The following is a 71,684-nucleotide window of genomic DNA, read 5'->3' as shown; positions in this document are numbered from 1 at the left end:
GAAAAAAAGAAAAAAGAAAAAAACAAAAACAAAAAAAACCTTATATAGGTAGGGGTGGCCAAAGCTAGGAGTCACAGGTAAGTATCCACAAGGTCTGATTCAAGCACACCTAATTTACATATGTTGCTCAGTCCCATTGTGTAATGTGCGACATTCCTTTATCCTTGTTCATCTGTGAAAGGAGAAAAAAAATCCATCTCTATATTCATTCCCAGAGTTACTCTTAACTATTTGGATAGCAAAATAGTGGTGTGGGGGTTGGGGGGGGGGGAGACAGAGAGAGAGAGAGAAAGAGATTGCTAGTTCAAGACCTGCTTGGGATAGATAAGGAGTCATTCTTAGAAAAACAAAAGAAAAAGGGAAGAAAGAAAACAGATAAATATCAAATGTACAAAACGTTTTGAGCTGAATTCATGAGGCTCACGAAGGAGCCTCACTATCTGAAGGTTCGAATCTCGTGTGTAACTGTCAGTGTGAAAGCAAGTCACCTGTGAACCAGGATAGATTCAGATCATAAACACATTCTGCATACATGGATTGCTTTATATTTTTGTTTTCTTGAGTAATCGTTTACAAAGCATTTGAGTCTTTAAAAACAAACTTTAAAAAAAATGTAAAAAGGAGATTTTTGACCTGTAACATTCAACTCCCGGGAAAATACACTGTATGTACATCTAGGTAGTTTTTGTGTTCCTCTTAGTGCAGAATATCAGTCTATGAATACCGATAGATAACAGGGACTGTTTAACGAGGTGAAGGCCACACACTTCACATGTACAGCTGTCACCAGGAAGACCAGGGACTGGGCAAGACCGAGCCCAGCACAAGATTCAGAGCCAGGGGCTTTAGGGTGATTAAAACCTCAGTCAGGGCTGGAGAACTTGAGCTTCCCAGGGGACCAGTGACTAAGAACGGGAGGCACCTTGAGAGATCTGTCTCAGTGTGGCCCCCCTGGTCATCATCTGTGACTCCCACAGCTATGTCTGGACCCTCCTCCTAATATGCCCACACGCACATCGAGTAGCCTGTACAACTCAACTACGTTGCGCAGATGGATGGGAGTGGCCCCTGAAACCTTCCCTGGCGTCCTGAAACATGGCAGTCAAGCCTTTCCACACTGGGTACTTTCTGTTATTGTGTGCATGCAGATCCACTGGGGGAAAACAGGACCCTGTGTTTCCAGCATCCTATGGGGCACACCCTTGGTGGTAATGACTGTACTCTCCTAGGGGTTGTCAGCGGTGGTGGTGGTGTGGTTTCACTGGCAGCCCTCAGGGGCAGTGAGGACTGTAGGTTAGTGGGGAAGGGGTCCATTCCAGAGTCCCAGTAGGATGTGGAGACCACAGAAGCAACTGAATCACCCTGGGGAGAACAGGACTTGCTACTTCCATTTTCCCTCCTGCTTGCTTCCACTGACCAGACAACCCATGGCTTCTGGGATATGCATAATCCTCTATGTAGGGTAATTCCAGTTACACACACACACACACACACACACACACACACACACACACTCACACCTTGAAAAATAGTAGGTTTCCCTATGGCCTTTTCAAATATTCTTGGTGTTAGTCCCTGTCTCCCAACCCCATCCTCTATCTTGCGTCCTATCCCTCTCTCCTCGAAGCCTTCCGCTTTCATGCCTCCCGTGTTTTATGAATCCACTGTCTTAAGATCTTTATTCCCCCTTCTAGTTTCCTGGATTCTGTAGGTATCCCGAATTCAACACTCAAATCTAAAGACATGATTTTAAGATTTACATATAAATGAGAACATAAAACATTTGCCTTTCTGGTTTGTAGGGATAATCTCTTGTGCACTGGGTAAGAGCATCATCTGTCAATAAAGAGCTGAGCAGCCTATAGTAAGGCAGGAGAGAATAGGAGGTGGGACTTCCGGAAAGAGAGGAATTCTGGGAAGGAGTCGGGCCAGGTAATTCACCACTCAGACGCCGAGGAAATCTGACGTATGAAACTGAGGAAACTAGCCAGATGGCAGACATAGAATAGAATAAACGGGTTAATATAAGTTAAGAGCTAGTTGGGGAAAAAGTCTATCCAAAGGGCAAAAGCATTATGAATAAATATGAGCCTCCATTTCACTATTCCGGGAACTGGGATGGGCATAGAAAAGCTCGAAGCATTACACTGGTTCTGGGTTATCTTGGTATGTTTTTCCAGTTCTATCCATTTACCTGCAAACTCCATTTTTGTTTACAGCTGCATAATATTCCATTGTGTATATGTAGCACACTTTTCACTCTGGATGCTTTAGTAGATGTGTCTGTGGGCTCTTTACTCATCCTAGCTATTGGGAATAGCTTAGCTATGCACACAGATAGCAGATGAGACCGTTAGGTGTATGTCTAGGAAAGGTAAAGCTAGGTCATATGATAGTCGTGTTTCTAGTGGCCACTCCACTTGGCATTCCCACTAACAGTGCACGCTGATCCCTCATTGTCCACACCCCTGCTAACAGAATTGGAAAGTAGCTTCAATTTGCACCTCCCTGATGGCTAAAGACAGTGAACGCCGCAAAACGTAATTCTTCGCTACTCGAATTTCCTCTTCTGAGAGTCTCTACTCAGTTGCACGGCCCACTTTCAATTGAGTTGCTGCTTCCCTTGGTGTTTAGTTTTTGAGTTCCTTGGACATCATAAGTAGTCCTGTCACAGGTGAACCTGCAAAGATTTTTCTCGAATTCTGTAGGTGATTTCTTCAATTAATTGACGGTTTCCTTTTCGTACAGAAGCCTTTTAATATTATGAAGTCCTGCTTGTTCACTGAAAGTTTTATTTCCTGGATGAGAAGAGTGTGGTTCAGAAAGTCCTTACCTGAGCCTGGATCCTGGAGAGCGCTCCCACCCTCTCTTCCAGAAGTTTCAGTTCTGACATTGAGATCTGGGATCTCTGAAGTAAGCGTTTTTGTAGAGGGCCGCAATAACATTCGCCACCACTAGATGGCGCTGGCTTCCACTGCGCCCCACGTGGAAGGCCGAGCTAGACAAGATGGCGCTGGCCTCCGCCGCGCCAGCCGACTTCCTTTCAGGAAGTTAACTGTGTGCGCATGTGCAAGAGTGCCTTCGTGCCAGGTCTTTGCCCACTCCAGGGCATGCCTAATGAGATCATGGGTAAGCAACCAATCAGGTGTGGATGCGCTGCGCTAGGGTGTTTATAAGCCGCGCTATGCGGGCGCGCGGGGCCTCTCCTTAAGATTGAATAAAAGTTTTGCTATAGCAAGGACTCTTATGTCCCCGCGTGTTTTCTTGCCAGCGAGAGGTCGTGCGGGGATATTTGGTGCCGAAACCGGAGAAAAAAGCCACACCATCGCCGGAGCCAAGGGGGGCCTCCGTTCACGGAAAGGGTCCAGAAGCTATAGGAATTGAGGTAAGCTCCGAGAGACATGATGATTTCTGAATTGTTTGGTCTTGACCTATCGTATCTTTCTCCTTCTGCTGAGAGTGCTGTTGAGGCCTCTATTACATGATAGTCTGAGGCCGGGAACGTTAGGAATTTGGCAGATGGTTAAGGATTGATTAGGTAAAGACATTTTTCGTCCTATAATAGCGGCAGGCCAAGAGGCCCTGGACGAAATTCAGGAAAGCATGTCAGAAACAGAGCATAGTGAAAGGTTGCAACGAAAAAATGATACTGATCGATCTCAAGCACCAGGCCCCTCTTACCACCGTCAGAGGTGATAGAGCGGGGAAAGGACGTCCCGGGGACAGTGGCCACCTCAGCTACTGAGGGAGGGACCCCTGCAAAAACGGGGGCCCCGAATAAAAAGGGTACCCTGAATAAAAAAGGGGGCCTCCCTGCTAAGATTAAATTAAATAAACAGGGAAAGGAGGAGAAAACCCCGAAAAAAAGCCTTTATCCAGTAAAGGAGTTAGAGGCTTTGGGGCTTGATAGTTCAGAAACAGACGAGCTTGGCTCCTCTGAGGAAGAGGATTTAGAAGATGAGGCAGCTCGCTATGAAGAAGAAAGATATGGGCCTAGGTGGAGAGCCACTGTGAAGAAACCAAAAGTTATGGATCCTTTGTGGGCAAGGCTGGTAATTTTGTTTATTTTTTTCTTTGTGTGGGAAGCCGTTACAGCCGTTAGGACAGGTCAGAGGGTCCTTACAGAACAACAAGAAAGTATGTCGGAGGGAGAAAAGGTCTCTAAAGAAAAAACGAAAAGAAAAGGAGATAAAAGGAACACAGTATTTTGGGAGAAAAATTTTGTCTTTGTGCTGGTAAAAGGTGTGATCAGGCTCTATAAGCTTTGCAGAGTCATACTGATTAGGCTTGATAGAGGCAGACCACCTGAAAATTTATTCAGGAGAATCAAACAAAAGGACATCTCAATGCCCATGCACAGCTTGATGGAGTTAATGTAATTGGGTTGTGAGTGGAAATACTCAGGACTGTGTTTCACTTCCATACCATTTGTGAATGTCAGTTGTGCTGCTCAGATATCCCGTAATACATCTCAGTATCTTACAGGAATTTGGTTTCAACACGTTGATGGACTAGTCCAGGAATTGAGACAATCCATCGTCCATATCGACTCCACTCGAGTGGATAGTCACCGTGAACACCATCTGGTTTTTTCCCTCTTTGTCTATTGTCTGTCCTTGGTGCACCAGGATGTCCCCATGTCTGTCAGTTTATGTCTGTGGTTCTTGCTTCTCGTTGTTTAAATGTTTTATGTTTCATGTTCAAAAGAAAAAATGGTAAAAACTTTATCTGCTGGTCGTTCACACCCTGACTTGGTTTTAACTCGCTTCAAAAAAGGAACAAATGAATAAAAAACAGTTTCAATCAGGCCTTTAGAGCCCTGCACCTGCAGCCAGGAGTCTAGGTTAGCTGGAGAAGCTGCCCAGGGGTGAGCATCTGCATGAGCTGATTATTAGACTCAACAGGTGACAAGGTGCTTCTCTTAAAATCATAGCTAAAAAGGTAAAAATGGTGTTTGGTCTAAATATTAAAGATATGTGTAGCCACTTCAATTTTGTTTCTCATTGGTTTTTAATGTGTAAATATTCTCTACATGCCTTGGTCATGGATTGTTGGCTTTTTAGTTATTGGAAATGGTTAAAAAGGTATAATATTGGTAACAGAAAGTTGACATAAAACTGATAATTTGGATAAAGTCATTCTAGACAACATGTGGCATGAGCCAACCTAGGGAAACAGGTCTAAACTGAGATAATATTTTTATGGAATTCTTATCCTAGAAACCAGGCTTCTAAAAGAATTTAGGACAATGTCTCTTTGTTGAGGTATTGGAGACTACACCATCGTGCGTTCATATGTAGGAATTGACAGTCAAACTTTGTCCTAGATTGTTGGAGGTCGAGTTCTGCTTTCCAAAGTTGTGGTTTGCCCTGAAGCTATCTGTATTTTGATGCTAATTCCACTGCCCCAAGAACAGCTGCCTAGTCAGTGCTCAGAACTCAGGTGACTTCCCAAAGTTGTGGTTGTGCTCTGGTGTTACAAGGAGAATTTAAGGATTGTGATTAAGGATTGCCAATGTTACATTGACTAACTCAAACTTATTTTTAATTAAGAAAAAATCAAACAGGTAGAGATTGTTACAAGATTTATGAAAGATTGATGAGGTTTTGGAACTTGTGAGAACATTACAGCCAGTTTGCTTACTCCAAGTGCCATTTCAAGATAGATTTAGAGGATTGATTTTGAGTTTTCATTTTGTGAGCTTGCTTATAATTTTAGAGAGCCCATAAAGTGATATCATTAAGAATGGCTAACAGCCTTATATTATGTAATTTTGTTGCTTCTTCAATGTAAGAAGTTAGAACCTTGAATCTTTCAGTGTATATGGAAAATTTTACTACAAACCTTTGCGCTCAAAATGAGCTTTAATATTTGGGGAGTAGCTGTTACACTACTCCAGAAAAGAATATTTGAAACTAATTTTAAGCTTCTAAGGATATGTTAATTGCCAAAATACCTCACCTTACCAGAGGACTTAAGCCTTTGTTATCCTCATTGGAGATAAAGCTTTTGTCGTATTAGTACAAAATTGTAGGCTAGAGTCATGGAAGTATTTTAAAAAGAAACCTGGTAAAACATACCTTATTCCAAACAACAGTTAATTGGTTATTACAAAATACTGATATTTGGCCTATTACATATACAAATTTTTCAGGCAAAATTGATAATTTTACTCTTTACATGCCTTTGTACTTCCTGTATATTTGTGCATACAACCCATAGGAAATGCGCTTAGTGTATTTATAGGTGGTTCATCTAATGAAAAGGCTACATGTATGATTGGATCACTTGTTTATTCTCTTGAGTTTCTATTGCTTCAACACAGATTATTAAATTACATGCTATACCACTGTTTTTAAAATGTTAAAAAATCAAGCTTTCAATTCACATACTGATAGCCAATGTGTGGCTTGTGGTTTACAATTGATTTCAATTACTTAATGCTTTATTAGAGACAGGTTTTCTACTTAAAATCATTGAGTGATTTCAGAGTGAATGTCTGACAACTCACTCTCCTTTCAGTGCTCTGGCTCAGACAACTAAATTAAACCTTAGGCTCATACCTAACTTTGAAAATGGTAACAGAGTTGATATGAAAAGAAAAAGACTCCGTTTGCTTACTTTAAATTCTCAGCCTCGCCCTGCCAGCTCAGGGATTTCTAGTACAACTGAAACTAGACAATATTTACAGGATTTGACATTTCTAATTAATGCTTATGTTTAGGTAAATAAAGTTTGTGAGGTGCTAGAGAAATGGCTTAGTGGTTAGAGAGCACTAAGTACTGTTCCTTAATAGGCCATTTAAGAACTCAAACTGGATTGCCTGGGCTCCTTAACAAGGGAGGACAATGATACCAGACAGATTGTAGGCCTTACATAGGAACAATTAGTCAAAAAATCTCATTCTTTATATATCCAAAACAATAATGCTGGAGACAATAATTTGGTATACAAGTCAATTTATAAATAGAAGTGCTCAGTGTCCTCAATTTAATCCTCGAGGACTTACCTTAATAAATAATATCTTCACTATATCTTAATAAATAAAAAGGGGGAGTTATCCCTGTATGCTAAATAATGCTCCTTTTATTTCAATTTTAAAATTTGGATGCCAAAGTTTATGGCATCCTACAACTAGGCATACTTCTGCCTAGGTGAAATAGAAAGATCCACATATTGACATGATCCTGTCCAGATATTTTATATGGGGAAGAGGGAATGTTTGTGTTTTTTCTACGGGATGCTACAAGAGTGTGCCAGCTGCCTGAGTGGTTGCTGAGACTTGCTGATCCTGGTTGCATAAAGATTCAGCTCTCGTGGTTCGGGTGCCTGGAGTCATTCCTCTGCCCTGAGAGGAGGATGGAAGATTCCCCCTCACCTTTTGTCATCACAGAGATTTTGGCGTTGCTGCAGTCAGTGTTACCGCTGCATGTGTCCCGTCCCACTGTGGCCTGCTCTCTGACCCTCTGTGCACTGCTGCTTTCTGGAGAAGACTGGACTCCAGACATTGCTGCCCCCCTCATTCCCCTGGTGACTCTTGCTGCCTTAACTGGTGTTGTCATCTTGCAGTCTATAGCTTCACAGGAATGCCACCTACATAAAGCTGCTGTGGACTGGGGAACTCTGTCCTGGTTATGCAGATCTCAGACATGGTTCCATTGCCTGCTGGTTGTTCCAGAAAAGAATGGCTGATCCTGAACTGTCCTGGGAAAGATCTTGTTACTTTCGCTGCTATTGTAGCAGCCATTACTGCTGCAGACATTGTGTCTGCAGTGTCTGGAGTTATCCTCCCCCAATCTATTGTTAGACAAGCACAGTTGGTGAACTTTCTGGAGTAGTTGCTAACAATTGGGAACTCTAAATGTTATTATAGGAGCGGCTTGACTACGGCCCTTGGTGGTAACAGCTGAGGAGGACCAAATGAGGTGCCCACTACTTATCGGGAGTGGCTCTGTTTGGTGCAGCCCTATGCTGTGGATTAGTGTTCATGCTATGGTTGGTTTGCAAACTCAGATCTCAACAGAAACGTGACAAGGCCGTTATCACTCAAGCACTTGTGGCCATTGTACAAGGGGCCTCCCCTGGAATTTGGTTATCTATCTTCAAAAATTAGTCGGTATCGGAGTTCTCTGCTCTTGCACCCCATGGATCTGTGGATCCATTGCACTGGGATGAGAGAGACTCAATGTTCCTTTGATCAGCCCTTCCACATCGCTGAGGTTTCCTCATTGCACGCGATAGGGTGATCATGACTGTTATAAAATAATATAAATTATAAGGGGGAGATGTAGAGGACCGCAATAACATTCGCCACCACTAGATGGCGCTGGCTTCCACTGCGCCCCACGAGGAAGGCCGAGCTAGACAAGATGGCGCTGGCCTCCGCTGCACCAGCCGACTTCCTTTCAGGAAGTTAACTGTGTGTGCATGTGCAAGAGTGCCTTCGTGCCAGGTCTTTGCCCACTCCAGGGCGTGCCTAATGAGATCATGGGTAAGCGACCAATCAGGTGTGGATGCGCTGCGCTAGGGTGTTCATAACCCGCGCTATGCGGGTGCGCGGGGCTTCTCCTTAAGATTGAATAAAAATTTTGGCTGCAGCAAGGATTCGTATGTCCCTGTGTGTTTTCTTGCTGGCGAGGTCGCGCATGGGACATCCCAGCATCCCCAGCATCCCCTGCGTCCAGGCATCCCCAGCATCCCAGCACCCCAGCACCCCTGTATCCCCAGCATCCCCAGAATCCCCTGCAACCCCAGCATCCCCAGCATCTTGGGCCTTTCACTAGTGTTGGTTTTGCTCTGGTCTTGACAGTTTTCTTTCCCTAATCTGTTCATGATTTACTTCTGAGCAAGCTCCTTGACCACAGCATCTTTGTCACCATTTAGCTTTTTCCAAACATCTAAAAGGTCTCCCTGCAAAGCTGGCTTAGGAGGACACTGCTCCAGCTCCCTAGAGACACAGTAGCACCCCTCCAGCTAAGATCATGTTCCCAGGCAGTCTTACCATGAAGAAAAGGCTACAGTGCTCTTACAACCAAGGTTAAAAAAAAACATTGAGGGCTGGCTCAGCAGTTAAGAACACTTGTCGTTCTTGCAAAGGACCTGGGTTCAATTCCTTGCACCCACAGAGCAGCTCACAAACAGCTGTGACTCCAGTTCCAGGGCATCCAGCTCCCTGTCTCCTAGGATGTTAGGTTGATAGCTAATGACAATGGTGACACCTCGTGATATCACAACATGCTGAGTGACACTGGCTAACTCTCTGTCTCTACCTCCTTACCTAGTAACAGCGGGGCTGTTGTGAACATTTGTCAAACAGAGAATACGGTGCACACCAAACATTCAGTCAGCACCAACCTTCATTATAAATATGCCCGAAGCATATGGCACACACCGGGCGGACACTGACTTTTATTACTTCTAGTATATATATTTTTTTAATTATTGAACAGTCTGGGTGTGGTGAACACACCTGTTATCTAGCAATTGGAGGCTGGTGTGAGAAGACTTCGAGTTCCAGTCATGTTGGACTACAAAGCAAGACCCCGTTTAAAAAAAAAAAAGATAAACCATGAAATACTTTAAATGTCGAACTTGATGAAAATTCTAAAGTAGTTCAACTTATATTCAAACAAATCGCTTTTTCTTTCTGAAGTATAAAATGAAGGCCCTGAATTCTTTGGGTTTTTAAAATTCACGAACAATGATGTGCCCGAAAAGGTTATGTAATTAAAGATGTGAATACATGTGTATGCATGCATCTGTGTGTGTGTGTGTGTGTGAGTGTGTTTGTGGTGTATGTCTGTGAGTGTGTGTGAGTGTGAGTGTGTGTGTGAATGTGTATGAGTGTGTGAGTGTGTGTGTGTATGAGTGTATGTGTGTGTGAGAGTGTGTGTGTGTGTGTATAACTTCTTCATCAAAGGAGTTCTTAATAACAATCTGAAAGGAATCAAAATGGGAGACAAGGAGGAGAAGGCAGATGGGAATGGAGCAAGGCGTGGTCCCCAGCCACCATGGGGCAGAATGGATGGCTTTGTGCACCTCACTGTGTCTCTGCTGTCTTACATCTGGGTCAGAGAGTGTCAGCAGCTCCCCAGTACAGGAACACAAGTGTGACTTTGTGTGTTACTGTCCATCTACTAGGGATTCCAAGCCTGGGACCTGGGGTTCATACTCCAGATCTGAATTATACTAAGATTGTTGGGAAGGCTGATTGCAGGTGGGTGTTCATGCAGAGTTTGCTCCTAAAAATCCCATTAGTTTCTTCTTAGGACCATAAACCAGGAAATAAAAATGTGTCCCACACGCGACCTCTTGCCGGCAAGAAAACACACGGGGACATAAGAGTCCTTGCTATAGCAAAACTTTTATTTTAATCTTAAGGAGAGGCCCCTTGCGCCTGCATGGCGCGGCTTATAAACACCCTAGCGCGGCGCATCCACACCTGATTGGTTGCTTACCCATGATCTCATTAGGCACGCCCTGGAGTGGGCAAAGACCTGGCACGAAGGCACTCTTGCACATGCACACACAGTTAACTTCCTGAAAGGAAGTCGGCTGGCGCAGCGGAGGCCAGCGCCATCTTGTCTAGCTCGGCCTTCCACGTGGGGTGCAGTGGAAGCCAGCGCCATCTAGTGGTGGCGAATGTTATTGCGGCCCTCTACATCTCCCCCTTATAATTTATATTATTTTATAACAGTCATGATCACCCTATCGCGTGCAATGAGGAAACCTCAGCGATGTGGAAGGGCTGATCAAAGGATCATTGAGTCTCTCTCATCCCAGTGCAATGGATCCACAGATCCATGGGGTGCAAGAGCAGAGAACTCAGATACCGAGAGAGAGTCTCTCTCATCCCAGTGCAATGGATCCACAGATCCATGGGGTGCAAGAGCAGAGAACTCCGATACCGACTAATTTTTGAAGATAGATAACCAAATTCCAGGGGAGGCCCCTTGTACAATGGCCACAAGTGCTTGAGTGATAACGGCCTTGTCACGTTTCTGTTGAGATCTGAGTTTGCAAACCAACCATAGCATGAACACTAATCCACAGCATAGGGCTGCACCAAACAGAGCCACTCCCGATAAGTAGTGGGCACCTCATTTGGTCCTCCTCAGCTGTTACCACCAAGGGCCGTAGTCAAGCCGCTCCTATAATAACATTTAGAGTTCCCAATTGTTAGCAACTACTCCAGAAAGTTCACCAACTGTGCTTGTCTAACAATAGATTGGGGGAGGATAACTCCAGACACTGCAGACACAATGTCTGCAGCAGTAATGGCTGCTACAATAGCAGCGAAAGTAACAAGGTCTTTTCCAGGACAGTTCAGGATCAGTCATTTTTCTCTGGAACAACCAGCAGACAATGGAACCATGTCTGAGATCTGCACAACCAGGGCAGAGTTCCCCAGTCCACAGCAGCTTTGCGCAGGTGGCATTAATGAGGGGGGCAGGGGTAACAGCTGGAGTCCAGTCTTCTCCATCAAGCAGCAGTGCACAGAGGGTCTGAGCGTAGGCCACAGTGGGACGGGAACACGCAGCGGTAACACTGACTGCAGAAACGCCAAAATCTCTGTGATGACAAAAGATGAGGGGGAATCTTCCATCTTCCTCTCAGGGCAGGAATGACTCTAGGGACCCGAACCAGGAGAGCTGAATCTTCATGTAACCAGGATCAGCAAGTCTCACCAACCACCTCTGGCAGCTGGCATATTCTTGTAGCATCCTGTAGAAAAAACACAAACATTCCCTCTTCCCCATATAAAATATCTGGACAGGATCATGTCAATATGTGGATCTTTCTATTTCACCTAGGCAGAAGTATGCCTAGTTGTAGGGTGCCATAAACTTTGGCATCCAAATTTTAAAATTGGAAATAAAAGGAGTATTATTAAATAATTGTATAGCATACATAGCATACAGGGATATAACTCCCCCTTTTTATTTATTAAGATATAAACTGTCTAGTATCATTGTCCTCCCTCATTAAGGGGTCCAGGCAATCTAGTTTGAGTTCCCAAATGGCCTACAAAGGAACAGTGCTTAGTGCTCTTAACCACTAAGCCATCTCTCCAGCACCTCACAAGTTTTAAGCATTAATTAGAAATGCCGAATCCTATAAACAAGGTCCAGATTTAGCCTTATTTAGAAATCCCTGAGTTGGCAGGTTCAGTCTGGGCGTTGAAAGTAAGCAAATGGAGTCTTCCTCTTTTGGTGAGGGTGTGTTATCAACTCCATTACCATTTTCAAACAGCTGGGTCTATGGTTTTGTTTAGTTGTCTGAGCCAGAGCACTGAAAGGACAGTGAGTTGTCAGACATTCACACTGAAATCATCACTCACTGATTTCATGTAGAAAACTTGTCTCCAATAAGGCATTAACTAATTGTAAAATTTAAGGGTTAGTAGTATCTAAAAAAAAAGAGGAAAACTTTTAATCAATTGTGAAACCACAAGCCACACACTGGCTATCAGTATATGAATTGAAAGCTTGATTTTTTAACATTTTAAAAACAGTGGCTACAGCACGTAATTTAATAATCTGTGTTGAAGCAGGGGAAGCTCAAGAGAATAAACAAGTGATCCAATCATACATGTAGCCTTTTCACTAGATGAACCACCTATAGATACAGTAAGTGCATTTCCTATGGGTTGCATGCACAAATATACAGGAAGTACAAAAGCATGCAAAGAGTAAAATTATCAATTTTGCTTGAAAAATTTGTATATGTAATAGGCCAAATATCAGTATTTTGTAATAACCAATTTGATTGCTGTTTGGAATAAGGTTATGTTTCACCAGGTTTCTTTTTAAAATACTTCCATGACTCTAGCCTACAATTCTGTATTAACACAACCGAAGCTTTATCTCCAATGAGGATAACAAAGGCTTAAGTCCTCTGGTAAGGTGAGGTATTTTGGCAATTAACATATCCTTAGAAGCTTAAAATTAGTTTCAAATATTCTTTTCTGGAGTAGTGTAACAGCTACTCCCCAAATATTAAAGCTCATTTTGAGAGCAAAGATTTGTAGTAAAAATTTGCATATACACTGAAAGATTCAAAGTTCTAACTTCTTACATTGAAGAAGAAACAAAATTACATAATATAAGGCTATTAGCCATTCTTTTGTAAAATTTTTAATGATATCACTTCATGGGCACTCTAAAATTATAAGCAAGCTCATGAAAACTCACAATTGCTATGACATAAACAAATTGCATAAAATCAATCCTCTAAATTTGTCTTGAAATGGCAGTTGGAGTAAGGAAACTGGCTGTAATGCTCTCACAAGTTCTAAAACCTCATCAATCCTTTGTAAATCCTATAACAATCTCTACCTGTTTGATTTTTCCTCACTTATAAATAAGTTTGAGTTAGTCAATGTAACACTGGCAATCCTTAATCAAATTCTTAAGTTCTCCTTGTAACACCAGAGCACAACCACAAGGTCACCTGAGTTCTGAGTACTGACTAGGCGGCTGTCCTTGGGGCAGTGGAATTAGCATTAAAATACAGATAACTTCAGGGCAAACCACAACTTTGGAAAGCAAAACTCAATCTCCAACAAACAATCTAGTCTCCAAAATCTAGTCTCCAAGACACCAAGTCTATCCTTCATGTTACAAAGTTTGACTGCCAATTCCTACATATCAACGCATGATGGTGCGGTCTCCAGTACCTCAACAAGGAGACATTGTCCTAAATTCTTTTAGAAGCCTGGTTTCTAGGATAAGAGTTCCATAAAAATATTATCTCAATTTAGACCTCTTTCCCTAGGTTGGCTCATGTCACATGTTGTCTAGAATGACTTTATCCAAATTATCAGCTTTATGTCAACTTTCTGTTACCAATATTATACCTTTTTAACGATATCCAATAACTTAAAAGCCAATAGTCCATAACCAAGGCATGTAGAGCATATTTATACATTTAAAACCAATCAGAAACGAAATTGAAGTGGCCACACATATTTTTAATATCTAGACCAAACACCATTTTTACCGTTTTAGCTATGATTTTAAGAGAAGCACCTTGTCACCTGTTGAGTCTAATAATAAGTCAGGGATTTCTCTAAGAGAAACAGCTATCAGCTCTTGTACCAGAGAAGCTGAGAAGCTGCTGGTGCCTTTAAGATCAGCTCGTGCAGACGCTTAGCCTCTGGGCAGCTTCTCCAGCTAACCTAGACTCCTGGCTGCAGGTGCAGGGCTCTAAAGGCCTGATTGAAACTGTTTTTTATTCATTTGTTCCTTTTTTGAAGCGAGTTAAAACCAAGTCAGGGTGTGAACGACCAGCAGATAAAGTTTTTACCATTTTTTCTTTTGAACATGAAACATAAAACATTTAAACAACGAGAAGCAAGAACCACAGACATAAACTGACAGACATGGGGACATCCTGGTGCACCAAGGACAGACAATAGACAAAGAGGGAAAAAACCAGATGGTGTTCACGGTGACTATCCACTCGAGTGGAGTCGATATGGACGATGGATTGTCTCAATTCCTGGACTAGTCCATCAACGTGTTGAAACCAAATTCCTGTAAGATACTGAGATGTATTACGGGATATCTGAGCAGCACAACTGACATTCACAAATGGTATGGAAGTGAAACACAGTCCTGAGTATTTCCACTCACAACCCAATTACATTAACTCCATCAAGCTGTGCATGGGCATTGAGATGTCCTTTTGTTTGATTCTCCTGAATAAATTTTCAGGCGGTCTGCCTCTATCAAGTCTAATCAGTATGACTCTGCAAAGCTTCCAGAGCCTAATCACACCTTTTACAAGCACAAAGACAAAGTTTTTCTCCCAAAATACTGTGTTCCTTTTATCTCCTCCCTTTTTCTCTCCCGGGGTGTTTTTTTCCCCAATCTTTCGCCTCCACATTGGAGGGGACTGTCTTCTTGTTATTTTTCCTTGAGCTCTTTAATTTTTTTATCCAACTCTGTTTCTGACATGCCGCCTTGCCCTTCCCCCAACGCTCTCCGCTTTGCTGTTACAACTGTGCGGCTCCCATGCGACCTCTGACGCCATCTGGTGGTAGCTAGAAACTCAAAGGCCAATAGAAAAAACCTGAGGGCTCCCAAATCCGCCGCATCTAGCAAAAGAGTGAGGTGGAACAGATCAAGGCTAAACATTGTCTCTCAGTCTCACCCGTGTCTCGCAGCTTTTGGACCCTTTCCGTGAACGGAGGCTCCCCTTGGCGCCGGCGATGATGAGGTGTTTGTCCCGGGTACTCGGCACCAAATGTCCCACGCTCGACCTCGCCAGCAAGAAAACACGCGGGGACATACGAATCCTTGCTGCAGCCAAAACTTTTATTCAGTCTTAAGGAGAAGCCCCACACGCCCGCATGGCGCGGCTTATATACACCCTAGCGCGGCACATCCACACCTTTGTCGCTTACCCATGATCTCATTAGGCACGCCCCGGAGTGGGCAAAGACCTGGCATGAAGGCACTCTTGCACATGCGCACACAGTTAACTTCCTGAAAGGAAGTCGGCTGGCGCGGCGGAGGCCAGCGCCATCTTCTAATGGCGGAAGCTATCCTGGCCTTCCACGTGGGGCGCAGTGGAAGCCAGCGCCATCTTGTGGTGGCAAATGTTATAGCGGCCCTCTACACTGGGATGCTGGGGATGCCAGGATACAGGGAATGCTGGGATGCTAGGGATGCTTGGAATGCTGGGATGCTGGGATCCTGGGGATGCTGGGATCCTGGGGATGCTGGGATCCTGGGGATGCTGGGATGCAGGGGATGCTGGGATGCTGGGATGCTGGGATCCTGGGGATGCTGGGGATGATCTCTGAGAGAATGAGAGATGCGAGAGTGAATCTGATCTGAATTGTATGAACCGAACTCTTCCTTGGATTTGAACTCTTCTTAATCATTCCACTTGGCTGTCTATCTTCTTCTCTTCAGCACCTTCAAACTCAATTCCATATTTTTAAAGAGTTAGAGAAAGAACTACCTGAGCCTGAGCCTGAGCCCAGTGAGGAGGGGCCTCAGAAAGCTGGCTTCTACTCAGGACAACTTCATACACAAAAGAAATCCCATATGTCATAAGGACACAGGACAGACCCTAACACCCAGTAAGCAGCCTGAGATTCCTGCAGTGGTCACTGTCGTGTTCAGAAAGGAGACAAAAATGCCACAGCGGTGCTCAGGGTCTGGGTGTCAAAGGGGATTGGCTTTGTTGGGGAATTTGAAGAACACCGTGTCATTGATGCTGTGGAAAACTTGGAAAGCTGAATATTGAACCTGGAGCTCTGTCTGTGGAGAATCTTTCACTTTGTTCTGATTTCTGAATTCTTCTATTGTAGAAATAAGTTTAGGGCACTTACTGCTAAGCACTATGATGGGATTTGTGTCCCCAGGACTCACACAATGAAAAAGGAGACACTGTACCTTCTTAGCATACCAAAGACGACCATGAGAAATTGAAGAGCCCTAGGACTGGGAGGACCAGGAGGACCAGCAGCCCCATGAACGACCCTAAGAAACACGACTTGCTCAGTAGAGCCCATGTGAAGCAGTAGCTGGTGTGGCAGCTGGCTGCGACACCTTCTCTTAAGCCTCAACCATCTGAGGTGGACTTGGAGCTTGTCTAGTAGAAGTCGTGACGCTCTTCTCAGAAAGCACAATGCACGTTCTCTGTGACTCTCACCTTGGCCCTCTATGGTAACAAGGATAGACTGAGAAAGAGCATCAGACAATATCCCTGCCTTTCATCAGCATGGGGCTTCTTTTTTTTTTTTTTTGTTTTTTTGTTTTTTAAGATTTGTTTATTTATTTATTATATATGAGTACACTGTAGCTGTCTTCAGACACACCAGAAGAGAGCATCAGATCTCATTACAGATGGTTGTGAGCCACCATGTGGTTGCTGGGATTTGAACTCAGGACCTCCGGAAGAGCAGTCAGTGCTCTTAACCACTGAGCCATCTCTCCAGCCCAGCATGGGGCTTCTTAATGTAATTAAAGCACATTATTTTCCCCCATAAAACTATAGATATTTTAATTTTAGAAGCTTGCCCTGGTATTAGTAATGATGCTCTGCTGTGCTTGCAGACAGGAGCCAGCATAACTGTCTCTCCCGAGAGGCCTCCTCCAGCAGCCGATGGAAACAGACGCAGAGACCCACAGCCAGACATCAGGCAGAGCTCAGGCATCAGAATGCCAGGCAGAAGTGAGCAAGCCAAAGGGGTCAAGGACACCACAGGACGACCTATGGAGTCAATTAACTTAGGTCTGCCAGGGTGTACAGAAACCAAAACGCCAATCAAAGGGGCTGGACCTAGGCTCCCTCCACACTTGTAGCATAGATGCAGCTTGATCTTCGTGTGGGTCCCCTAACAGCTGGAGCAGGAGCTGTCCCTGATTCTGGTGCCTGCCATTGGCTCCCTTTCCCCTGGCTGAACTGCCTGGTCAGACCTCAGTGGGAGAGGATGAGTTGAGGCCTCCTGCAACTGGATGTCCCAGGTGGGGTGGTACCCAAGTGAGTTTCCCCTTCTCTGAGGAGAAGGGGAGAGCGTAAGAGGGGAGAAGGGATTTGTGAGGGTGAGACTGGGAGGAGAGGAGGGCGGGGCTATGATCAGGATGTAAAGTGAATAAATTAATTAATGGGAACAAAATAGATTGTCCTGAGTGACCACGGCATTGCTGCTCCCAAGTTAAACACTGCAGTGAGTGTGACCTCCCATGGGCACCAGGATCAAATTCTCCCAAAACCACTCCCATGGTTTTCCTACCCTCGAAGCTGGGAGCAGATGCAACACTTTCCCTGTATCTGCCCCTCATTAGCTGAAGTTGGAGCCCTCATCCTTCCTCGCTTCTTTTCCCTCTCTCTTGTCCTACGGCATCCTAATGTTAGACTCACTTCTCTTATGAGATCCCTTCCCCCAGGAAATTGCAAGGCCCAGTCTTCTGGGGGTGAGCAACTTGTCTGGGTGTTGGAAGCTTAGGGTTGGGGTTTTGTGAGATCTGTCGGGGAGCTGTGCATGGGGGTGGAGACTCCAGTCTGATGCACCATCTCAGATCATCTCTACCACGGTGCCAACCTAGAAACCATGAACACTGGCAGCCCAGAGCTTCCAGGCTATGCCCCTGTGCACGATGCCTGCCTTACCAGTCGGTTGACATCCTCATTCTCGGGAATGTGTTTCCTGCAGAGGCTCTCAGTTTTCAGGTGGAAAGAGGACAAGCCATTTGTGTGTTTTCTTCCCAGGTCCGGAATGACGTGTATTTCCTTTTTCACCCAAATCTGTCTGCCACATTGCTGGGAGGAAAGCTGGTTGCTGCTTCTTCTTCTTCTTTTTTTTTTTTTAACATAAAGTGTGAGGCATTTATAGACAGTTGAGAGAAAAGGAATTTTGCCCTCGTTTTGCTGGTAAAGAAATGTCCAAACCACAGTGACAGTTTCTATGGTGGCAGGGGTTTCCTTGGCGGGATCTGTTTTCACATCCCCGTGGCTTTGATCTTCATTATTTAGTGTCTTCCAGTGGGGATGGTCCAGCCCAGCACAGGAAGCTAAAAGGGAAAGGACAGATGCTGGCCCTTACAAACACAGCACTTTCTAGTCGTTCTCAAACAGAAGAGATAGAGGACCAGAAAGATAAGAACAGTGCCCATTTCGTGGGGACGGAACGCATTAGGAGAACCTAACCACAGTTAAGTCTCTCTGCCTAAGAGGGCCCTGCGTGAGGACCGCCATTACACCAGGAGGTGGAGGGGCGGCAAAGACACACATCTGGATCTCCCAGCACAGATGCACCATCCCTCCCTTTGACTCTCGATTGCTCTATTAAAGACACAGAAAAGAAAACGGTGGCATTTACTTATGGACCCAGTGCAACAGATGGACCATCCACCTGGCCAGACTGCAGAGTCAAGATGTCCAAGGATCCGTTATCTTCACAGAGAATTAAAAACCCCGCATTAAAGGACTGGAGAGATGGCTCAGCGGTTAAGAGCACTGACTGCTGTTCCACAGGTCCTGAGTTCAAATCCCAGCAACCACATGGTAGCTCACAACCATCTGTAACGGAATCTGATGCCCTCTTCTGGTGTGTCTGAAGACAGCTTCAGTGTGCTCATATACATAAAATAAATAAATATTTTTTTTAAAAAAATCCCACATTTAAATCTCTATATAGTCACAGACTCTATTATAGATGGCTGAAGCAAGTCCTTCCCGTCAGGGACTCAGTTTCTCTATTAAAACAAAGAGAGTTGAACTAAACAGACTTTCCCAAAGGACGCTGCATGCTTTGCTGTCCTCCCATTCAGAGCTGACGTTCTATGATGCCCCCCTCCCCCCACAAACAGTTGGAGGCTTATTTTCAACCACACATAGATGTCTCTTACAAATTATCCAGGGTCATGGATTAACTGAAAATACAAAAGCTTAATTTCCTCTGCTTTGGCTACTGTTATAAATGATGATCAAAAGAGTCAAAGAACAAACAGAGCTGGCTGCCGAGAGGATGCCGGGATGGGATGGGGGCTGGGGGAGGGGCTGGCTGCAGAGAGAACACCGAGATGGGGGGCAGCCATCTTACCCAGAACCCCTCGGGGGTCAGAACTCTGGGGTCTGTAATTCACTGCTGCTCTGGGCAGGCTGAAATGAATCCTAACATTTTGAGCCCTCAATGGAAGAGAAAAGAAAAGGACCAGAGGCCAGGGAGAGTGAGTGCCCAGTGTTCCCCCAGTTAAATACATGTTTTCATCGCCCGTGTTGATGGGTTCAGAGGGATGAATGGCCATGATTTAGTTATCTTTTGGATGGATGATTTTAAATGCTTGTTGGAAGGGTCTTTGATGAGACAGCGTCTTCGAGCCATGGCACAGAGTGGAAGCCTTCGCGACCGGAGCTCTCGTCTTTCAGAGGCTGTGAAGGCTCTGTGCTCTGAGATTCCTGATGCTGGTATTTCTGTTTCTATGATCCCCACTGGCATGGGCTCACTTCCACCCTTTCAGACTCTCCTCAGACACCATGTCATAAGACAGGGACTGAGCGGAGAGAGGGGGAAACTGTAGAATCTTAACTCATGCCCTGCTTATTTGGGGCTGGCTATGGTTTGAACGTCTGTGTCTTCTCCAAGATTCCTGTTGAAACTTAATCCCCATTACAACAGGATTAGAAGAAGGTGGGGCCTTTTGACAGTGATTAGGCCTTGGTGCTCTGCCGTCACAGATGAGATTAGCACCTTCTCCATCATGGATGAGATTAGCACCTTAATAAAGGGACTCGAGAGATGGAGTTCAGCCCCTTCGCCTTCCCCTCCCTTCTGCCACTCGAGGACACACACTCCCGAGATGGATATAGCAACCAGGAGTCTCTTGGAAGCAGAGAACAGCCCCTCTTCCAAAACAAACTAGTGTCTCGAACCTACATTCCCAGAAATGTAAGACATACATTTCTATTTTTAAAACATATCGTCATGTTTTGTTCTATCCATGCAACGTACACCCAGCTCAGGTAGACTGAGGAAGGGTGACAGAACTGTTGACGTGTGCTAGAGAAATTGCTAGAACTTCTACTTTTCCTCAGTTGACCTTTGCCAGCTGACGTGGCTGGTGTTGTTCAGTCACCCGTATCCTGACATTCTTCAGCTTGTCTCCCATCTATTCCGACAGGTGCCAGGGAAAAATAACAAATCTTAGTTGTTGGTTTTCAGCACAGTCCTGTCCCGCCATTGTGCTCCATTAGGCCTGCCCGTTTGAGAGAACTCTAAGTCTGTTCCAAAGACACGTCCTAACAGGCACAAAGCCACTATGCCATGTGGGCTTTCTCTCCAAGTCGAGCACTGAGAAGCATCTGCTGTCTATTACTGCAGTCTTACAGCAGCCCTCAAAGCCAAGTGCCACTGTGTGGACACAGGATCTCACGTAGAAAGGAGAACGAGAAAGGGTGAGTTAGAGCGGAAGGAGGAAGTGCTTACCGAAGCATGCGCACACGCAGTGCACTCTGTGTGAGCAGGTTGGATGCTCTGGCTCATTTTCAACATAGATCAGTCCCCACTTGGGATTCCACGGGAGGCTGCCACCTTCCTGGGAGACGCGGACCCAGAACTGCTAAACTTAGTGCCCTGCAGTCTTCGACTAAGAAACCCAGCTCTTTAGACTCTCCAGCATGTGGGTTGCTAGAAGTATGTTTAAAATGCTAAAACTTGGATTTCTGGGAATACTGATTTATTGTGCCTGAATCTCAAAGAGGAACATGCCAGGGATTTGAAAATTACTGAGAAACTTGGAGGGTTTTGTTTTCCCCCTACCAAACTCTAATGCTAAGCTGTAACATTACCCGAACACACTCTCGTGTGCATGCACGCACACTTGGTCTCTTCATTCACACCATGCAGACGATGACAGCACTTACCTTTGGGGGATACTTTGAGAATACAATAAGACAGTACTCATGTTTGACCTGGAGAAAGTCCTCCTTTTACAGTGAGTTTTAAACCTTATGCTGGGGACCCTAGGATATAGCTTTGAATGTGGAATAGACTTTAATGTCTCTACATATGCAATGAAATATCATGAAACCATAAGAAAGAAGGAAAGTCAGACACAGGATATCACACAAATGAACCTTGACTACATTGTGTCAATTAAATAAAGCAGACACCGAAGGCCAAGTGTCGCACGACTCTGCTTATGGGAAGTACCTAGAATAATCAAATTCACAGAGACAGCAGAACTGTGGTCATCAGGACCTGCAGGGAAGTGGTAGCTTTTGTTTACTGGGGTGGGGGGGGGGTGAAAGATAAAAACCTGGGAGCTGGAGATACAGCTCAGAGGTGGAACGCCAGCATGGTTGGCCCAGCATGCACGAGGCCCTAGCACCCAATAGAGAAATAGGTTAGCTCTAGAGACAATAGCAATGAAGGTTAGACAACCTGGGGACAGCCTCGTGTCACTGAATTGGACATTTGAAAAGAGGTAGAAATGATGAGTTTTCCGACAACTGCAAGAAAGGAAGAGAGGAAGGGAGAGAAGGAGAAGAGAGAGAGAGAGAGAGAGAGAGAGAGAGAGAGAAAGGGGGAGGGAGGGAGAGAGGGAGGAAGGGGGGGAGGGTCATAAGGAAAGGAACTGGTCAACACGAAAGGCTAACGGTAACCACCACATTTCTATAACATTCCCCTAAGTTTGAATATAATAGAACTGAGATTTCTCTGACCTTGTTTAGTCTCTACCTGCGTTTTCTGGGGAGTATGTGGATCACTGGTGTGTGTGTGTGTGTGTGTGAGGTCACAGTAGCACAACTAGTAACTACTTACCATCACCTCCCAAACTAACTACAAATGGGAGAATGAATATTCCATCAACCCATCTTCTACCTCTCTCCCAACTACAGTGGGCTAGCTTCAAATTCCTCTTAAAATAAGTCTAATGATATTATGATATTATATTATTATTATTATTATCATTATTATTATTATTATAGACTTGTTATATAGCCCTGGCTGGCCTCGAACTTATCATGTACCCCAGACTGGCCTCGAACTCACGGCAATCCAGTTGTCTCAGCTTCCCAGAGGCTGGAATTTCAAGCTTGTCCCTTAGCCTGCTGAGTTTTCTGTTTGCAGCTTGAAGTCTCTGGTGAGTTCCTTGTGCCCCCTCCCCTCTACACAGTCCCAGGGTTGCAGACAAGCTACCCATCTGGCAGAAATAAAACAGATGGCAGGACTTTGCAAACTGCAGAGGGGCACCTGAATGGCGCTTCTTACAGTCGATTCTGAGATGGCTATTGGATAAAGCAGGCCAGGCCCGGTGCTTGCCATAGATTTACAGTTCACAGGGCTACCTGCCTGAGTTCTGCAAATGGCGGCGGCTCGAGTACCCAAATAAACGAGGGAACACAGTCAGAGCGGAGCCTCAGCCTTACAGAGTGCTCTTTGTCTGCCCAGTTTACGTGAGTTACTTAGTTTTAATTTATGATCATGTTTCATAACCTCCCGGCAAATGGCCTGTTATATAGTTTTGAGAGTGATGAAGGCTTAGTAACGGGAGACCTCACTCTGCCCCAGGGGTTTGAAATCTGGGCTCTGATAAGCCAATGGGGGCCAGCAGCCTTTGAGGGGACGTTCAGAATCCATGAGTTCCTAATACGTATGTGATGTGGAAATCTGAGCAGTTTTTTTTTTTCTTTTTCTTACCGTGACCTATGGGCGGAAGCTGCACTTCACGAGGTTTACTGTCCTCAAGATCTTTACCCTGCGACCTGTGTCTTTATGTCCTCAAAAGTCACAGTCCTGTCACTGCCTAAAGAGACTTAGAGCTGAGCATAGTTCAGGATCATAGGAATGACCCCTTTTATTCTGACACCGTGCCTTTGTCTTCCCAGCTAATTTCTGCAAGGGGAGAACTTCTGAGTCCCACTACCAACCGACCTCATAAAAGCAGAGAGAGAGGGGAAAGAGAAGGTGGAGACAGTAGGAAAGGCTTCTTCATACTTCTGGGCCCTCCACAGAGAGCTAGAGAACCAGATCGTAAGTCCCACAGGGGAGAAAGCCCAGCCTTTAACCACACTCAAGGGACATTGTCAAGCTCAATGGGATGGAAATTGATGAAGACGGCTGGAACCCAGAGAGTCAAGGCCAGCCCGGGTTGTATACGGAGAACAAGATCAACGAAATGAAACAAAACAAACAAAAACAAACCAACCTAACAAAAGAAGAGGGGGGAGGAGGAATCCAAAAGAAGGTTCAAAAACAGAAGAGAATTATTTCTGTAGATTCCCTTCTTCCCAAACTAGCTCAGATTGGTCAGAGTTGGAACTCCACTCTTGTATCCTGACACCGAATCACACCCTTAAAACAACTCAGAGGAAGCTCCCTGCGTTCCCCTACACTGACTGACTTAGGAGGGTCTCACTCAGTTCAGTCTTTCACACGGAGATTGTGCAACATGAATGGTTGGGCAGTGCTTTGCCACCGAGCCCCATCCCAGGCCTGGCAGTGGCTGCCTTAAAAGCTTGCTTCTCTGTCATTTGTTCTCAGTCTACCAATCAGCTGTGAGAGCATAGCCAAGCAATCATGGGCTGGGGGTGGAGGGCTCAGTGTCCATATCTAGGAAATGGGGGTGATAGCTGTTAGGTGGGTGAAAAATGAAATTACTGGTGGAAGCTAATCTAGTCATTGAAGCCGACGACTGTGGGAGAGGATGAATGATGCATTATCGTCTTAGTTGTAGTGAATTCGGTTATTTTGACCAGAGAATTTCAGGATGTTCTTAGGGCATGAGAAGTTCAGGATCACCGGTGTATGCTGAGAGCCGGGACGGTTTCTGGGGCTGGGGATTTAGCTCAGTGGTAGAGCACTTACCTAGGAAGCGCAAGGCCCTGGGTTTGGTCCCCAGCTCCGAAAAAAAAGAACCAAAAAAAAAAGAAAGAGGGACGGTTTCTATGCGGTCAGTATCACTGAGGCTGGGTCTGTAGCACTGTAGTAGAACGAGAGTTTCGGGTGTGTAAGGTGGCCCTGGGGTCACCTCCTGCACCTACGTAGATGACTGGTAGGTAATTAGACACACTGGCAGATAGACAGACAGAGCCATAAACAGTTATTTTGTACCTCAACGACTTACCACATTTCTTCCTTTCTTAAAAAAAAAAACCAAAACAAAACAAAGCAAACAAACAAACAAACAAAAAAACCACAAGGAGTGTTACTTTCTTGACCCAGATATAGGCAGGGATATGGAGAAAATGTGGGTCTTGTTGCCCTGAGAAAGACGTCTTAGTGTGACTCCATTTTTCAGTTGCCCTGAGCTTTACAAAAATATCTTGCCTCCTCTCTAGTGGAATGTGTCCTTCTGGGGCCTGAGTTCATTCACTTGCTACTTATGGCTAGGGGCCCATAAAAACAAAAGAACAGATTTTTTTTTCCTTTTCATCAGAGTGGGCTGCGGCTTACTGGTAGCCACAAAAGTCATTAGTACCCCTAACCCCAGAACACTTGGGATTTCCAAACCCAACTCTCAAATGTAGTAGCCACCCAGCACTATCCCAGCTCACAGAGAGGTTTCACAGGGCCCCGTGTGCATGTGTGCACGCGTGTGCATGTATGCGCATGTGCGTGTGCAAGCAGTGAGTACAAGCACCCTTCCCTGTCCCCCGCCGCAGCCATTAACTGTATATAGTTGCTTTCGTACAATTCTCAAGTATAAGATCATGTTCCCCTCAGTCGCCCCTGGGATTGCCTACATTGTCTCCTCTCTGCTCCCATTGCTAGCTAAACAAAGAGAAAGTTGACTACCAAGCCCAGCCAGTCTATGCACAGCAGCCTTTGGACTTTCCCTAAATGGCCAATTTAATCCCAAGAACAGCCTCATCTATCAGCGCCACCTTTCAGGTCAGTTTCTGAGAAGGGACGGCAGGAGGCTCCACGAAGTCATACAGAATTTCCTCACAAAGTCGGGAGTAATTTCAGCCTTGAACTAAAAATGGGCAAAGCTTTGCCCAGTGCCCCCCACCTTAAATGTCATGCCCAGCAATACAGAAACCCTTTTGAGGGACCTGTATACTTAGAAAAGAAAGAATGATCGAGCAAACGAAGGGACCAGACATAACTCAAACCAGCTGAAACTTACTTCTCACACCTGTCCACCGCGGCTATGCTGACTCAGCCTTCTGAAGTCCAGAGTGAGTTTCTATATGGAAAAGATAATAATTCTCATAGAACACAGGGCGTTTTAGATACCAAAACTTATTTTGTACGTGTATATGTGTATAAGTGTGTGTGTGTGTGTGTGTGTGTGTGTGTGTGTGTGTGTGTGTGTGTGTGTGTGTGTAAGGAATTGAGGTAAGCCTGTGGAAGCTGGGAAACTGTAGTACACGTCTGTAATCCCAACCCTCTAAGGCAGGAGGATCAGAGTTCAAGGTCATCCTCAGCTACTTGGCTACTATCCAACTTCAAACAACAGTGGGAGGAGTCTAATAAAGCAAGCAAGGTTCGCTTTTGATAGAACTCTTTTGGCTTGTGTGGATACCGTAATTATCACCTCCCTGTGAAAGGCAAACCACATAAAAGACAGGATGCACGGACCTTTTAAAGGAAGATTCTCAGCAGGAGGATAATGGCATGCAAATAGCAGGGCAGGTCTCGAGCTGACTGGATTTCTGGGCTCTGAGCTCACCTGCTGTGTGATTTGGGCTGTGTCACCTCTCTGTGCAGTTCCTAGTTGGAGGAGTGTTTTCCGTAGCGAGCCGGCAAGGAGAGAGAGAGAGAGAGAGAGAGAGAGAGAGAGAGAGAGAGAGAGCGCCATGATTTTTTGTGAGCTTAACAGTGAGGGGGGCTGGACGGGAATGGACAGCAGCTACAGGTCCTATAACTTTAGGCAGGCGACCCAGGGCTTCAGATCTCCCCAGCTCAGTTCGCCTTGATCTCCCCGGGACTCATCTGGAAAGTGAGCCCAATTGCGCATGCTTACTTCGCGAAGCAGCAAGCAGGAGACAGGCACCTGGCGAAGCTGGCGAAGTTACCTGGCCACCGCGAGGGAGGTGGAGGCAAACGGCCATCCTCTGGGAGGCACTGTTGTCTCATGCTTTCCTCCTACAGCAGTGGCTTGGAGGGGTGGAAAGGTTTCACCCTAGTTGGGCTGTCTTGACCACCTCAGGCACACTAACGCTCGACCCAAACCTGATTCCCTTAAAGGAGAAGATGGATGTAAGTCTCTGAGCATCAAGGTCTGCCACTTGGCGAACGCTCAACCTAGGGGGTTGGGGAGGTGTCCTCTGCATGGCCTGTTCCTTCGGGAGTTGAGGTGTAAATTTTAACGATGGCGTTGGGGCGGGGTCGAGGGTACCTGGTCGGCTGGGATCTCTTGGGCTACTGGAGCGGGCCAGGCCCGGTGTCAGTGCACATTTATTGATGGCAGGTATTTGGGGAGTAATTGAGCGCGGCGGCGAGCTGGGGGCGAGAATGGGCCTCCACGAGCAATTAAATGTGATTAGGCTGAGACCTTCGGGATCCAGCTGGGTGATTGATAACCCGGCTGCATTCCTGCCCGGCTCGCGACTTCAAACGGGCGGCTGGCTGCGGGAGGGGCGGGAGGGGCCTCCCGCCCGGACTCTGTCCTTCTGCCCGGAGTCGTGGCCCCTTCCCGCACCCTGGTCGGTCCGAGGCCAGCTAGCCAGGTGCAGCCCGGGAGCAAGCGCAGTGCCGAGCCACCCTGCGCTGAGCCACTCAGGAGTGCGCGACGCCCGCCCGCTCCGAGCTGCCGGGACAGAAGCAAAACTGGAAGCCAGAAGAGAGAAAGAGAGGATGCGGTTGGGACTAATTTAGAAAACGGGGGGTGTGGGAGATTGAGAGGAGGAGAGAAGCAAGGAGTGGGAGGGAGAAGTCACTGGGATGAGCGCATCAAAATCAAATCGGAGGCAAGAAAAAAATTAACGAGACATAAAGTGGGATGGGCATGAAAAATAAAGGAGCGGAAGATTATAAAACAGGAACAACAGAAAGAGGGGGAAAGAATGGGGGAGGAACAAAAGATGTGAAAGGGAAGACAAAAGAATGAGGAAGGAGAAAGACGCCAAGGGTCACGTCGGTGGCAGAGCGACAGGCCTGGGTCTCAGCTTGTCCTTCATCCCACCCCTTTGCCTTAGACCCTGCGTCAGCCCAGCAAACTGTGCCCAACGTCAAGCCACTCTCTAGTGTCTGGGATGCTCGGCACTTGCTTGCCCAGACCAAGGCATCAGGCCAGCTCTGCACCTTTGCAGGCTGAATGTGGGGTGACCCCACCCTAAGCCCAGAGTGGACCCCCTTGAGCCCCCAAGCCTGGCCCCAAAAAGTCATAAATCACAAGTAGAGGTGTCCAGGGTTTCCTTGCTGTTGCTGGGGTCTCAGCGTCTGAGGAGCCCGGGAACAGTTTCTGTCTCTGTTAACTTCACCGACAGGACAAAACAGCATGAAAGAAATCAGAGACTGTCGTCTGCAGGAGCTGAACTTTGAAACTCCTTCCCTCCCCCCTCATATGCTTCAATATTAAAAAAAAAAAAAAACCCTAGGAGCTTCAGACACTGTATTAATTAGTGCAACCACCCATGAAAAGTTGGGTTGGAGCGGCATTCTTTGCCCTGTGTGAAAAACCGAGTCTAATAAACAATTGTTAAGTTGGCCTGTTGCCGCTGGTAAATTACATAGCATTAAAAAAATAATGCTTTTCATATTAAGCACTAATTAAAGGTTGGGACAGCTTTAAAATAAGAGAGGGAGGGGGAAATCAAAGAAAATATAAAACTGTTCTTTCAAGAGTTATGGGAGGTTAATAAAGTATGTCTGTTAGACTGAGTCTGCTTTGCCCCTAGCTACCGCCTAGCTGGAGCCACCACAATTGGGTCTCAATAAGATAATGATATTCCTTTCTCTGCTATTAAAAGCCTCCCAGTGCAAACTTAAAATGATTTATTTAATTTAGGAAATTATGAGGTGTAACTTCAAAGCTTGAGCCGTTAGTAATGGAAAATACCAGGTTGTTTAAAATTATAATAATAATTGTTTGGAGGACTCAGGACATCAAAGTGTTTTCATCAACAAATGCAGCGAGGTTGGAAGAGGTTGGAAAGTCAGAGGTGTATGGAGTTTGGATTTGGCTATTAGGACCTTATCACGGCAGCACTCCGGAGTGTGCAGCGAGTCCTCCGCTCGCTCGCTTTGAAGCGGGCTATTTCAGAAAGTCATTTTACTGCAGCCCACTTTGCTCTGGGAGGGTGGAGGGGAGAGAGTGTGGGGTGAGGGGCGGGTATAGGGGCCTGGGGGTGGATAGAAGGCTTTTCCTCCTTGCTGTGACTACTTTATTTCATTAAAGCAGCCTGTAGCATCAGCAATCTCAGATTTTTTTGTTGTTGTTGTTGTTGTTCCTACATGAAAGGGGAAGCAGGCACAATCGACTTCACCAACCAGGCCCTGTGATTTTGGGGAGGGTGTGTGTGTGTGTGTGTGTGTGTGTGTGTGTGTGTGTGTGTGTGTGACGTGGGCTCCTTTATAAATGAGGTTTATGCTTATTTCCAGCCCGGCAGTGGAAAAGGAATGGGGGTGGGGCAATGGCCTCTCCAACCCGTGGCAAATGAGGGGCTTTCATAGCAAAGAATGGCCGTGGGAGTTTTCTTTCGGTCAGACAAGGTTGCGCTCAAAGGCAGGCATCCTCTTTTCAGTCGGGTCAGGCAGACGTTTCGCCCGCTCTCGCTCTCAGCCAGGCCTCGGCGGCCTGCCTCCTACAGCCCCTGCCCCCGCATCCCCAAGGCAGGACCGAGAGGGGGAGGGGCGGGCTGGGCCCCCAGGGCCAATGGGATGGAGATGCCCTGGGGAAGCCCCTAGGCAATGAGGGACTCGAGCTGGTGCATAATCCCCAAGCCGGCCCTCCAGACCCCTACCTACTTTCTGAGTGCTTCTACTCTGCCGCCTCTTTCGTCGTCGTTCACACCTCTTGGGCTCACCCCTCCACTGCATCTCCTAGCCATGGTCACAGCCCACTTGGTTCTGTAACCTCAGGGAGCTAACCTCTCTGGGCGTCAGTTTCCCTGGTCGTCGGTGACAAGCAAAACCTCTCTAAAGGGCAGTGTAGCGAATACCGGTTCAAGAAAATGCCTCGGTCCTCCCAAAACACTGGCTCCTCAGCTCCATAATGCAAACTTCTGTTCCTTTACCCCTAATTTTTTTTTTAAAAAGCAACGTTTCCTACCTGCAAAACTTTGCGTTTTGTTGTGTTTCTGTGGAGAGCATTAAAATACGGACGGACGGGGGCTGGGGATTTAGCTCAGTGGTAGAGCGCTTACCTAGGAAGCGCAAGGCCCTGGTTCGGTCCCCAGCTCCGAAAAAAAGAACCAAAAAAAAAAAAAAAAAAAAAATACGGACGGACGGACGGGCAGGTGAATTTGTATGTCGGGCTACTGGTAGTCGATCATCAAAGACTCCCCGGGAGCATCTACAGCTTTAATTTTTTCAATCGTCTCTGCCATGTGGGTCCTGGGCAAGCGAGGGTCTTTTAGCCTTCGCAGGTTTCCAGTCTGATCTCCGAAACACCCTGTTGGCAAGACCAGACCTGATCGAGGAGAGACCCATCCTAGACAGGAGGGTCTAAAGCAGCCCAGAGCCCAGTGCACAGTTGTGTACCGCGGCCCTCAAAACCCATCCACTCGGTAGCGCAGAGCCCCGTTACTTTTGAGCCAGATCAAAGCCTTCCCGGCTCTCCTTTCTGAGTATTGGACCTGGGATCCTGTGCGTCGTGCCCAACAAGCCTGATTCCAGTTTCCCCAACTAGTCAAACCGGGTTCTTGGAATCATACTCCTGACTTAGTTTACCTAGCTAAGCAAGCTAAGCCTTAACCGGGAGACCGGCGTCTCCAGGTCCCCACCCCAGCCATCACCGCCTGCGGTGAGCGGTCCACGGCGCCGGGGAAGGAAGCTCAGTGGACAGGGTAATTAGCGACCTCCCCCCCCCCCCTTCCCCTTTGGCGGCTGATGACGAAACCAGGAAGGTTTTTGGCCTTTGGGAAACGCCATCTCTTAAATGAGTGTGGCAGATTCTGGCCTGGAATTTGGACTTCAGGGACTAAAGGCCCGAAGAGAAGCAGAAGCGCGTCTTTTTTGCTGTCTCTGGGACCCAGCTGAGGGCAGTACCAGGCAGCAGGACCCTGTCCTCCAACTTCCAGTGTATGCGATCCGTTTGGAACTAAGAAAGGAGCGCGATGCGACCCCCTTGAGCTCCAGGCTCACACAAACATGAGTTTTTGGGCGCCCATCTCAAAAGTGAGTGCCAAGCGCTGGTAACTCTCTGAGAAGTGCCCAGTTCTCCATTGCACAGTCTCCGCACCACCAAGTTCTTACTCCGTTCATCTCCGTGTTCCCAAGGTGACAAAAAGAAAATAGAAAGGCATCTTCACTGCAGCAGAAAACTCGAGTTTAAAATTCTTCTCGGCCTCCTCCACCTTTATTTTATGGCTGTGCGTCAAAACCCAAGCCTGATGCAGGAAGGGCACCTAAGCTCTCTGGGGGTAGGTGGGCTGGTTAGCCCTTTTCAAAGAAACAAACGGGCTCTTTGGGAGTTCCCCTTCCTGAGAGACACAGCACAGAAAGCCCTGCTGGACGAACCCCTACACCCTCTCCACGTCCCGACCTCGAGAGCTCCCCCCCCCCCAACCCCGAACTCTTAAGTTGTTTTGCGGGTTGTGAATTTCCAAGTTCAAGATTTTCCCAGAACCATCTGCAGCCTGGTCAGATTCTAGAGAGCACTGCGTCTCCACTTTTTGAAAGCTCATTTTACTACAACTTGATATTTTAATGGTGATTTCAACAGCTTCTTCCTAAACCATACAGGCTGCCAGTTGACATTTCCAAGTGTCCTGGGGTTTGAGTCTCTACCACCCAAATCAGGCCACGACTTGATTTGATTTACATTAATGGAGCAATTAAAAGCGCCAATCCTCCTTCCTTATCTGGATAGGGTTTCCCCCACTGAATCCAGCTAAGATTAGAGTGCTTTTTAAAAATAATTGTGAGTTGGGACAGACTTTACTGCAATAAAACATTTTAATTTAATTCAGAGTATGAGATAAGAAATAACTCTTCAATAAAATATATAAAATTATACAAGATACCCTTTCAACGGGATAAAAATATATTGGGAAGAGGTGGACAGGCAGGTGAAAGACCAAGGGGCTAGCTGACTGTGTTGTCTGACAACACCGTTTGTTTCCACCAAGCCCAACACATGGCTTCATTGTCTACCCCAAACACGTTCGAGTCCCTAATACATTTAGCACATACAGTAAGTACACACACACAGAGAGAAAGCATTTTTTCCCCTTCCTGATTCTATGGACTGTTGAAGAATCTTTCAAATATAGGCAACAGTTACAAGACACTCATTTCTAAGCAGATATTTAACTACGCCCTCTTGCAATCTCCTCTGTGCCCTGTGAGGACTGATGTAGTTAGCATTTCACAGAAACCAATTCCTACACAAGTTTTATCTTCTAAACCCTCGCACGCCAGGGCCCTGAAATGGAATCCCACTTTTACCCTGAGTAATTCTCAGAGTTATCCTCAGATTTGACAACATGGAATGGAGAAGAGAGAAAAATAAGATCAAATGTGCATCTCAAGAGGTTTTGTTTCTTACGCACCTAAAATGCATAAGAACATGTTACACATCCCCCTTCCCTTGCAAGAATATATCTGAAACTGTATCTTGTATGCACTATGTCTACTCCTGGCATGTCCTCCATAAGCAAGTCCATCCTCCTTGAAAGTTCTGCAAACAAATCTCTTTCCCTTTAAGAAAAGGTAGCAAATGGACTAAACACAATATCTTAAGAAAATGCTATCTAGAAAAATGGATAAGCGTATATATAAATTTTGCCTTCCAAAATAACTTGAATTTTTACATCTGGCATATAAAAAGTCTTATATTTTATTATATATTTATACATAAAAACTAGCAGAGCCAATAACTGTGAGAGGAAAAGGGGACATTTGGGAAATTATGAAAACAAAATCGGTCTTAGTGCCTCTCACGTAAATAACAAATTCACTCTGTATCAAGTGGCCCCCCCACAGGCCTGTTGCTTAGGGCGACAACGCAGGGTTTGCGTTCAGGAGCAAAATTGGCACCGCCTTCCTGGAGAGGGAGGGGAATGCTTTCCACAAACATCCATCCTAGAGTGTGTCCATCTGGTCTTCTTTAGGATAGATGGTACATGCCATATCCCACCGGCGTGGCATAGAGTCCCACAGGCGGGATGGGAAGCACAGGTCTATGGAAGGGGTAGGAGGCGCTGTATATGGATGCCGCTTGCAAGGGGGAGTTGATAGGGAAGGGCAGACTGAAGCCCGAGGGCAGCATAGGTTTGGCAGCCATTTTCAGCTTTTCCAGTTCCGCCTCCTGCAGTCTTTTTGCCTTAGCCCTTCGGTTCTGGAACCAGATTTTGACCTGGGTTTCTGTAAGGTTCAGAGAGCTGGAGAACTCGGCCCGCTCTGCGATGGAGAGGTACTGTTTCTGGCGGAACTTGCGCTCCAAGGCTAGAAGCTGGGACGTGGTGAACGGTGTGCGTGGCTTCCGGTTGGTCTTGTGTTTCCTCAGGGTGCAGGTGGTGGGGCTCATGTGTCCTAAGGGACAGAGAGGGAAATCATTAGGGAACTTTGTATTTTCTCCCCTCTGAAGAGGACGCATTTATTCTTTTCAAAAAGCTACCTTTGTCAAATCCCCCCGCCCTGTGTGTGTGTTCGAGCACACGCACATGTGTGTATGTGTGTGAGTGTGTGTGAAGTAGTCAGTGATGGAAAAGGACCACATTTAAATGGCAGCTTGAGTAATGGGGTCATGAAACTTTTTACATGGAAAACATATTGCATGGGCACGAAATGGAAATAGGAACCCTCTCTAAGCCCCTCTCTAAGTCACAAGAGTTAAGAACCATCTAAGAAATGAAACGTCCTCAGAATTCAATCTCTTGTCTTTTAAATGGGGGTTTGAACTCAGACCTGTTCTCAGTAAGGCCCACAGGTCGGGAGGAAAATAAACAGGGTGCTAGATACCGAGTTAGCCTCGAACTGTTCTCTGAACCAGGAAAGTTGGGTTGTATCAATGTTTACGGAGGATAACCAACCAGATAAGGCCTGCCATAAAGAAATAGCGTCTAGGGAAGGAAGGGCAGATCCTAGCCATAAACAACCACACAGCTGTCATCCCATCCACCCTACAGATTATAAAGCCCCAACATCATTTCACAGATCTGGATGTGGGATCAGTTTCCTGGCTGTGTGCTTTGGCAATATAAACTTCACTAAGACGGAGGGAAAATTAGCTCGCTCATAAACAGACATGTCAAGGGAAAAATCTCTCTGCCTACGATGATGGTGTCTTAGTCTCCCCTGCCCATTCCATGGTTTGGGGCAAATGTATAAATGATTATTTTGTTGTTGGGATTTAGAGGTGTGTGTGTGGGGGGGGGGATAACAAGCAAAACAAAGGCAGGCAGCAGCGTCCAGACTCTGTTTAAAATGGGTTGTTATAGGAAGCTCAAGGATGGGGCCTCCAGGTGATTCCGAGGCTGGGACTAATTCTGGTCTTGTTTTCCTTGAGGCTAGGGGAGGAGCATAAGGTGACAAGAATAGAATGCTAAACAATTATTTTTCTGCATTTGGCTTTTACGAGCCAGTCTAATTTCCCTAATGTAGCCAGAGTACTAGCTCTGGCCTATGCAGGGGAATGTAACATTTCTTGTTTAGTTACTTTGGTGGCCCAAAGAAGAATTTATACTTCATCCTTGAGAGTGACACAGCACAAGTCCCAACCCAGCCCCTGCCCTGGTGTCACATTGTTAATTTGGTAGAAGGTTCTGTGATCAGAAAAAAAAAAAAAAAACAGCAGTCTGGGAGAGAGAAATGGGTAGACTCCCAAAAGGCCTGGACCTTTGCCTGTGCTAATCCCCAAATCAAGCCAAGGGTAGGGGAGCTTTTCCTCTCAGCTCACAGGCTGAGGCCTGCTGAATTCTCACCCTTCCCAAGGCCCCCCACACCCCAGGCGCCCTTTCAGACACCCAACTCTTACTGCATACACTTGCTGCCGGTTCTACAGGAGAGATTTGAACCAGGATAGCCTGGGTCACTCTTGGTGTGCCATGGTGACATAAAGTCAGGCCATGAGGACTGTGCATAGGTGACAAAGAATGTCACAGGACTATCCCTCCACCCTATTTTATACCAGCCAAAGAAAGCGTGCATAGTGAAACAACTTTTATCCTGCTTTCTTCAAAGGACCAGGGGTTGGTGGGTCCCTCCCTCCAACTCCAGCCACATCCCCCACTCTCTGAGCTCATCCAGCTGACACTTCCACTCCCAAGTATCAAACATCATGTTTCCAAATGAAACCTTCTCTGAAAGTCCCTAGTTTCTCTTATAAAAAGGATTTATCTACGGCTGGGAAAACCACCCATTGCAAAGATGCTATAGAGCCAGTGGGAGCAGGGGGTGGGGGGGTGGCTGCCCCACCAGACGGCCAGGCCTAAGTATGCCAGGATTTCTGACCTTTGGCCACCATACCATTTAAGGCTGAAATCCTGGATGTGTTGTGGGGCATTGCCCCAGGCCTAGGACTACAGGCACTCCAAATTTGTTAAACAAGTTAAGGCTCTTCATGTTTCTGAACCTCCATTTCACTGACAATAAAATGGATAAATAATACTTATCCCTCGGGTGGCTTGGAGAACGACATTTTGGAGTGCCCAGAGCCCCACTTGGGGGGTAATGAGCAAATAAATGTTCCCAAGAGCTTTTTCATGGGCCCAAACTGCTGATCCCTCTGAACTCTGCTACGAAACGGGCCTCTTCTGTTAACAAGAGGCTCTCCCGCAGCCACACAAAGGAGATCAGATAAGATAATGTCGTGAAAAGCGCTGTGCAAACTTGAGTTTAAATTCTTTAAGTCCTTAATCTCTGCGCCCTTTCAGCCTTTCAGAATTTCCAACAGGGTGGAGAGAGACCGCCAGAGGGGACAGCCACTGACGCCTGGGTATATGGTCTTGTTTTGTTCACCAAATACTTCGCATCTCTAGTCCGGGGGCCGAGAGGTGGAAATGAGACAAGTTCTCTTCCAGTTTAACTCGGAAAGTCCCCCCCACAATCCCCTCTCCTTTCTAAACTTTCCCAAAGTTTGGTGAGAGGTAAGCAAGGGGGTAAGGGGAAAAGGCAACAAAGTAGACAGATCTCAAAGCCAAGCATTGAAACTAAACAAAGCTTCAGGGAACTGACCCCAAAGGGATGCTAAGTCTGGAAAGGAAGTCAGCACAGCCTCCCTGGAGGAAGTGGGGTGCAGTGAACAGATCAATATGGCTATCATCCCCAAAAGAGAAGCATAGACCATGGACACCATAATCCCCCCCCCCACCCCCCATGCCCAGTGCAAGCATGGATGGTGGCCTGGGACTAGCAAGAGCAATCCTCTAAACACTAGCCACCAAGTCTGAAGGGGTAGCCACAGGTGGCATGCCTCTGCCTGTACTTTTGAGATTCTAGCAAGCAGCCAAATCTGGTGAACTTGTGGCCACCCCGCTGTACATTCTCAAGTTCTGAAGGAATGCTGTTAATTATTACTATGAACCCAGGACAGCCCACGGGGGTCTGGCCCAAACTAGCTCCCAGCAACGCGCTCAGAACCTAACCAACAACGAACTAGAACACAAGAAGCTTCCTTTTCAAAACAGTCTCTGCCACCATCCCTTCACAGGATGGACAGTGTGGAGTTCAAAGAAAACCAAGGATTTCCGCTCCGTGTCTGGTTAACCTCCAAATGTCTAATCTTTATAGTGGGGCGCACATCACAGGGCAGCCTGTATATTTTGAAGATCAGCAAAAACACATTTCGATACTCATTCAAAGTGGATCCCAGGCCCACGGTGTGGTGGTGCACACCAGTTATTCTAGCACTTAGGTGGTGGAGTAAGATGACCAGAGGAGTTCAAGACCATCCTGAGCTGCATATCGAGTTCGAGACCAGCACCGGCCACAGGAGACCTTGACTCAACAAAACATAACAGTGACTCCCCCCTACTTCCAGGGGGCAGGTACACAAATATGACGTGTTTGGAGCAGGGGGCTAAGGGCTGCAGAAACCAACAACTTGGTTTGGTTTTCAAACGCCAGCCAGCGCGCAGGTACTGTAGATTCTGGGACGCGGACCACTCAATGCACTGGGATACCAAGGCGGTCAAGAGCATCATCCTGTTAACACCCGTCCCCAGCCCCCCTGGGATCCCACGCGACGGTCCAGCCCCGATCCCGTCCCTGACGCGCACTCACTGGGCGGCGGGGAGTATCTGCCGGGCTCCTGTATCCACGGCGCTCCGTCTTCGGAATTTTCCGACTTGACCGAGGCGGTCTCGAAGGGCTTGACGAGAGGCCCGGGACTGTGAGCGTCCCGGACGCCGTGTCCCGGCAGCAACAGCGGCCGCAGGACAGCGCCAGCCGAGGCGCAGTCGGGTGGCACCGCGGGCGATTCCTTGGGCGGCTTCTTGTCGGACATGAGCGCCTCCACGCTGAAGGGCAGGCTGGAGACCTTGACCCTGCGCTCCTCCGCGCCGCCCTCGGCTCCTCCAGGCCCGGGGCCCGGGCCGGCCAGCACCGCGGGGCCCTCCTCATCAGACGAAAACAAGTCACCGCCTTTGGACGGAGAAGCCATGACTTTCTGCGCCGCGTAGCTGTCGGCGCGCGACTCCGCTGGCAACTCGCAAGCGAAGACTCTAACTTTTGGGGGGGGGGGGAGCCGGCAGGGGCGCGCCCGGAGCCCAGCCTGTCCTCCGAAGGGAAGTGGGAGACTCGACTCAACCAATTGGCGACGGCCCTGCTCCTGACGCCACGGACGCTCGCCTCCGATTGGCTCTCCCGGGAGAGGCCGGAGCCCTCCCCCCCCGCCCCGTTTGAAATAAATTAGGAGTTAATTACAGGAGCAGTCAGCAGAGTTGTTATTAGGCGATCCCTCAAGGGTTATAATCGCCCAAACTGAAAAGTCTAAGGCGTAATTAAAGCCGATTGTTTAAAGAGGAAGCTTGCCGAGTCTCATTTCTTGTCTTTTAACCCCTCTTTAAAGTGTACCTGGTGCCGATCCCACACGCTCCAGCCTGAGAACATTGGGAATCGGCAGATGGCATTCCTGGAACATTTATAAAGCTCCTACTATGGGCCTAAACTAGTGTAACTTTGTAACTATAATGGAAAGCAGTAGCCAGTATTTGGGCTAATAAAAATAGTTTAGGCATGGTCTTCACTTGTCTTATCTTTGGAGTGTGTTCCAAGACATTAGCTGTAACTCATCTCTTAAGACAAGGGACAAAGATGAGAAAGGCTGAGAGGTGGCCAAGGGATACCCAACAAATCTCTTCTCTTCTCTTCTCTTCTCTTCTCTTCTCTTCTCTTCTCTTCTCTCTCTCTTTCTCTCTCTCTCTCTTCCCCCCTCCCCCGTTTTCTTTTTCTTTAAAACAGACTCTTTCTCTCCAGCTGTGGCTAGCTTAGACATCGCTCACTATATTGCCCAAGATAGTCTTGAACTTGCTGTAGTTCTCTCCCCGCCTCCGTCCCACCCTGCCCGCCTCTTCTCCAGTGTTGAGATTACAGGTGTGCACCTGCAGACCCAGTGCCCATTGACTCCTGGCAGCTAATTTCTACAAATGATCTTCGTTGCTTCCTCTCTCCAAATAGGGGACAACTTTTAGAAACTGTAAATGGGTGTATTTTCTTGCCTCTTGAGTCTTCTTGTGTGCTCGTGAGGGGTCTTTTTTTTTTTTTTTTTTGAGTATGTATTTGTCATTGGAGTCCAGGTGTCAGTATCTGCCTTGGGAGGTGATGGGCAGGGGAGAAGGGGTCTGACTTGTGACATTTAGTGTCTTTATTCTCCCTGCAAATAACGGGGTTCAACTTTGCAAACCCAAAGCCTGAATATCTTTGGGGAAAGTTCATCTCCCCTGACTTTGAAATTTTAAGCCACACACCTATGGGGATCCCACTCTCTAACTGCAGCCCCAAAGCATCAATGACCAACTGCAGCACTGCATTGAAGAAGAGAACTTTGAGACAGAGGCCTAAAACACGCACACACACACACACACACACACACACACACACACACACACCACCCCAGCAAGCCAACAGGAGCAGACAGATCCCTTCAAATGACCCATTTCAGGCTGCAGATGCTTTTTCTTAGATCCAAAAACCCATCCCGACTGATAGAGAAAAGAGGAGCCTGCTCAGCTCTGGTCCCCAAACAGCAAATGTCCCCTAAATACTCTCTCCAGCACTGAGAGGGAGAGCCATTGCTTCAGATTGCTTTAAATGACCAAAGCTTGGCAGGTACCCCCACTTTAGATGACTTAGAAACTTCACCGCCTAGACCTACAGATCTTTTCCACTACACCTCTCCGAAACAGTGTCCTTTACCTCAAACATTTGCCAAGAGTGAAACCTCGCTGCTCTGAGGGAACTCATGTGTGTCAAGATCTAAGAAGATTATAAAGTCTTCACCAGATACAATTCAGTTCAGCTTTGGAAAGGTTTTGTAAACATTAAGAGGTTCTAAATGAGTCTTCTAAAAAAAAAAAAAAAAAAAAAAAAACCTTTGGAACTTTCTCTTACCACCAGATACAAGCACTTGGTTGTTGCTGCTAACTAGAAGCCCAGAGAAAGCTAAAAGACAATGAAAGCTATTTGGAGACACATGCATTTTCCCTGCAGTCATATCTGATGATAGGGATCTCAAATACAATACAACTAAGTTCAGATTAAGTTGTAGGTATGCCCCCCCCCCAATACATGAGGCAAGATGTGGGGTTATGTATTTTGGAAGCAAATCTGAAAGTCGTTAAGCCCTCGACTGCCGAAAGGTGCAATGAAGTCCACGTTTCAGTTGGACTGAACCCAGCCAATGCTGTATAAATAATCAGAAAACCTATCCTTAAAATGCGTCACTTTAGGGGCACAGACAGATTCCTAGGAAGTTAAAAAGCAAAGCAAAGCAAAACAAAACAACAACTCCATTGGGATGTCTTTATTTTTTAAAACGTCTCTGTCAGGAAACTTTCAGTCTCTCCTTCACTATTTGAGGGGAAATGCTAAGACACAGAGAAAGGGAGATGGTGGGGAGAAAAAGAATATTCAGTTTTGAACTCCACAGTACCAAGCTCTGGCCACGAACAGGAGGCATTACCAAGGAGACAGCCCCCATTCCCATGCCAGGCGCCTCTCCAACTCTGCTGGGTTGGAGAGCAGGGCGGAAAGAGCCTGAACACGAAGTTAGCCCTTCATGGAAAGTCTATCTGCTGCAAGGATTCTGCACACCCTCCAAATACTTTTTTCTCATCTTCCCCGTGGCTCTAAAGTAAGGGGCAGTCATTCCTCTGGATGACTCTTGTTGGAATTAGCTTCAGTGGGTTTCATAGAGGGTGTAGGGAGTTAATTTGGAAATATTCTTGTATATTAAAAGCAACATTAATTTACCCAACGCTTTCTTTGCTCAAGTATCTGAAAACAGGGACTCATCACCCGCCTTCACCAACGCCAAGGCAGGTAGGTCCTTTGTAAAATCCCAGAGCAGAGGTTTTTCCCAGCCTGAAAAAGGGTGCAGGTTTGGGCGTCTTCCCAGCGCCGAGGACTGGCTTTGGCACCTAGGACGCACTCCGCAAACTTAAACTCCGGGGTGATAGAATAATGTTTGTGCGCCGTGAATACTCGCAAGCAGTTAAAATGGGGTTCCAGCGGGAACTCGGCAACAGCAGAGCGTCACCTTTACACCTTGACCAAGCGCCCGAACTTGAGCAGGATCTCATTTGGTCTTCAAGCACACCATTGCAGGCGGAGACTGTGTCTCTGCCTAACCAAGGAAAAGCCTCGGACTAGGAGGATGCCCAATCATGCAAATGGAAGGTGAGACACCTTAGGACTCCCCTTGGGCCTAAGCCTGCACCTTCCCGAGCTCCCGGTTTCCCCTGCAAGTCACAGGAGCCGGACCCTTCGTGGAGCAGCCGCGCACGCGCGCCACGAGCTCCAAGGTGAAGGCAGTCCTAGTAAAGCGTGAAGCGCCTAGCACAGACCTGGGCGTTTGCAACCCAGAGGACGGATCGGGGATCCCAGAGGCTAGGAGGGACAGGGGGAGGGGCAGAGAAGGCTGTAGACGGGCCAGGGCTGCGGGTAGGCGCCAGGCGCGGGGAGATGAAAGGCGGGCTCCGGGGGAAGGGGCTGCGCCGGGTGACCGGCTCCAGCCGCGCCGGGCGCCCCGCCCCCGCTGCCCCGGGCAGAGGCGGCTGCCCGCGCCGGAGCCGCGTTAATTGCTCTCGGCCCGGCACTCAGCCTGCGCGGAGCCAGGACAACCTCGCTCCAGGAGGAATGACAATTCGCCCTAATGGGACAACCTCACTCCCGGAGGAGTGACAATTCCTTCTAATGGGCCGCTTGTTAGAGGCCCATTCTCCGAACCCCGGTATCAGAAGCGGGCAGACAAATGGGCGCCAAGGGCCGCCAGGAATTCCACCACTGCCCTCCAATCCGTGGACATTCGCTGTGTGACTTCGGGGAAAAGATGGCACCTCTCTGAGCTCATTTTCTTTTCTTACCTATGCGCAATGGGAAGGAGGGATAAGGCAGATCAAACTGGGCAGACCAATCCGGAGGTAGTTGGAGAAATCCCTCTGAGAGTTCCTCAGCAGGGAAGTTAGGTAGATACTCAGGGTCAGGTAGTATTTCCTTAGGCCTGTCGACATACTTAACGCTGCTTACCAAGCAGCTGAAGGGGCAGGGCTTTGGCTACAGCCCTACCTAGATATTGAAGGCCTCCACAGAGGCAACTTTTGTTGGCCTCCCAACAGTTGAAATTGAGGGGCAGAAAAGAGAGTGGCCTGAGAACCCAGTCCCACCCTGGACCCCCTGGAAAAGACCCAGAAACAAAGTGAGTGAGATCCACAAGCAAGTTGCACCTCTCCCTCGGAGCTGTCACTTAGCTCCTGGCTCAAATGTGACAGTGGCCAAGGGGTAGTGAGCTCCGGCTCTGAGCCTTTGTAGACCCGTTCGAAGGCAGAGCCCCTTCCTGCCTTTGACACCACTGCCTCCTCTTTTCCTTCCACTGTTTCCTCTTTCAGAAGAGCATAAGTCACCCTTACCTCTGCAGCAGGACGGGTAGCCACCTGTAGTACGGTAGCGGCTCTCTCTCAAGTCATTGTCTTTTACCTCTGCTTACCTCTCCTCAGGTATCTGCTTACCTCTCCTCAGCTCTTCTTGGCAACGCATCTGGATGCGTTGATGTGGGTCAGAGGGCTGGAGTGCAGAGGTGCAAGAGTGTTGAGGCCCCGGAAATAGGTACCTACCCCTTCGGACATTCACGGGTATGTCTAGAGAGACAGGAAGGTGGAAAGCAAGCGAAATAGGTTAAGCAGACAGTGTCTCCCAGCCCCTGGCCACAGCTTCCTGGCAACTTCCCCAGTCTCTGTAGTCTCTCCATTGGACAGGAGCAAGACTGTAGCTCTGGTTTGTTTGCAGAGAAGAAAAACAAACGAACAAAAAGCAACAAACAAACAAAACCACCTGAGAAATGATTCTAAATGTCGCAGCCATTGGGGAGCCACCTGAACCATTCAGGAAGCCCTTAGAGCACCACGCACAAGTCTCTGCTCCCACCCACTTCAGGCTACCCGTGTACAGAGCCAGGGGGAAGGAAAAGAGTTTGAAGAGTTTTCTAATAATCATAACTATACTTCTTTTTTAAAAAGCGATTTATTTTGTTTATAGGAGTACACTGTCGCCGTCTTCAGACCCACCAGAAGAGGGCATCAGATCCCATTACAGATGGCTGTGAGCCACCATGTGGTTGCTGGGAATTGAACTCAGGACCTCTGGAAGAGCAGTCAGTGCTCTTAACCACTGAGCTGTCTCTCCAGCCCGTAATTATACTTCTTAATTAAGTAAAATAGAAAGCTGGGTATGGTGGCACACATCTGTAACCCTAGCGCTTGGAAGGCTGAGGCAGGAGGATCTCCTGGAGTTCTAGGCCAGTCTAATTGTCCCAGCAAGACCCTACTTAAAATAAAACAAAAACAAACAAATTATCCCAGTTGCTCTGCCCTCTATCCCTTGTTCTAGTCTAGGATTAAAGGTGAATTGTGAATATTCTGAATATTTTAGTTATTTGTAAGGGAAGGGGTTGGAGCACGGAGGTAGGCCCAGACCTGCTAGCCTTCAGATCTCTTTGGGTACAAAGATTCTCCTACTCTACCTACTAGGAAAACCATGCATCTTGGGTGTGGAATGGGGGTGCTCTGGGATCCATCTGTAGAAACTACATACCTTGAATGTCACATACCATGAGATGCTATAGCATGGCAAAGCACTTTCCCATTAAGAAAATCATCCCTTGCTCTCTAGAATCACACCAGAACAAGGGTATCTCATCCCCTGCCTCCTTCCTCCCTCATCTACCTTCCCTAGTCCAGTTCCCCCTATCCCCCTTCCAGGTAACTTCGGCTGCCCAAATTCAGTGCCACTTTCCCTAAGGTCATGGAGGGAGGTGGGACCTGGAGTTGCCTCTCGTCTTTCCTCCTTGGGGACCTTCCCAGGGTCTGAACATCAAGGACAGCGGATCAGAGGGAGGGGTAGACATGAGCAGGGGAGCCAGCACTTCGTCCAGTGCACGGAAGAGTCCTCAGCACACATAGTGCAATGAATAAACGTTAAATGAACCAGAAAAGCCAGGTGGAGACTGAGTCTGCTATATGGACGGGGTCTTTGCTCTCACCTTGGAATGAACCTGGAGTCCTGAGGGCCGGTCTCTGCGTTTGTGTTTTAACAACTGCAAATGGTGACGGAGCAGGGAGCAACCATTCCTCGTTGGATCCAAAATGCCTCTAGACTCTTCATCACCATCATAGCTCCCCAGTGAGGAGCTATTCGTTTTGTAGCTGGAGAGCTTGTCGCCTGCCCAAGGTTAAGCAGCAAGTGACCCAGCTGGCGTTTGACCTGAGAGGAGACTGGCTCCAAATGGGAACTGGCTTCTCATTCTCAGTTTTCACAAAGCATGTTTTCTGTGCCTGACTTAGAGCATCCAGAGACCCTGGTGCTTTGTGCTCTAGAAGAAACTGTGTTCCTACAGTTCTTCTTACATCTATCTATCTATCTATCTATCATCTATCTATCATCTATCCATCATCTATCTATCCTCCATCCATCATACCTATCATCTATCTATCTATCCTCCATCCATCATACCTATCATCTATCTTTCATCTATCTATCTATCTATCTATCTATCTATCTATCATCTATCTATACATCCTCCTATCTATCTATCTATCTATCTATCCATCCATCCTATCTATCTATCTATCTATCTATCTATCTATCTATTTATCTATCTGGTGTGTGTTCATGTACCTGTGCTGTGGTGCAGATCAGGATACAACCTGCATGTATCAGTTAGTTAGCTCCTGCCACCATATATATTCCTGGGCTTGAATTAAAGCCGCCAGGTTTGCTGGTAAGCACCTTTACCCGCTGAGCTGCCTCTCCAGCCCATGTCCTGTACGTTATAATTCCCCAATATATTTAGAAATTAGCAACAGACATCCTCAGAGTACCCTTCCCCCTAATCACATCAGCTGGCACCTTCTAGGCATTTGCTGTCTTGACAGGCACTGTTGTAAGCACAAGACCCAGACTGATTCACAAAAACCCTGTTAGGGACTTGCTAATGTTATCTTCATTTTGCCCAAAGGAAACCCTAGATACATGTAATCTCTCTTTCTAGTTGCATTTGTAGGTGTCTGTCCTCTCTCTACCCTTCCTCACCCAGAGAGAGGAGTCGCTGCAGTTTAAAAGGAGAGCAGATGGGTAGAATTCTACATGAAGGATATTTAAAGGATTCAGAACTTAATGAAGTTTTCCAAACTTGAACTCTAGCTAAGCCTTCCTGACACTGACAGTAGAACTCACAGATGCAGTGTCTTCTGTGTATTGCAACGTAACCTAAGTGGTGCCTTTTCCCTTTACCACTTGGCTACAGCTCGTGGCTCTAGGCAAGTGAATTACGGAAGACGATCTAGACCCAGGCAAAGAGTAGGGTTTGAACTCCTATGTGCTGCTCACTGGCTAGGTGACTTGGAACAGGTCATTCTCCTCTCTGGGTCCCTTATCCCTGTCACCCGTCAAGTCAGGTTTGTAAGCCAGGAGTGTTCTATCTGAGCTTCTAAGGTAGAGGAGAGAGGGAATGAAGAAAAGAGGGAGAGGAAAGGAAGAGAAAACCCACCTCCCTGCCTGTTGTGCCTGAAAGCTAGTCGATTAAGGATTCCAAGAGGGCAGAACCAGGAGTCTCCTGAGAAGGATGAAGCTCCGCTTTGATCCTGTAGCAGCTGTATGTCTCTAGGCCACCCACCTCTCTTAGCCATGCCTCATTCTCCCAATCAGAAACTGAGGGCTAATAGTCCTTGTTTCAGGGGTTAGGAGGATTATATGGGACCGTGGGTATAAAATATAAGGAGCACAATTAATCCTCTCTTCTGGCCTGTTGCTAGGCTCGCCTGTGAGACAGAAAAGTTTTATGAGTCAGCAAATGAGCGAACTGGAAGGAGGCACGGTCCATCCATGATGCAATTAGAGCTAACACTGTTGATGCAGACAATGCTAAGAGGCTTATGGAGGTCATGCTTGCCCAAAGTGCCCAGGGCCTCTGGGCAGCACAAGAAAGCGTTGCCCAAGTTGCCACACAGGTCTTCCCTGCACCAAGTCACATCTCAACAGTAACAACAAAGGCAGCCCAAAAACAGGAGATCCCGTCCCTTCCCCTGAATCCAGGAGACTGAACCATCACCTCCACAGTGACTGAGCACCTGGCTTTCCCATCGAGAAGATGCAGAATGTGGATACAAAATAACACCATTGCTACCACTCTTGTTTTCAGAGCAATTCCACCACGTTCTGCCTTTCACTCCCTGAGTTTGTTTTAGGGTTCAGGATTCTAATTTATTGAAAGGTAAACATTCATTAAATAACAGCCCCGTCCATCCTAGGATAAAAGTTCAACAACTGGGATTGTCTTGAGACAAGGGAACAGTTGTGCTGATGCCTGAAATTCGGTAATACTGATTTACAGCACTGGAGTGGGGCAGGTCTGGTTGGAATCTTGCCCTGCCTCTACCTGGATGGATGGCCCTGGGCAAGTTATGTCCTGTCTTAGAGCTCTGGATCCCTTATCTGTAAACTGTGGTGATTACTCCTGCCTCCCAGGTTTACAGGGAGAATTTTCAATAGAGATAATAGAGGAGGCCATTGTGGCTGTTGTTGCTGTTGTTGCTGCTGCTGTTGTCATTAAGAACCATTATAGCCGATCATGGAGGGCCTGTGTTTAATTGGGTCTGTGGAACTGTTAGCACCATCGGTAAACAGTGTTGGAGGAGTCTGGTCAAAGCTCCCCTCCACTTTCCTTAGATCTAGTTATCTCGAAGCTTACTCATCTCAAAGGAGCAATTGCAAAAGAGGAGAAGGGTTCTTTGAAAGTGGAATTCGGGTTAAAAGGCACGTACGTCGCCGCCGCTCTGCCTCTAGCCAGCCCATCCTCAATGAGTAGCTGTGCCGATTACCACTTTCCCAGCAGACAGAACAGTCATGGACCCTCCAGAAGGCAGGCAACACTAAGACGCGTGATGGTTACAAGCAAGGCAGGAAGATGTTTCCAGATTTTGTCCTTTTTCATAAGTAATGGTAGGCATTGACAGATGGGCTCTGTTGTCTTTCTTCCTGATTTCCTTTGCTCCCATTTCTTATCTAGCCCCCAGTTTGTTTTGTTTCAGACACTGTTTTGCTCATCCCAGGCTGGATGGTGTGTGTGTGTGTGTGTGTGTGTGTGTGTGTGTGTGTGTGTGTGTGTGTATACAGCTTAGTGATAGAGTTTGTGCTTAGCATGCATGAGGCTCCAGGTTCAATCTTCAGTGACACACACACACACACACACACACACACACACACACACAAGCACAAAGTCATCTATGAAGCGCCCCTCCAGTGGAGATCCAGATGTATCAAGTTTTCATAAAAGACCAGCGTCAATTCCACCTGAGGAATTCTTTTCTCCTAGTCACGACTGGCCTGAAAACTATTCCTTTAACCGTCTCAGTAGGTTGCCAAATGTTAATAATTTGGAAGCTTTCCACAGAAATCCACAGTTCTGGCTTCTCAGTATCCCTGGGAGGTAGGTGGCCCTAGTCTAGAGTGCCAGAACTTGCAGGTGAGATCTGCCTGTCCTAGGAGAGGGGAGGGGTACCCTGGGGTACGAAGAAGACTGTTCTAGAAGCTTCAGGGTGTCTGGGAACCTGAAGAAGCACTTGCCTATTCAACTTTTGAATTCAGCTTTGAAGAGGTGACTGACTTCCTCAGGCTGAGCCTTGAGCGGACGGCTGCTTGGTTGAGAAGGTGGGTCTCCTAACATAGGGAAGGATTTGAGAATGGGTAAGCAATGAAATGACCAGGTCTGTGTGCCTGAATATCAGGAGCGTGTGGAGGGTGGGCTGGAGCAACCAACAGCTCAGTGATTAAGACCACTCTCGCTCTCTCAGTAGACCTGGGTTTAGTTCCCTGCACTCCGAAGCTCACTCCAGCCTGTAACTAAAGTCCCACAGGGCCCAACACCCTGTTCTGGCCTCCCCAGGCACTGCATGCAGGAGGTACACAGACATTCATGCAGGCAAACATCTATATACATAAATAATTGTGTAATTAAATTGAAGAAATCTTTTAGGAGGAGAGAATGCAGAACAAGTAAGTGTATCAACAGTGGGGGAGGAGGGGCAACCCCACCTGGCCTTGAAGAGACACAATGAGAAGGTAAAAGACACCCCCTCTCCTCCCTGCCCCTTCCTTTCTCTTTCCTTCCCTTTCCTTCCTTCCCTTTCTTTTTTTTCTTTTCTCTCCATTACGTTCTGTTAGAGTCTTTTAGAATTTCAAAACTAGTAGGCACTTACGTACGTATGATAACCAGGAAAGTCAAAACAGTGTACTCAGTCAAGGCTCCTCCTCCTCCCATTCTGCCACCTCATGTGACCAGTGTGAAGCTCTCCCGTGTGCCCTCACACACCTCCACCCATAACCAGTGTAAAGCTCTCCCGTGTGCCCTCTCACGCCTCCACCCCACAAACGCAGTTGCAGATGCAAACACGGGAAGGTGGGAACTCACGATGCCTTTGTGCGCATTTCTCAGCTCTTGATCTACGTTCTTTGCTTTTCTTTACTTCTGAGCTCAGATATGTGATCAGGTGCAATATTGATATAAATCCAATCCATTCCCTCTCTAGTCTGAGTTAAGGATGTAACAAATCCATTTAGCCTTTCCTTTATTGATGAAGATCATCATCATCATCATCATCATCATCATCATCATCATCATCATTTTGCTCATTTTTTTTGCCAGGGTAAATATACTTTTGGAAAACCCTTTAGTACCAGTATGAATATATGTATGTGCATGTGTATGTATACATATATGATGTATGTGTCTATGTAGAATGTGCATATGTATATGTGTATATATTTCCCTCTGAGGTTGTTAGGAGCCCATTATGTGGGGTTTTGACTGGAATCGCCCTTGCTCAGCCTTGTTTTAAAACCTTTGCAGGTCCCCAGCACAACCTGCAGCTCTCCCAAAGCTCTGCCAGTCTGGAGATCATCCCCTCCCCACACTGGCAAGTACTCTGCCATTGCGCTAAGGTCCACCTTCATCTGTATAGCTTCCTTTTCATGTCTGCCAAGGCTGACTTTGGGCAAGAGGTTATCAGTAGAGTCCCATATTATACCCCTCCAGTAGGAGACATCACAGACCATATTGGGAACTATCCAGAGCAGGGAGGAGGCTCCTGAGGTCTCGGAAGAAGCCAGAGAGAAACACTAGAGAAGGAGAAGTAGGTCGGGAAGAAGCAGAGGTGAGCACCAGACTGGCAGACTCCTGCAGTCTTAGGACTGTGGAGGCAGAGACATGGCAATCAATGCAAGTTCTCACATGTAGAATGAGACCATGGGGGTTGGGGATTTAGCTCAGTGGTAGAGCGCTTACCTAGGAAGCGCAAGGCCCTGGGTTCGGTCCCCAGCTCCGAAAAAAAGAACCAAAAAAAAAAAAAAAAAAAAAAAAGAACGAGACCCTGTCTCAACAATCAGTCAGCTATAGTACAGACATATACACACACACACACACACATACACACATACACATACGCATATATATACATAATATACATGCACAAATACATACATACATATACACACATACATACACAAATAGACACACACAATACACACACATGCATACATCTACATACGTACATAAACATATACATATACACATATGCAAATATGCATTCATACATACATAAATACACACATACATACACTACATATATACATGCACAATGCATACACACATATATACATACACACATATGTGTACATACATACACAAACACACATATACACATCTACATATATACATACACACATACATATACAAGGACACACACAAACAAGCATAAGGAAACCAGGATACAGTCCCTCCCAAGGATGGTGGGATCACTGTTGTAGACATGGAGATAGTAGGCAGCTTGTCTTCTTCTTGATTCCTATCATGTCTCTGGGTGCCAGCAACCACAACCCTTCTCTCCTGGAGTTCTGTCTCAACAGCCTGAGAGCTTGGGGCCCTGGGCCCAGGCAGCGGGCTGTTTAGTCAGGGAGCTGGCTCACTCTTCCTCAGGGCCTAGCTGACAGGAATGTTGAGACAGGTGGGCTGCCACACTGCCACACAGGGCAAATCTCAGGCAGAGCCTTGCAGCCAAGTTCGACTCGTCTGAGAAGATTACATATTTTATGCGTACAAATGTTTTGGCTGCGTGCATGTCTGTGCCCACGGAGTCCAGAAGAGGGTGACAGGTCTCCTAAAACTGGAGTTACAGACAGTGGTGAGCTGCCCTGTGGGTGTCTGAGAATGTTTCTCGATGGCCTTAACCCTTTCTGTCGCTTTGTCTCTTTGTCTCTGTCTTTCTCCCAAACCCTGGCACTGAACGACAGACTGGTCACCGTCCCATCAGCCTTTGCTATGTCTTCATGGATCCTGGAAAGTCTTAGGACTCCCTTACTCTAAGGGGTCCCCTTCGAACCTGTGCCAGCTGACGGGGAGGACCACAGACTGCCATCAACATGGGACAGTCTGTCCAGTTGCCTCTTTGGTTCAGGAGATGTGGGTAATAGAGCCATCTGTCCTTGACATTAAACCCATTCTGCACAGAGCAGAATGTAGTCGGCTTAGGCCAAGCAACCAAAGGTCCTTCCCCTTCTCACTGTGTAGACCAGGCTGTCCTGGAACTCGCTGTGTAGACAGACCAGGTGGACCTCAAATTCAGAGATCTACCAGCCTTTGCCTCTTTGCTTATTTGTTTTCAATTAATCTATTGATTTTACAAATAAGCAGTATCTCTAAAAGTCATGTACTAAGTGATAGTAAATTATACATTAAAAGAAATAAAAGAAGTCTAAAAATAGGAAGTATTTTTCTTTCTTTCTCTGTTCCTTTTTCAAGATTTAGCATTAAAATGTGAGTGGCTTGAGGCGCATGCTCAAACCGAACACGAAGTTCTCTTGAAGGAAGCAGTTCATACCTGCTAGTCCATCAACTCTGACCTGGGTATCACTAGCAAGGATTTCAGAGTTGGACTGAAAGAGGCGCTGTACCACCTTGAGTAAGTCACCTGACCTTTCTGGTCCCGTGTTCTCCCGTTTAGGACATACTAACACTACCTTGGAAGACTTGGTGGCAGTGTGCTCATCGTGACCGAGAAAAAGTGTCTATCGGTTCCTAGCACACAGTAGGCACTGTTTTGGGCACACGGTAGGCACCTTTTAAATGGAAGTAGCAGGTCTGAAAATGTTCCATGACGTCCTTAGCAGGGACCAACTGACTACTTGAGCAGAAAGCATGATGGGAATCATCGCTTGCCCGCTCCCACCTGGTTCCACGTCGGAGGCTGGCTCTTGGTTACCTAGGAGATGCTTCGCAATGCAAATCCAGGGCCGCGGTGCAGACCGCCAGGCTCCTGTGCTGTGTGGGAGGAGTCAATCTGGTTGTGTGTTGACATCAGCGAAGTCAGCTCTGAGGATTTGGCTGTGGTGGACCAGGCCGAGGACTTAGCTTTCATGGTAGTGGAGAAGAGCTCAGAGCCAGTTGATAATACTGTAAACAAGCAAGTAAGCAAATAGAACTTCAAATAGTAATATTTAGTTAGATTTAACAGCAACAACACTAACCCAACGCCAGCGAGAGGGGAGACCCTTGGATGTTTATAAACAGAATGGAAAAAGAAAGAAGGGGCGAGGCAGCCTGCTGCTCTCAGGGCTCCTCTCTCTCTCTCTCTCTCTCTCTCTCTCTCTCTCTCTCTCTCCCTCTCTCTCTCTCTTTCTCTCTCTCCTTTTTTTTTCTTTGCAAAGTATGCTTCTCATTATCAGGGAGAAAGGCAGGCCACACACGGACAGAAGAGAAACTATGTGGGCAGAAATGCCACTAGGGGTGCCTGTGAACCCATCTTCTGAATCTCAGACATTCTGTTACTTTTATATTTAAATGTATCATTATTATTGTTATTATTATCATTATTTTTTTTCAATCCACCCAGTCACAGTGTGTGGGAGCTAGCTTGCTTTGCCCCTGCGACGCCCAGCAGAGTGTGGCTTTCTCATGACTCCAGGACAAGATATGGGTGGTTTCAGGTTTGATTCTTTTTCTGAGATGTTTTTTATACCTATTCTATGGGGTGTGTATCCAACTAGAATTTGGGCACTGCTATCAATGAGGCTTTCTTTGCTGGAGCATGCACTGAAGCAAAGTACAGAGGCACCTGGCCACCATCCCATGGCCCTGAGCTCGCCATCCCCACTATCAGTGGGGAAACTGAGGCTCAGAGAAAGCAAGCTGTTTGCTCAGGCTGTTGGCTGTTATCAGGGTGAAGCCGTTTCCAAACTTTAGTTTCCCAAGTTTAACTTGAATTCTTTTCCTCGCACCGCAGCTGCAGCCAAAAATAATCCCTTTTCTTGGAAAATGCCTGCTTCTAGACTCTCCCAGGCATTATGAGGACCAAGATAGCTGTATTCGCACCCCGTCTCTAACATGAGACCAGGCTCTTTCAGCAGCTTGTAAAGGAGACCCATATAAAAATATCTGAGCTTCTCGTCTCCCTCACATTCTCTTAGTCAACCATGCGTTTTCATTGTTAAGAAAACTCGAATGTCGTAAAAACAATCTGGCATGAAAATAATCCTTGAGAGCTGGTTTGAGGTGGAAAGGCCAAGTCATCACTCCCAAAGCACTGCCTCTGGGGGCGTTCACCTAGCAATACTCTCTTTCCTGACCTCCTTTGACTAGAATGTTCTTCCATCCATTCCCCCATGGCCACAGTGGCCCTTTAAGGACAGAGTTCACTGTTTCTGTCACAAGCATCTCTCTCTCTCTCTCTCTCTCTCTCTCTCTCTCTCTCTCTCTCTCTCTCACACACACACACACACACACACACACACACATACACACCGCCCTCTCTCTCCTGTCTCAGCTGTAAAAATGCGCTTCAGGCAAAAACTTGGCATAAGAGGTCTCATTTTGCTAAGGATCTCTCTCTCTCTCTCTCTCTCTCTCTCTCTCTCTCTCTCCCTCTCCCTTTCCCCCTCCCCCTCTCCCTCTCCCTCTCTCTCATAAAAAGGTCAAGAATTTCCTATTGGAACCCATAGGTTTTGCCTCATTCTCCCATCACTGTTCTATCCAGCCTCTTCTTAAGCAGTTATTTGGGGGCAAAGCTACAGTGGCTCTCAGGGAAGACACATCTTCATCTTCCCTGCAACAAACACTCCCCGAGAGCCTATTGGGTATCAGACCCTGTCCTGGCGAGAACAATGCTGGACAAGCCCAGCTTGGTTCTGGGTTTCATGGTGTACGGGGACCAGTGCCCAGGCACTGTGGGCATTAGGAACTGCAGTGGAACTTTCTGCAGGCATTGGGAGCACACTGAAGGCTGTAGGCACCGAGGCTCAATAGAATGGCCTAGGAAGGCCTTCCAGAAACTGGATGAGGCTGAAGAGAAGCCACGTGATTAGTCTAGGGCGGAGAGACCTAAGGAAGAAGGAGTAGCATCTATGAAGGCTACGAGGAATGAGTCGTGTTGGAAGTGTATAAACAAACTCTCCTGTCCAGACTGCCTCATTTCTAGACCAAGTGGTGTGCGGACAGGGTTGATAAGAGATTACATCTGAATCCTGGGGTTGGCGCATGCGCGTAAAGCATTCAAAGGTCCAGGTATAGGGGCTTCTAGTCTCCTCCGGTACGTCTCCGGCTAGCAGTCATGTTCTGGCGTGCACCTTTTCGTTGTTCTTTTGAGTAGCATGGGGAGGTGCAGAAAATGTCTAGAAGAGTGTGAAATGATGCAGCCATCAGCTGGGAAGGTCTTTCTGGACTTGGAAGGAAAAGGATGCTAGGGAAGCAAGCCAGGGAGCAAGGAGACCAGCTAAGGGGCTGTTGTGGGTATTTATGTGTTAGCACTGGGTGAGGGAGCAGGCTGGAACAAGAGGTAGTAATGAAAACAGAAGATGGGGTGAACTAAAAAGAAGAGAAGAGGGAAGGCTAAGAGGGATGTCCAAAGTGTCCTTATGTAGTCGTGGTTAAACGTGGTGCCGTGATGGGATGGAAAGAGAAGGGAGTAAGGCACGCTAAGAATGAGTCTGGCTAGGTCTCCGGGTTCCCCGATGTTGAATGGCATGAAGAGCAGTTTGCCTGTGTGTATCTGTAATTCTAGGTATTCAGGAGGCCGGTTGCAAGTTTGAGGACACCGTGGGCTTAGTGAACTCTATCTCAAAGTAACATTTAAGGAGGCCTGGGATGTAGCTCACTGGCCAAGTGCTGGCTCACATGTGTGGGGTCCATCGGTTTCAGCTCTGGGCAGAAACAGAGTTGGGGGAGGGACAGAGACAGAAAAGACAGAAGCAACCCACATACAGGGACAGAGACAGAATCAGTTTGTCCTGAACATTTTAGGTTCGGGGTATATAATGAAGCTGGGGTCCAGACCTAGTCCTAAAATAAGAGAACACACACACACACACACACACACACACACACACACACACACACACACACGTTACTTTCCATCACCATCGTCGGGGTGCTTTGTCGGCTTATAGTTTTCAAAACCTACTTGAGCAAGTGAACTTAGATGCTTTAACCTCCCTTATTACCCACCACCTACCAGAGGTAGTGGGAAGGAAAGGTTAATAGGGCAAAGGTTAATAGGACAGGATTCCACCTGTCTCGACTTAGTTCTCTGGGGGGTGAATCCAATCTGAGTTGTCCAGATATCAGCAGTTCAGGTCACAGAATCAGCATCGGCATCAGCAGCTCTCTCCACTCACAAACGCCACTCATAAATCAGCAAGGGCAGTTCAATCTAGAAGAAACCTCAAAGCTGCCAATAGGTCTGGGGAAGCAGCAAGAAGCCGCCAGCACACCACCAGAAGTTCTTTGGTGAGTTTCTCCCTATGGAGTCACGATAAACACAGACCAGCAAGGGAGGCAAGGTGAACCAATACCACACAGCCTCGCCCACTGCCTGCTGGTTTCTATTTATACCCTTTCCAAACACCATGCGATCTCTCAAGCATCGATTCTAGCAAAACATCACATGCTCTTTTCCAGGCAGCTTCCAGAAAAACACAGCATGTCTGCTCTCAGCAAAACATCCTCTCAGAAGACAATTTCCAGGAATACATCACATGACACAACTGGGTCTCCAAAGAAGCCAGAAATTTCCACTTCAGTGTTTCAATAAAAGTGAGGTAATGATGGAGGCTGCCTCAGAGAGGCCTTGTTGGCCAAACACCATGTGCCAGTGCTCATGGGGGTTGAGAGGCACTGGTGGGGGAGGGGGTGGAGGTATTAAATACAGGATAGATATGAGAAAGAGAGAGAGAGAGAGGGAGAGAGAGAGAGAGAGAGAGAGAGAGAGGGAGGGAGAGAGAGAGAGAGAGAGAGAGAGAGAGAGAGAGCAGAAGTTAGATCACAGTAGGTGGTCATGGCGTGCAAAGATGGGATGCTACCACCTGCCAGAAAGGAGTCACCGGTAAGAGTATGCACGGGAGGAAGTCAATGTAAACCCAAGTATCCCTTTCTGCAGAGCATGGCTATACTTTTCCCCTGCTGCATATGCCTCAGGTGTCAAGGCCTTCTCTTAGCTGGAAGGATGTATTTCACTCCTTTTCCCCACAGAACCTTTGCACTTGCTGTTCCCCTACTCTCACAGAAGCTCAACATCTTTCGGAAGGTTCAACCCCATCCCACCTTCCCACCTGTGATATCATCCAAGACTGTTCCCAATCATCAAGTCTGTGGAAGCTTTTAAATTCAAAGTCAGACCAGACCTTCACGTGTCCAAGTAAATGGATCCACAAACTGTACTAGGGTCATTCTATGTGCTGAACCACAAGCCTCTTTACCTTCCTCAACTCCTGCTCTGTGCCATGAACATACCAGGCTGGGGAAGTGGAGTATGAATCAAAAACATGTCCTTTCCTCCCCATACCTTGCCTAACTGTCTGACTCCAGATCTCATGAGAAATGTTGGGCTCCTCCTCAGAACCCATATATCATCGCAGAAGTTCCCAGGAAAAGCAAGGGCCCCCAGAATTGTGTTTGACTCAGGGCTCCCACTTCCCAGACGAAAGGGTTAAGGCAGGATTAGATTAAGGTCACTTCAACTTACCACCGTCAGCCAAGTCCTTGAGGGATTTGGAGCATAGACTACCCAGCCTCTCTTGTGCATCCTCTCTTGGCTCTTGTTAGAAAGGGAAGGCGAGCACAGCCTCATGGAAGCCTCTATCTAGTACTGATCACAAGGATTTAGTTCTGGACATCTAGTCTCCTGGGTCTCAGGCCTACCTATGAGCTCTTTCATGAACCTTAGGACCAGGCTGCCACTTCCCTCAGCTCCCTACATGTAGCACAAACCCAAGTGCTCTGTGTGTATAAGTCAGCCCCACCATGATCTCTGCAGGATGCTGAGGTGGAGCCTGCCTGGTCCATGCCAAAGGCCCAAGCTTGTTTAAGCCAATGTGAGCACCCGAGGCACAGCACACCTATCCAGTGTCACCAGGGTACTAAGGAGGAGGAGGAGGAGGAGGAGGAAGAGGAGGAGGAGAAGAGGAAGAGGAAGAAGAGGAATAGGAAGAAGAAGAGAAGGAGGAGGGAGATGAAGAAGGAGAAGGTGAAGAAGGAGGAGGAGAAGATGATGATGATGAAGGAGGAGAAGGAGAAAAAGATGATGATGAAGGAGGAGGAGGAGAAGAAGAAGATGATGATGAAGGAGGAGGAGAAGAAGAAGATGATGATGAAGGAGGAGGAGGAAAAGATGATGATGATGAAGATGAAGATAAAGAAGAAGGAGGAGGAGGGGGAGGGGGGAGGAGGAGGAGGAGGAGGAGGAGGAGGAGGAGAAGAAGAAGAAGAAGAAGAAGAAGAAGAAGAAGAAGAAGAAGAAGAAGAAGAAGAAGAAGAAGAAGAAGACGACAGCAGCACTGGCTAATTCCTCGGAATAGACAATCTCATAGAGGACAGCGGGCAATCCCATTCCTGGATATTGAGCCAAGGGAAACAGAATTGTATTCAAGACACATGTGTTGATCACAACACACTTCATAATAACAAAGACACTGATGAAAGCTATGTGTCCATCAGCTGATGAGTGTTCATGATAACGGAAAGCTTAAATACAATAAAGAAAATGTTATACTATTCATCTCCGAAACCCAAACCCCGTCATTTATGACAGTATACACAGGGGTGGTATGATAGTGTACAGTTTGACTATCAATAATAGCCACGTACTGTGTATCCCAAGGAGCAAGAAGAATTCGAGTGCTTTCTCCATGAAGAAATGAAATCGATTGAAGAGGTAGATATGCCCTTATTATTGTATTGAAACATCACGTGGTACCTTATGATGGCATGCGATTTTAAGTGTCAGTTAAGATGCAAACAAAATTAAAGGAACTAGACTCATATCCTCATGTTAAGCGATGTAACTGCAGTGGAGAAAAATCAGAGTAACAGAATTGCAGCTGAAGGGCGGGCATGGGTGGTGACTCTAAAACAAGGCATCGCTGATGAGGTGACATTTGCAGCAGTGACGGGAAGACGGTTCAGATAGAAAGAACAGTGAGGGTTGGAAAGTTGGCTCAGAGGTTAAGAGCACTGACTGCTCTTCCAGAGGTCCTGAGTTCAATTCCCAGCAGCCACATGTGGCTTACAGCCATCTGTAATGGGATCTGATGCCCTCTTTTGGTGTGTCTGAAGACAGCAACAGTGTAAGCATACATAAAATAAATAAATCTTTAAAAAGAAGGAGGATGAGAAGGGGGGGAAGGAGGAGGAGGAGGAGGAGGAGGAGGAGGAGGAGGAGGAGGAGGAGGAGGAGGAGGAGGAGGAGGAGGAGGAGGAGGAGGAGGAGGAGGAGGAATAGCGGACCCAAAGCTCTCTGCCGCACTAGCTCAACCTGTTGAAGAAATAGCAAGACGGTCTGGAGGTTTGCATCTGTAACCACAGGGCTTAGGAGGCCAGGACAGTAGTTAGAGGGTTGCCTGGGTTACAGAGTGATACTTTGTTTGAAAAAGAAGCAAAGGGAAGAAGGATGAAAGGAAGGAAAAGGCAGAAGGTCCCAGCTGTGAAGCTGCATGTGAGGCATGTGATAGAGATGAGGGAAGAATGGAGAACTCAGCCAGAAGTGGCCAGAGGTGCTGATGTTGGGACACAGGGTGAGGCACTTAAAATAATTTACATCTTGGGAGATGTTCTGTATAGGAGGAAGAGAGACCTTTTCCCGCTGTGCTCTTTATCTATACTTTCTTACTACATAGATATATTATTATCATTACTTCAATGAATATAAGTAACAAGAGATGTTATATAGGTGGAGAGATTATAGGCTAACTATGTTCACATGGTAATGAGGCTGTCTCCTTGTATGGTTTCCAGGCACCACTGATGTTGGGGACCATTGGCTGTATGGTGTCCTGAACATGTCAGGCTAGTACAAAGATGAGCTGGTCGTGTAGTCACAGTAGGAAGGACCTCTGACCTGTTTGACACTCGGGGATTGGAGGTATGTGGGCATTTAGTGATTCCAGGATCATCCTTGGCTCCTAGCAGGGATACAGGGCACATCTACTTAAACAGCAGATCAGGTCTCCTGTTATGGCCGCAGATATTGCCAGAGCAGCTCGGTGCAGACTCACGACTATTGTACATTATAAACTGTGGGGTTTTTTTTATTGTACACACAGAGTGAGACGCACAATGGCTTAATTTTAGGAAACAAACTCAGAATGTTCTCACTATCATTCTTCAGCATGTACAAAGCAGAGCAGTGTGTCCCTGGGTTAGATTGTGTTCTTAGGTTTGATTTGAAAACTTGCTGCTTGAGTGGCTGACTTAAATTTCGCATCACTAAATACACTTTGGCTTAGGATTAGAACATGATTTCTTGAACCTTTTAAAATTATCCTGACTATACCCGTGCCATTTTATACTGTGTATTTATGTAAGGCAATATCCTCAGTGCTGATGAGTATAATATCAGAATACCCATCAGCTCTGAGAACGTTGACGATGCTCTGTGTCCTGTCATATCAAATATTCTTTATGTAAAAGTAAACACAGACATAGAATTAATCTGTAAATCTGATTCTATCTTTAAAGGATATATATAATGTCAAATGATTATTTTACTATAAATTTGTAATCAGTGAATGCTTTATCTGTAGTGCTATTTCATAGTCCTGTCTCCCCAGGGCCATGTAGAAATTGCTGTGTCAAAGAATGGTCATGAGCCCGAGTGAAGCCTTCAGAGGACACCACCTTCTGAATCAGGTAAAGACCGGGCTCCGAGAGGCTCTGACCTCCATCCCACAGCCCTGGTTTTTTCCAGTACCCATTGTCACTTTCTGCTGAGCGATTGGAAGGCCTGGTCTAGAAGGTCTTCTCCTAGCCTGACCCTTGGACTGAACCATCAGCCCAGCGTCGAGGCCTCAGCCTGACTGGCAAGAGCAGCCCTGGGTGAAGTGCAGTGGGCAAACAGGGAGCTCACAGAACCAAACAAGCTTCCGTCCAAGCCTCCGTGAGTCTTAGGTCAACTCAGAACCGAGTCATGGTCATGACTCAACAAAACCCACTTTGGAATCTGGACGTTCAAGAGAGGAGCTTCCAGCACCTTATAAATATTAATTAAAAGACTGCATCCTGAAGGGCTGGGGTAATTACAAAAGAGCTTCCCCGGGCCCGCTCCAGTGGCTTCAGAGAGTTCTACTTGGGCCAGTGGTAACAATAGCAAGGTGCCGTCTGAAGAGCAGCAGCGCAGAAGGCTGGGCGGGCTCCGGGTGCTCCCTCTGCTAGGTGACACGTGGGACAGTCAACAGTCATCTTCTGCACTTTTCAGATGGGATTCTAAGATCCAGAGCTCTTCTCTGGGCTGGAAACCAATAGAACACGGACTCCAATCCAGATGCTTGGAATACTACTGACCCATGCCATCGCCACATAATTACGGTTTATAACCACGTACTTCTTTATGGTTTGCCGAGCATTTAAGCATGTGCCCTCGACTTGCTCATCGCCATCCCTGGCCTAGCAGGAAGCAACGCTTCTACATTATAGAGGAGGGCCTAAGGAAGAGCGCACGCGGCTCGCTCAAGTCCTTGTGCAAGCCAGAGTAGCTCACATCCGTACGGTGGTTTGTGGTTTATGGCATGTCTTCTGATATTGAGTATCTCGATGGCTGTGTGAGCTAAGAAGGCCTGCTGTTATTATTATTATTTTTTTTTAATTTCCATTGTTGTTCCTAGTTCTCCTCTTACAGGTGAGGACTGTAAGAAACAGACTGTTAAGAAAATAGAGTCAGGAACCGTGACTGTGAGGCAGCTAAGCACTGTATAGGTAGCCAATGACAAAGCTTGTTCATTCATTCATTCATTCATTCATTCATTCATCCAGTAACTCGTGCACTCATTCAATAGATGTTTGCAGAATACTCACTGTGGGCCTGCGACTTCCCTGAGCACAGGGAATATAGCATCGGGCAAACAGATCTTTGCTTCTTATCAAATACATATTCTTCTTGTGTGAATGGACCCCCACCCCCCAATAAACAAGAAAGCATGTGACCTTGTATTGCCCTGTAATGTTTCAGTCAGTGATGGACTGTATCTGCCCCATACGATTATACTGGCCAGCGATATCTTAGCTTGCACGTATTCTTTACGATGCTTGCCCAAAGAGAGATTTGCTGACAGGGATGGCAGTGTAGCTCCGGGATAGGATTTGTCTAGCGTGCGCAAGACTCTGGATTCTATTCCGAGTGGAGCCAAAAAAAGAAAAGTCGTCCAACACGTTTCTCACAATGCATTCCCATCTTTAAGCTTTATGACCGTGTGCTGTGCCAGATATATAAAAAAAAAAAAAAAAAAAAAGAATAATAAACCCGGCAAGGCGATAGAGAGGTGAGAGGTGTCGGTTTGAATGTAAGGGGCAGCCCTATTGTCCTGTTGTCATCATAAGGAGGAGTGATTGTAGAATAAAGTCAACCAAGAGGGGTTACTTTGGGTCTTGAAGGTCAAGTAGACCTTGGTGGCAAGCCACACAGAATGACGAGCGTGACACATTTCCGGTGACAAGGTCCTGCTGTGTCTTGACAGTTCAGATGCACCCAGAACTTTTAAGTGGGGCTTCTTCCCTAAGACCATGAGACACAGGAGTTGGGGACATTGAAGCCAGAAGTTGCCTGACCAGTTCACCATCTTGAACTGTTGACGGTTTAGAGTGTGAATGTGCCACTGCGTTCCTGGTCTGACTTCAAACAGAGGTGCTCTGCGTGGAGCTCTGCGGGGAGGGCAGGAGGCTGCCAGATGAGACGTCTGACAGGAGTGTGGCCTGGATTTCCTTCTCACAGTTGACAAAGGAGGACAAGTGGCCGACACGTTTCTCAGGACACACTCTTGTCATTAAGCTGCATCCAGTCAAAAGATTTCATAAAATGCGATTTAACCACAATACCTGTTTTCTTGGCCCTGCTTCCCACCACGCTCCTCCCTCTGATTCAAACGATCATTTATTTTTAATTCTTCAAGTTAGCATTCCAAGGATTAGAGGACACTTTGGCATTGCACACAACGTGTGTTTTGGTAGACCTTTTCTCTTCCCTTCCCTTCCTAGCCCTCACATTTACTGATCCATCCACCCGTCCATACAGCCACACATTTCTTTTCTTCTTTCCTTCCTTCTTTCCTTCCTTCCTCCTTCCTTTTCTTTCTTTCTTTTTTCCTTTCTTTCTTATTTCTTTCTTCTTTTCTTTCTCTCTCTCTCTCTCCTCCCTCCCCCTCCCCCTTCTTCCCTCTTTCTTCCTTCCTTCCTTCCTGCCTGCCTGCCTGCCTGTCTGCCTGCCTTCTTTTCTTCCTTCCTTCCTTCTTTCTTTAAGTCTTAGGCCTTGATTTGGGAGTAGTATGTCTTAAATGTTATCTGGTATTATCTGGACACATCCGATGGCAGTCCACAGTCTGGCAGCTAATCATTCATAGGTGGAGACTTTCAGGTGTTTTGGGGGCATCTAGTAGAAAAAGATTTTTAAAATTTTCAGTTGTTTTAGGGTTTCAAATGGTGTTGCATGCTTATTTCTGACTAGACATCATTCCTAGACTGGCTAAGTTTTTAGTGATTGATTATTTGATTTGGGTCTGCTTACCTCAGGCTATCCCTGCACTAAAGGGTTCCCAGCAAAGCTTGGGTGTTGTCGGATAGTCTGCCATCCACCCTGATAGTCACAGGACTGCTTGAATTGTTAGTTGTGAGCCTTGGTAACTCGTGGTTTAATTTGGGTTTTGTTAAAGAGGAGATTTAACCCATGCCAGAGCCACGTGAGGCTACAACACTTGTTTCATCGCCCACAGGGGTGGGAGCTAGTCAACACTGGTGGGTTGTTCTCCTATGACAGGTGCCCTAAGCTTCTGCAATCCCACCCAGGCCTGCTTTTTTGTCCTGTTTTGAGGTCTTCCTTGTCCACGGTGATAAATTATTACCGTCTTCCTGGTCACGCTTGGCTTTGCTGCAAAGATCCCCCTCTTAAGGACCGTTACTACTTTCTGGGTCCTCATGTGGTCCCAGGTGTGTGGATCACACATCGTTAATGATGTCAGTCATAACAGTGCTAGCCCATTTATATTTCAGTACTTTAATTGCTAGCTGTTTGTCCTTCTGTCTGTCCTGATCAATTTGTGACAGTCTCTGTACGGTTCTGCAGATGCCTCTTTCTTGGGTGCTTTGTTCGTTAATGGACTTATATTAGCTAGGACTGCTAGGATTATCCTTTTAGCTCCTGGTCTGTAGAACTACATGGATCTGCCGGACAAGCCTGTGTGCCCCAAATGTTTGCACTTCTGTGTCCTTTCCCTTTCCCTGCCGGCTCCTGCCAATCTCCTCCTTTTTCTTTCTAAAAGCCTGATTTTTATTCATTTTATATAACGAGTGTGCACTACCGGAGTGTGCCTGAGGTTTTTGAGTGGTTTATGTAAGCTACCCTGTGCGGCTGGGAATCAGACCCGGGTCCTCTGCAAGGTCAATACGGATCCCCTAACCACTGAGCCATCTCACCAGCTGACTTCTTCAACCTTCGGGATGAACATCACCTTCTGGGTTGGAGGTTTTCTGTCATGCTGTACCCTTTCTCTCCCAGACTTGCTCTCTTTTGTCACCTTGCTTTCCTCTATTCAAAGCCCTTCCATCATCCAAAAGATGATATTTTGTGGATGCCCTTGTTTTCCACAAACAAGGTCTTCCAGTTAGGAGGTAAAAGTCTCAACAAAAAGTCCTTCATGTTGACACAACTGGTCATAGCAAGTTGTCCATAAGGACTGTTGGAGAGAGGGTTAGCAGATCAGCAGCCCTTGTATCTCTCATATCCTTCTGTCTCTCCTCTCTCCCCTCTCTCCATCCCTCATCCTCAGAGCCAGAGACTGACTGAAGAGGATAGTTTTGCCAACAACGGAACACTTAAGATTTTAAATATCTATTTTGGGGTCGTGGGGCCTGCCAGGCACACGTGTGGAGCTCTCAGGACAACCTGCTAAAGTAGGTTCTTTCCTTTCTCCGTACAGCTCTTGGGAATGGAATTCAAGTGATCAGCCTTGGTGTCTTTACCACGACGCCATCTTGGCAACCTTTTTTTTTTTTTTTTTTTTTTTTTGGTTCTTTTTTTCGGAGCTGGGGACCGAACCCAGGGCCTTGCGCTTCCTAGGTAAGCGCTCTACCACTGAGCTAAATCCCTAGCCCCCCCTTGGCAACCTTTTACAAGGCTTTGTGCAATTTGTCCGTGCCGAGGACAAAACCAAGAGCCTTGTGCACACGAGACGTGTTGCCCCACTGAGTCACATCCAGGCTCCTTTGTGAAAGTGTCCTTGCAGCCAACTGTGGTTTCCTCTTATCTGTCTTCCTGTGGATCCCTGGGAGAACGTCTTACTTTTCTAACCCTGTCACCCCTTGCACATGCCCTGGGATAAATGATGCTTATTTCCTAGAACTGCTGTGAGAGACAGGGCAGGCTCAAAAGGGTTACCGTTAGCCTCTTGGAACATAGTAAGTGCTAGATCAAACCGACCAGCCTTCATGGTTCCCTGCCCAGCGCCACCCCCACCCTCTTCCCCCTCTAAGTGGGAGCTAGAAGAAAGCACGCCAATCACAAGATAATTTATGCAGCATATGCCTTTATTACCCCATGCTGGGCTGGGGCTCCTACTGTCCAATGAAGGTCAAAAGGAGGGATGGCTTTTATCTCCTCAGCAGCTCTGGAGAGACAGCAGGAGGGGCCGGAGCTCACCAAAGCTTCCTCTAGAAAACAAACAAGAGTCTGCATCGCAGCTCAATAGCTCTCCTCATTCGAAGCTATAAATGGCCCAGAGCAGCAGGGCTTTTGCCCTGCGACTGGAGGGAGCGAATGCACCATTGAATGGAGAGGGTGACCCCTAACTGGCAGAGGGGTTCCCGCTGGGCACAGGCCAGGCCCGCTGCCTAGCAGAGAATCCAGAGGCCACGTGTCATTAGTCAGTGTCTTACAGCAATCTTTTCAAAGCTATTGATAAAGGGGGAAGAGGAAGGAGGCTTTTCTGTTTCTAATCCCCCCAATTTTCTTCTCTCTTTCTTCTATTTTCCTGCCTGTCACAACTGTCAGCTCGCGCTCTCTCTCTCTCTCTCTCTCTCTCTCTCTCTCTCTCTCTCTCTCCCTCCCTCCCTCCCTCCCTCCCTCCCTCTCTCTCTTTTCAGAAGCGGAATGAGATCAGGAGTTTCTGTCTTTGGGAGCAGGTTCACCTTGTTACCTTGTTTGGATACTGCTTCTCCGTGACTTAAGAATAGTCAACAACGAAAACAGGTCTGACTTCTTCCTGGTCCTAAAAGCCTTTTGCACAGTAATTAAGGTCCTCCGGGGTCTCCTTTCCCTCCAGCCTCTTCCCAGCTTGACCAAAGGACCGCAGCCATTGTAAATCGGGGTTGTGAGTTGCTTCTAGACGTCAGTGCTGAACCACCAGCAAGTCTGTCTCCTGTGACTCAGTCTCCGAGCATTTGTCTTGGGGGTAGAATCCTAGCCCAGGGCTAAGGCCTGAATGACCTCATGGGGGGCTGAGGTGCACTCCAAAAGAAGCCATTAACTCTTTATCCACTGGGGAGGGTAGTGTCATGATTTCCTTTACTGTGTATTTAGTCCCCAACACTATCTAACAGAGGTCAGCATGTGGTTCTGGTCACATCAATTTATAACCTATTAACTATGGATTGATTAAGGACATTTTGGGGCTTATGGGTAGTTGTCACATCGGGTTTTTTTTTTTTTCTTTGCTTTTTTTTTATCTGCACCTTTTTTGTTTTTGTTTTTTACTTGTTTTGTTTGTTGAGACAGGGTTTCTCTGTGTAGCCCTGTCTGTCCTGGAAGTCAATCTGTACGCCAGGCTGGCCTGAAACTCAGAGATTCTCTTGCCTCTGCCTCCCAAGTAGAGGATTAAAGGAATGTGCCACCATCGCCAGGATGCCTGCACTTTTGGTGACAGTGTCTGCTGTAGCCCAAGCTTGCTTTAGACTGTCTCTGTAGTCAAGGCTGGCCATAGAGCCTATGCTTTTGCCTCCAACTCCTTAGTTTTGCGGTTGCCAAGTGTGACTTCAAGTTCAGCATCTAAAAATATTTAAAATATGCAGGGCAGTGCTGGTGCACACCTTTAATCCCAGTACTCAAGAGGCAGAGGCAGGTGGATTTCTATGAGTTTGAAGCCAGCCTGGTCTACAGAGCAAGTTAGTTCCAGGACATCTAGGGCTGACTTGGGGGAAAAAAGTAAAATAAATAAGTAAATAAATAAACTTTTTATGTGCTATACATCTTATGAAGACATTAAGAGATATGTATCACAAAAATGTCATGTTGTAAGAATAGATCTTTTACTATATTTTTTAGATTTATTTATTTTATGTGTGTTTTGCATATGCACACATACATACACAGACAGACAGACAGACAGACAGACAGACAGACACACACACACACACACACACACACACACACATGCTTGTTATCCCAGGAGGTCAGAAGAGGGCATTGGATTCACTAGTAATGAATTACAGACGGTCAATGATGTGTTTATAAAAAGATAAAGAGAGGGGGGATATGTTCTATGGAGGTGTGGGGGAGGAAGTTGCCTTTGCAGGATCATGTTGAGGTATCCCTTCCTCCTGAGGGACCAGCCACAGTCACTATACCATTGATGGTATAGTATAGAATAGAGTGAACTCAGGGCATGGGGAGGGGAGTTAAGAGGGTAGTGGGGGCAGAGGAAGGCAGAGAGAGGGGGAGAGAGAGAGAGAGAGAGAGAGAGAGAGAGAGAGAGAGGAGTACAAGTAGAGGCTGACCATGAGCATGTGGGGGGAGAGATGGGGAGAGTGTGGGGGCAGGAAGGCAAAAGTAAGAGAGCAAGAGAGCAAAAGGGAACAAGAGAGTGAGGAGGGGGCAAGCAGCCCCTTTTATAGTGTCAGGCACACCTGGCTGTTGCCAGGTAACTGTGGGGTGGAGCATACCTGGCTGTTGCCAGGTAACTGTGGGTGGAGTTGAGATAGAATGCTAACAGTTGCTATCCATCTGTAAGTGGGTGCTTGGATACTCTGCAAGAGCAGAAGTTACTCTCAACGGCCAAGCCATCTCTCTAGCTGTTAGGAAAGATCTTGATACATGTGTTAAGACATTTTGCATATACTATAGAAGGCAGAAATCACTAGCAGTCAAAAGTATTCTGCAAAAAAATTTAAACCATTTACAGAACATTGTACATGTGGCCCTGTGTATACATCACTGGGCTATAACATTCCTACACACACATAACACAAGGCAAACAATGGCGAGCAGCTCAGGACACATTCCTATTGCTTTGGGCATCACATGAAGCACTTGGGTGGTACTGAGAGGCCAAGCTAGGCACGTATTTTATATGTTTATAGAGCCAGGATTTTTCTCCTTGGGGCGAGATGCTCAGAAATATCCCATGCTCTTTGTTAAAAACGAAAGTTACGTGTTCCTTATGTGACCTACACATTAACTGTTTTTTTCCCCACTCCTGTCAGCTGTAATTGAGTTACATGATAAATTAATATTCTCACCTCGCTCTTCTGTGGATGGGAACAGGGGCATACAAGCCAGCACATGCCACAGAGGTTAAGCCACACGACTCCAGAAAGCCATGAAAATGACACCCGACTTCTGGAATCACAAAAAATGAAAACAACCCCCTACAAACAAACAAACAAACAAAATGGTGCCCAGAGTTAGGAGATGGGATTCGTACAATTTGTAGGGAAAAGGGTGGGGTTGTCTGTGTGAGGTTGTCTGTGTGAGGTTGTCTGTGTGAGATTATATGGTGGGGTTGTCAGTGTGGGGTTCATGTGAGGGGTTGTGAAGACAGACCTGTGTGTTGGAAACAAACGGCTTAGCCCCTGCGCCCCTGAAGCCCCTTCCCGGGTCTGTTTCTTGACCCTCTCTCTCTCCTCTTCCCTGTGTGTCTTGTAAGGTCTCCTATCTACACCTCACGTCTTACTGGAGCTCTAAAGTGTGGTCCAGCTGCCTCCAGTTTTCTGGCCTCACCATGGTTTGGTTTGGCCAGTCAGATGCTGGACTCTTCCCATCTGACTGCAACTGGATTTTCTGCTCACAGGCATGTGAAAACCTGTCCTCAACACACGGGCTACCTTGTGCTTTCTAACCGTTCACCCCCCCAGACCCATTCTTCCTCCCTTCCCTTCTTCCCAAGGAATCTCCCAGTTTCAGAAATGGGAGATTTCTTGGGTTTAACCTGTCAAGATATAGATGATGTATTCATTCATTCCTTCTTTCCCCCTCTTCAGCAAGTATGTACACAAGTGTATGCAGGGATGTGTTTATGTAGAGGTGAGATAGCAGCCTCAGGTGTCAACCTCAGGTGCCATTCCTGAGGTGCTGTCTGCCATTTATTTATTTATTTATTTATTTATTTAGAGACAGAATTTCTCACTGGCTTACAGATCTCTGTGTAGGTTAGACTGTCTGGCCAGCAAGGCTGAGAAATCCACTTAGCTCCACTTGTACTATGAGAATTTCCCAGCATGCCTGTCTATCTCTGCCCCTCAATGTTAGGATGGCCAATGTGTGCCACCATGCCTGGCTTTTATGAAGATGCTAAGGATCTGAACTTGAGCCCCTCTGCTTTGTTTTTCAGGAGCCCTCTCTCCAGCCTAGCCCATGATTTCTTGTTACCTCAGTTTCCCTGCCTTGTGCAGTTTCTGAAGGTTCAAATGAACAGTGATTAAAGCCTAAACAGACAGCCTATGGTATGTAAACAACGACTTTAGTGAGCATCACTTATTTTAATTGGAGGTTTTTTTTATCCCTGTTTATTGTTTTTATTTATTATTGACTATTAGGCATGCTGGATGGAGTTCTATCATTAAACCACACCCCCAGCCTAGCCACACCCCAGCCAAGCCACGCCCCCAGCCAAGCCACACCCTCAGTCCAGCCAGACCCCAGCCCAGCAACACCCCCACCCTCCCTCTCCAGCCTAGTCACGCCCCCAGTCTATCCACACCCCAGCCTAGCCACACCCCCAGTCTATCCACACCCCAGCCTAGCCACACCCCCAGCCTAGCCACAACCCCAGCCTAGCCACACCCCCAGCCCACCCCGGATTGTTTTTGTTTTTTTTTTCATCTTTATTAACTTGGGTATTTCTTATTTACACCCCGGATTGTTTTTATTGTTTGTAATTAGCTATTAATGTTGATCTTTGATTTCTTTTGCCAGCTTGGATAGGCTGCTCTACAGAAATCTTAGTGACAACATTGGCCTCACTTTCAACCAGCTGACATCACATGCAGCTGCCACTTGTTTATCATTCCTCAGTTCAGTGGCGGAGAATTCACACTATTACCTGCTGACTTATACTAACTTTTTTTTTCCCTCATGTCATTTAGAACAAGGCACGTCTCTTTGGGCTCTTCTCAAACTTTTTGAGAACTCGCGTGGGAGTCAGGGGACAGCATGAGCTTCAGAGCTCGAGGGGCCTTCCTTAGCCCTTTCCAGCCAGTACCCCAGCCTCTTGCCTTTAGAGAGACTTCCAGTCCCTTACATCAGGATGACCGAGAGTGACTTGAGGTCTGCCCTGAGTGCAGTCAGTGGTGAGCTATGTGATTTCTTTCTGATTCTATCGCCTGTGAGCTTCAGCTTGTCCCTGTATAAGACACAGCCAGTAACATTACTACCCATGACCCTCAGCTTGTCCCTGTACGAGATGCAGATAATAACATTACCAAGCCCCGTACCACAAAACCAAAGAGGCTCACCAATACTAGTCATTGTTAGCCAGGGAGCCCAGTATTCTCGCCGACACAAGGTGCCCCAGAGCTGTCCTGCCTGTGCCAGGAGGATGATAAAGGCAGGGGACGTGTGCTTGTGCTCTCAAAAGAGGAAAGAGAAGGCAAGGTTGCACCCATTTCTGGGGATCTTCCTTATAAGGGACCTGGAATATGGGCCCAGAGACAGAGGGAGGAAGTGGGGAGGAGCCAGTCATTCCAGTGGTCGGGTGCAGGAGACAACAGCAGAGTGCTTTTAACTCTCTTTCGCAGACAGGCACTTTATTAGCATAAAGATAAATAGTGCCAGATAAGAGGCCTCTGGTTTTACATCTGGGGTGGAAGGAGCATCATCTGGGAGAGGGAACACGACGTTTCTTGCACAGACGAATCCACGAAGCCCAGCCTTCGAGGGGAGGGAGGCATTGAGCCAAGATGTGCTGCCGGAGGCTTTCCTGCATGATGGGGAGCAAGTTTTGACAACAGCGATGCTAATTGATCAGGTGTTCTCATCACAGAATGCAGTGCAGGGTAGGTTTTATCCTTTTCCTGGAAGGGAGGGCATTTCCTTCCTCCTGCACTTCTGTTTACTCCTGAAGGCAAGAGGCCCCAGATGGTTACTTCGAAGTGAACCCAAAAATGTCACTGGTCTTTGTTTATAGCAAATGGTAGATTTACAAGAAACCACCTGGGAAGTTGCTTTGGGTTTGTGCTGCCCAGAGGCTGTGCCAGAGTCAGGTGCACCACTGCTTGGCAAATGCAAGCCCAAGTCCCAGGCTTTGGGAACAGAATGTATTCATTCTGGGCTCCATTTTCTGTAAAGTGGGAGCTGAAACACTTGTTTCTTGAGAAAAGATAGGAGTTGGGAATAATGGCATATGTCTTTAATTCCTGCACTGGGGAGGTAGAGGCAGGAAGATTCCTGTGCATTTGAGGCTAGCTTGGTCTGTGTATGTGTATACACACATACACACACAAACAGACACACACATATATAGACACCCATATACACAAACAGAGAGACACACACATATATAAACACACATATACACACACAGACACACATGTACACACACACAGAACACACACATATATAGACACACATGTACACACACAGACAGAACACACATTTATAGACACACATATGCACACACAGACACATACAGACATACATTTATAGACACACACACACACATATGTATGTGTTGGTATTCTGTCTAAGCTCCACCCCCACAGCTACCTGGGAACAGCCAGGTATGTTCTGCCCCACAACAGCCATCTGTACCTGACACTATAAAAGGGGCTGCTTGCTGCCTCCTTATTCTCTCGTGCTCTTTGTTCTCTCCCCTGCCCTCTTCCCTGTCCCTTCTCTCTATCCCCCCACACCTTCCCCCCACGTGCCCATGGCCGGCCTCCTTTATTCTTCCCCTCTTCTACTCTTCTTCTCTCATTAAACCTCTCCACATGGAACCATGTTGGCATGGTGTGCTTTATCCGGGCTGGAGCCAAGATTTAAACCCTAACAGTACGTATGTGTGTATAATTTGCCGCATGATTGGGTGGAACTGGAGGATCAGCACGGTCTATGTAAGGAGTTCCAGGCCAGTCTGGGCTATAAGGTGAAACCCTGTTTCAAACCAAAACCAAAACCAAAACACCAGGCATGCCCACCAATATTTTGAAACATCCTTTTCCTAACAGACAAAAGCAAACCAGATAAAGACCACTATCAAAAAGCAGTGATTCAGAAGATAAACAACCAACTGAAGACTGGAAGAAAGTATCCACAGTCCGAGTGCTTGGCACAGGTGCTAGAAGTGGATACATAAGGAATGTTTTCAACTCCAATAGAAAAGACAAGCAACTTAGCTGAGACGTGAGACCAGCTCTGGACGCTTCACCAAAACGGAGTTCTGTGAATGGTTAGCAAGTAGACAAGCCCCAGAGAAGATTCCAACGTGCTTAGCCACCGAGGAATTACGTACCACAGTCATGCGAACGGTCAAAATGGAAAAAAGAAATCTGGTGGCGTTGACATTGGCCTAGAGTGAGGTGTTTGTAACTCACACCTGCCGGCAGGAAACGACACATGTCAGGGACACGCCTACTGGGATTGATAAACACCACATGTTAGGTACACGTCTACTGGGATTGATCACACGTGCTTACTGGAGGAGCCTCAGACAGTAGAGGCAAACTGGAAGCCAACTAGTTTGTGCACGAAATTGTATGTTACTCCATGTTATTTAGGAGTGAGGTAGAGGTGCATGTGACATGATTAACAAAAGGCTTATTTGGAAGGAAGTGGGCTTCATGATTCCATTTTTCTGAAGCTGTAGAAGAGATAAAATGAGAACGGGACAAAAGGGTGAGATTAGAGTTGTCTCTCAGGGATTGGTTGGCCGAGAGCTGAAGGGGACATGGCAGCTGTGATCGCTGTGTGTCCCAACGGTGGTCTCATGATGATGAATAAAGTAAGTGAGAACCCTGGTGAGCTATACTTTTAAGATTTGTACATTTTTATGTACATGCACTATACACCCACCTCCCATAAAGCAATTATTAAGAACCCAATCTGACATACTGTTCTTCTCATTGAAAACTGGGAATTATATACCTAGCCCAACTGACTGCACTGTGGTTCATCTGCCTTAACCTGAACCAAAGGCAGAGACAATTCTGTCATGTTCAAAACCACACACATTTTCCCTAGAAAATGCCTACAGTAGCAAGACAGTACCAAACACCAATGCCTAGGAGTCCCAGAGCTCCCACGAGCTGCTGGTGGAGAGTGGGCTGGCAAGACCATTCCATTCCGAAAAGCTGACAGGAGAGCATCTATAGAGGCAAACGCAATCAGTGCCTTCATTTATGAATTTGTGGCCAAGAGAACAAGCTAGAAACCCACAAAGAGGTTTATTTATATTTCCTTGTTTCTGTTCTCTGATATTTCTATGTAGTCCTAGGTAGGCTAGCACTCAATGTGTATGCTTGACTGACTTTGAACCTACAATAATCCTATCTGCCTGTCACTCCAAACTCAGAGACCACAAGTCACCACGCCAGTCTAACAATGGTTTCTTAAAAAGGAGTTGACGACAGCTTCCTGGGACTTAGTCTGCATACACTACGGTCTGCCCATTTAGAAGCTGTGATGAATGGCTTTTAGCATGGTCACAAGTGCATTATCACAACCATTGGAAAACT

The 71,684-nt window shown here is 46.8% G+C and overlaps 1 protein-coding gene and 1 long non-coding RNA gene across 3 annotated transcripts; one reads left to right on the top strand and one right to left on the bottom strand.

Moving 5' to 3' along the window:
- Positions 1-31,509: 31,509 nt before the first annotated feature.
- Positions 31,510-37,175, bottom strand: Msx2 (msh homeobox 2). Its single transcript, NM_012982.3, has 2 exons — positions 36,797-37,175; positions 31,510-33,106 (listed from the first exon to the last, which is right to left on the bottom strand). The coding sequence occupies exons 1-2, from the start codon at positions 37,173-37,175 to the stop codon at positions 32,682-32,684; spliced, it is 804 nt and encodes a 267-aa protein (NP_037114.2). The 3' UTR covers positions 31,510-32,681.
- Positions 37,176-50,521: 13,346 nt separating this feature from the next.
- On the top strand, positions 50,522-63,858 carry LOC108348511 (uncharacterized). Of its 2 annotated transcripts, none has more exons than XR_010059380.1 (4): positions 50,522-50,743; positions 54,228-54,367; positions 57,558-57,684; positions 58,373-63,858. It is a non-coding gene; the product is annotated as an uncharacterized LOC108348511 (long non-coding RNA). The 2 variants fall into 2 exon arrangements; XR_005495641.2 differs by having other exon boundaries at positions 50,522-54,056.
- Positions 63,859-71,684: the final 7,826 nt, after the last annotated feature.

This window comes from Rattus norvegicus, chromosome 17 (genome assembly GCF_036323735.1).
Source record: "Rattus norvegicus strain BN/NHsdMcwi chromosome 17, GRCr8, whole genome shotgun sequence".
NCBI classification, from domain to species: Eukaryota; Metazoa; Chordata; class Mammalia; order Rodentia; family Muridae; genus Rattus; species Rattus norvegicus.
This window is presented reverse-complemented; position numbering and strand designations above follow the sequence as displayed.

Excerpts from the sequence above, each read along its gene's own strand:
- Msx2 (NM_012982.3), bottom strand. The coding sequence starts at position 37,175 with ATGGCTTCTCCGTCCAAAGGCGGTGACTTGTTTTCGTCTGATGAGGAG. Across the intron at positions 33,107-36,796 it reads CAGATACTCCCCGCCGCCCA|GACACATGAGCCCCACCACC; the intron begins GTGAGTGCGCGT and ends TCTGTCCCTTAG.